Source organism: Phyllobates terribilis, unplaced genomic scaffold, assembly GCF_046119375.1.
Source record: "Phyllobates terribilis strain yellow unplaced genomic scaffold, ASM4611937v1 Scaffold_1__5_contigs__length_1240528914, whole genome shotgun sequence".
Taxonomy (NCBI): Eukaryota; Metazoa; Chordata; class Amphibia; order Anura; family Dendrobatidae; genus Phyllobates; species Phyllobates terribilis.
Window position 1 is genome coordinate 254,086,114 of NW_027362761.1, and position 72,089 is coordinate 254,158,202.

A 72,089-nucleotide genomic window follows, 5' to 3' on the forward strand; every position below is an offset into this window, starting at 1 on the left:
TTTTGGAGAAGGGAAGTGTGTGGGGGTATTTTCTAGCGGGTAGTGTGGGGGAGCATGTATTGATGATGGTGCTGGCACTATTCATGTACTGGCAGTGGTTCTGGCACTGCATTCATATACTGATGGTGTTTCTGGTGCTTCATTCATATAATGATGGTGTTTCTGGCACTGCATTTATGTACTGACATTGGTTCTAATGCTGCATTCATGTACTGATGGTGGTTTTGGCGCTGTATTAATGTACTGATGGTAATTCTGGTGCTGCATTCATGTAATGATGGTGGTTCTGGCTCTGCATTCATGTACTGTTGGTGCTTCTAGTGCAGTATTCAATTGCTGGCGGTGTTTCTGGCACTGCATTCATGTACTTATGATAGTGCTGATGCTGCATTCATGTACTCACAGTGGTTCTGGGGCTGCATTCATGTACTGATGGTGCCTCTGGCGCTGCATTCATGTACTGATGGTAGTTCTGGTGCTGCATTCATGTAATGATGGTGGTTCTGATACTGAATTCATGTACTGATGGTGGTTCTTGTGCTGCACTCATGTGCTGACAGTGGTTCTGATCTTGTACAAATGTAGAAATCCATAACGTGTTTCATGGCTATTTTAAAACTTAAAAAGTGTCAAAACAAAGAGATTTGAGATTATGAGGATTTGGCGAGTTTCTGCTCCAAAAAAAATCAGTTTAAGTTAGCGTGTGTTCACTCTGATTTTTTTGGAACAGAAACTCTCCAAATCATTCTCAAATACTCAAAATTTGGTTCCGGTGATGTATTATTGCACTGATGGTGATTTTGGTAATGTATTCAGGTTAGGTATTGCATTGTGGCCCTTGGGCTGAAAAATGTTTTGCACCCCTGACATATGGTGTATCATCGTACTCAGGAGAAATTAGCCAATCAAATGTGTGGTTCCTTTTTTCCTGTTGCCCTTGTGAAAATGAGAAATTTAGGGCTAAATCAACAGCGTAAAACATAATATTTCATTTTCTCAGTCCAATATGATAAAATTCTTTGAAGCACCAGTAGATTCATAATACTCATCCCACCCCTAGAAGAATTCCTGGAGGGATGTACTTTACAAAAGGCAGTCATTTTTGTAGAGTTTCTACTAATTTGACACCTCTGGGGCTCTGCAAATGCGACATGGTGTCCATAATCTTTTTCAAACAAATTTGTACTCCTTCCATTCTGAATCCTGACCTGTGCCCAAACAGTAGTTTCTGACTACATATGGGCAGTGTTGTGCGAATTTGTTCTGCATTTCAAAGTCGTGTTCGGGGTTCCGACTTGCTCGCGCCAAAAAATCGGCTCCACCCATGAACATCCCTGATTTGCCACGCTGTCACGCAGATGACAGTTTTTGGCACGAACAAGTCGGAACCACGAACACGAATTTGAAATGGTGAACAAATTCGCTCAACACATGGGGTGTACATCAGCGTACTCAAAAGAAATTGCTCAACAAATTGTGTGTTCCATATTTTACTGTTGCGCTTGTTACAATGAGAGATTAACACGTAACATTCAAATTTCACGACACAATATTATAAAATTTTGTGGAGAAACTGTGGCTTCAAGATGGTCATCACACCATCAGATAAATTCCTTGATGGGTGTACTTTCCAAAATAGAGTCACTTGTAGGGGGGTTCTGCTGTTTTAGAACCTCGCCTCAGGGGCTCACCAAATGTGACATGGCGTCCACAGTCTAAGATTGAGCTGCAAAAATCAAATAGCATTTCTTCCTTTCTGAGCCCTGCTGTGTGCCCAAAAAGTCATTTCTGACAACATATTGGGTATCGGTATATTCAGAAGAAATTGCACAACAAACTATGGTGTTTATTTTCTCCTGTTACCCATGTAAAAATGAAAAATTTGAGGCTAAAGTAACATTGTAGTACAAAAAACTTAATTTTTTTCTTCTGGCTTGCATTAATTCTTGTGAAGCAACTAAAGGGTTAATAAACTTTTTGAATGTGAATATAAATATTTTGAGGTGTGTAGTTTTTTTAAAATGGGTTCTTGTTTGTGAATTTTTTGACATATAGGCCCCTCAAAGTCACTTTAAAATTGGAGTAGTCCCGAAAAAATACAGGTTTATTAAATTCATTAAAAAAAATAAAAATTGCTGCTAACCTTTTAACCCTTTTTACATTGCCTCAAAAAATGTGATAAATGTTATGTATTAACTACGGTAATTTGTATGGTATGACTATCTGTTTTAAGGGCATAAAAATTAAGTCTAAAAAATTGAAAGATTTTCTAAATGTTTGTAAAATTTGTGATATTTTCCTGAATAAACTCAAATCACATCAACCTAAATTTACCACTAACATAAAGTACAATACAATTTGTCACAAAAAAATAATCTCAGAATCACTGAGATATGTGAAAGTGTTCCAAAGTTATTACCACATAAAATGACATAGGTTAGATTTGAAAAATTTGGCCTGGTCAGGAAGGTGAAAACTTGCTTTGGCAAGAAGAGGTTAACCGGTTCCCGACCGCCCACTGTAGATAAACGTCGGCACTTGCTGGGCTCTGTGCAGCGCCGACGTTTAAAAACGGTGGGTGGTCTCGCAGTGCTCAGGACCCCCAGGGTCCTGCAAGCACTGCGATTCCGGTGCAGAGCGTTAGCTCTGACAGGGTACATCATCGGGACCTGATTAGATCAGGTCCCAGTGATGTTAACCCTTTGCTGTCTTCTATATGCTGTGATCTATAGTGATCGCGGCATATAGGAGACAGCAGGAAGAGAGGGGGTCGTCTTACTTACCTCCGAAGACCTCCATTTCGTTTTAGGACCTGGGGTTGCTATGGCAGCTGGAGGTCACATGACCGCCTCCAGCTCTGCCATATATGGTGTCCTTCCTGTCTGGCTTCAGCTTGTATGTAGCTGAAGTCAGACAGGAGACTCTGACTGAAACAGTCAGTGAAGATCTCATATAATGTAATATATGTGTATTACATTACATGAGATCAGTGATCAGAAAAATAAAAATTAATGTCCCATACAGGGACTAAGTAAAAATGTAAAAAAAAGTAAAAAAAAAGTTTTTAAACTATTAAAAAAAAAAATCACAAAATAAATAAAAATAAATAAATAAAATATTAAACCAATAAATCCGTAAATTATTACAAAACCAAAAAAAGTACACATATTTGGTATCGCCGCGTCCGAAACAACCCGAGCTATAAAACTGTCACACTAATTAACTCCTTCTGTGTACACCGTAATAAAAATAAATAAAAAACGGAGCAAAAAAATATGCTTTTTCATCATATCGCCAAACAAAAAGTGGAAAAAAATGTGATCAAAAAGCAGAATAGAAATAAAAATGGTACCACTGAAAACGTCATCTTGTTCCGCAAAAAAAGCCGCCATACAGCTCCATCAGCCAAAAAATAAAAAAGTTATAGCGCTCAGAATAAAGCAATGCAAAAAAAATATTTTTTTTTCTATAAAATTGTTTTATTGTGTAAAAGCGCCAAAACATAAAAAAATACAGTAAGTGTAGTATCGCTGTAAACGTACTGACCCGAAGAATAACGCTGCCTGATCACTTTTACCACACGCAGAACGGCATAAAAAAAAACTCAAAAAACAATTCCTGAAGTGTTTGTTTTTGTTAACTTTACCTCCCAAAAAACGGAATAGAAGACGATCAAAAAATGTCACGTGCCCAAAAATGGTTCCAATAAAAATTTCAACTCGTCCCGCAAAAAACAAGCCGTCACATGACTCTATCGGCCGAAATATGGAAAAATTATAGCTCTCAAAATATGGTGATGCAAAAACTAGATTTTGCAAAAAAAGCGTATTTTAGTGTGTGACAGCTGTCAGTCATAAAAACCCGATATAAATCTGGTATCTCTGTAATCGCACCGACCCGAAGAATAAAGTAATCTAATCAGTTATATCACACTAGGAACGGCATAAAAAATAAATAAAACAAATATTATTCACCTGCTACTGATTTGTTTATTATGTCTCCCAAAGATCCCAGTAAGGCTCTGCTCACATTTATCCTGTGCTCTGCGCTGAGCACTTACACCAGAGTTTCCGTGTAAATCTCTGAAATACGTGATTCAGCCAGAACCCATGATGGAAGATTCCCTGTAATGAGGCAGATATAGGCCACTGTGGATGCCGTCTAGCCTGGGATCCCACGGTGTCATTTGTTTTAGGCGTGCATAAAAGTGCGGTTGGCCACAGTTTTGTGCACTTCTGAAAAAAAGGACACCACTAAACAGAGGCCAGACGGAGTAACTCTGCTGCCTCATTACAGTGAATGGATCCTGCAGGGGTTTCATCTGAATTACATCACTTGGAAAATTAGATGGAAACCCCGATGTAAGTGCTCAGCCTAGAGCGCCGGATAAATGTTACGTAAAATGTTCCCAATAAAAGCTTCAACTCAGTCCTCAAAAAAAGCTAGTCCCCACTCAGGTCCATCATCTGTTAAAAATATAAGGGACTTCCAAGTTACTGGTAGCAGAAAGGCTCTGGAAAAGCAAAATGGTCCTTGCCCCCCAAAAGAAATTCAGAAAATTTTGTGCTCCCAAATCCAAATGCCTATTCTACAATAATTTGTTCTCCAATTGTCAAATAGCGCTCCTTCCCCCTCAAATCTCACCGTATGGCTAAGTGGTACGATACAGCCACATATGGGGTATTGACACTTTTAGAAGAAATTGTGTGACACATTTCGGCATCATTTTGTACCCATTGCCCTGTGTGAAAATGTAAAATCTGAGGGTAAAACATTTTTTTGTGGTAAAAATATAATTATGCTTTTTTCACTGCCCAATGGTATAAATTTAAAAATTAAAAAATGCTCACTACTTCCCTAGATGAATTCCTTGAGAGGTGTAGTTTACAAAATGGGGTCACTTGTGGGGGTTTCTGCTGTTTTGGCATGTCAGCGACTCTTCAAATGTGACATGGTGTCTGCTGCCTATCCCAGCCAACATAGCGCTTCTTTCTCTTCTGAACCCTGCCGTACACCAAAGCAGTGGTTTTCCCCCACATATGGGGTATCGGCGTACTCAGGAGAAATTGTACAACAAATTTCATGGTGCAATTTATCCTGTTACCCTTATGATAATGCAAAATTAGGGAATGAAAAACATTTTTTATGGGAAAAATGTGAAAATTTTATTTTTACGGCTCAATATTATAAACTTCTGTGAAGCAGCTGGGGGTGCAAGGTGCTCACCACACATCCCTAAGGGGTCTAGTTTCCAAAATGGTGGCACTTGTGGGGGGTTTCCACTGTTTAGGCACATTAGGGGCTCCCCAAATGTGACATGGCGTCCGCTAATTATTCAAACAAATTTTACATTCAAAAAGTCAAATGGCGCTCCTTCCCTTTCAAACCCTGCCATGTGCCCAAACAGTAATTTGCCTCCACATATGGGGTATCAGCGTGTTCAGGAGAAATTGCATAACAAATTTCATGGTGCAATTTATCCTATTACCCTTATGATAATGCAAAATTAAGGGATGAAAAACGGTTTTGTGGGAAAAATGTGAAAATTTTATTTTTACAGCTCAATATTATAAACTTCTGTGAAGCACCTTGGGGTTCAAGGTGCTTACCACACATCTAGATAAGTTCCCTAAGGGGTCTAGTTTCCAAAATGGTGTCACTTGTGGGGGGTTTCCACTGTTAAGGCACATCAGGAGCTCTCCAAACGCAACATGGCGTCCGCTAATTATTCAGACAAATTTTACATTCAAAAAGTCTAATGGCGCTCCTTCCCTTCCGAACCCTGCCGTGCGCCCAAACAGTGGTTTTCCCTCACATATGGGGTATCAGCACGCTCAAGAGAAATTGCACAAAAAAATTTGGGGTCCATTTTTTCATGTTACCCCTGTGAAAATAAAAAAATTGGGTCTAAAGTAACATTTTTGTGAAAAAAGTTAAATGTTAATTTTTTTCTTCCACATTCCAAAAATTCCTGTGAAGCACCTGAAGGGTTAATAAAGTTCTTGAATGTGGTTTTGAGCACCTTGAGGGGTGCAGTTTTTAGAATGGTGTCACTTTTGGGTATTTTCTGTCATAAAGACCCCTCAAAGTGACTTCAAATATGATGTGGTCCCTAAAAAATGTTTTTGTAAATTTTGTTGGAAAAATGAGAAATCGCTGGTCAACTTTTAACCCTTATAGCTCCCTAACAAAAAAAAATTTGGGTTCCAAAATTGTGCTGATGTAAAGTAGACATGTGGGAAATGTTATTTATTAACTATTTTGTGTGACATATCTCTCTGATTTAAGGGCATGAAAATTCAAAGTTTGAAAATTGCAAAATTTTCAAAATTTTTGCCAAATTTCCGATTTTTTCACAAATAAACGCAAGTGATATCGAAGAAATTTTACCACTATCATGAAGTACAATATGTCACGAAAAAACATTCTCAGAATCAGGGGAATACGTTGAAGCGTTCCAGGGTAATTACTTCATAAACTGGCAGTGGTCAGAATTGAAAAAATTGGCCCGGTCACGAAGGCAAAAACAGGCTCTGGCGCGAAGTGGTTAAATGATGGCCGCTGTATATTGACTACTTTTTAACATGACTTTAAATGTGAATGGCTAATTTTGAACACAACCACATCCCCAATTATAATCGGGTGTTCACACTTATGCAGCCACATTATTTTTATTTTGTTATTTTTATTTTAATTTCTTTCTCAAAATGATTTCAGTTTGCTTCTCAACAGACAATGGGCATCATTAAAGGTGGAAAGGGTTCAGAAAAAAATCTTCTTGGAATAATTTCTTCTTACGTAGACTTTTTCTATATACCAAGTGAGTACCGTATTTTTAGGACTATAAGACGCACCGGACCATAAGATGCACCTAGGTTTTAGAGGAGGAAAATAATTTAAAAAAAAAATGTAAGCAAAAAATGTGTTCATGATGCACTTTTAAGGAGGAGGGGGTCTTCTGCTGACACTGGTATAGGGGTAATGTCCCCCAATTCTGACAATATCCCCCATCCTGGTTTATAGGCCCCACCCCCTTCCTTTTATATGTGGTCCCCATCCCCATCCTGGTATGCCTGGCATCCCTCATCCTTATCCTGGTATGCATGGCACCCCTCATCCCTATCCTGGTATGCATGGCACCTCTCATCCCTGTCCTGGTATGCATGGCACCCCTAATCCCTATCCTGGTATGCATGGCACCCCTCATCCCTGTCCTGGTATGCATGGCACACCTCATCCTTATCCTGGTATGCATGGCACACCTCATCCTTATCTTGGTATGCATGGCACCCCTAATTCCTATCCTGGTATGCATGGCACCCCTCATCCCTGTCCTGGTATGCATGGCACACCTCATCCTTATCCTGGTATGCATGGCACCCCTAATCCCTATCCTGGTATGCATGGCACCCCTCATCCTTATCCTAGTATGCATGGCACAGCAATCCCCATCCTGGTATGCATGGCACTCCTCATCCCTATCCTGGTATGCATGGCACAGCAATCCCCATGCTGGTATGCATGGCACAGCAATCCCCATCCTGGTATTTATGGCACCCCTCATCCCTATCCTGATATGCATGGCACCCCTCATCCCTGTCCTGGTAAGCATGCACCCCTCATCCCTATCCTGGAATGCATGGCACCCCTCATCCCTATCCTGGTATGCATGGCACCCCTCATCCCTTTCCTGGTATGCATGGCGCACCCCTAATCCCTATCCTGGTATGCATGGCACCCCTCATCCCTGTCCTGGTATGCATGGCACCCCTTATCCCTGTCTTGGTATGCATGGCACCCCTCATCCCTGTCCTGGTATGCATGGCACCCCTCATCCTTACCCTGGTATGTATGGCCCCCTCATCCTTACCCTGGTATGTATGGCCCCTCATCCTTACCCTGGTATGTATGGCCCCCTCATCCTTACCCTGGTATGTATGGCCCCCTCATCCTTATCCTAGTATGCATGGTCCCCCTAATCCCCATCATGCTGCACATAAAAAAAACACTCCTACTCACCTTTCTTCTCTCCTCCAGCGCTGCGTCCTGTCTGCCCGCACTGATCTCTCCATGTGAGCCGCGCATGACGTCACTGCCATGCGCGGCTCACAAGGAGAGATCAGCTGCCGGAAGTCACTGCTCCCCATGCCAGGACTGTGTGCGAGGAGAGCAGTGACTTCATGCTCTTTCATAGCCGCGCTGCGGCTCCTGCTGCTGCCGGGCTATCTCTTGTACCCGCTTATTAAAGGGCATGAATATTTTTGGAGTTTTGTGTGAAATGATCAATGATTTAATTTTTGCTTCATTCTCTTTTGTGTTTTTTTCCTTGCAAGCAAATTAAATGAAGATAATAATACCAAAGAATTTGTGATTGCAATCATTTTCAGGAAGAAACTGAGTATTATCTGACAGAATTGCAGGGGTGCCAATACTTTTGGCCACCACTGTGTTTATATATATACACACACACACACACAGTATTTACCATATTTTTCGGACTATAAGACGCACTTTTTTCCTCCTAAATTTTGGAGGAAAATGGGGGGTGCGTCTTATAGTCCGAATGTTGGGGGGTTATATATATATATATACAGTACAGACCAAAAGTTTGGACACACCTTCTCATTTAAAGATTTTTCTGTATTTTCATGACTATGAAAATTGTACATTCACACTGAAGGCATCAAAACTATGAATTAACATATGTGGAATTATATACTTAACAAAAAAGTGTGAAACAACTGAAAATATGTCTTATATTCTAGGTTCTTCAAAGTAGAATCATAGAATAGAATCATAGAATGGTAGAGTTGGAAGGGACCTCCTGGGTCATCTGGTCCAACCCCCTGCTCAAAGCAGGATTCACTAAATCATCTCAGACAGATGTCTGTCCAGCCTCTGTTTGAAGACGTCCATTGAAGGGGAACTCACCACCTCTCGTGGCAGCCTGTTCCACTCATTAATCACCCTAACTGTCAAAAAGTTTTTTCTAATATCTAATCTGTGTCTCCTCCCATTTAGTTTCATCCCATTGCTTCTAGTCTTTCCTTGTGCAAATGAGAATAAAGATGATCCTTCTACAATGTGACAGCCCTTGACATATTTGTAGACAGCTATTAAGTCTCCTCTCAGTCTTCTTTTTTGCAAGCTAAACATTCCCAAATCCTGCAACCGTTCCTCATAGGACATGGTTTGCAGACCAGTCACCATTCTGGTCGCTCTTCTCTGAACTTGCTCCAGTTTGTCTATGTCTTTTTTAAAATGTGGTGCCCAAAACTGTACACAGTATTCCAGATGAGGTCTGACCAAAGAGGAGTAAAGACCGATAATGACTTCACGTGATCTAGACTGTATGCCACCTTTTGCTTTGATGACTGCTTTGCACACTCTTGGCATTCTCTTGATGAGCTTCAAGAGGTAGTCACCGGAAATTATTTTCAGTTCACAGGTGTGCCCTGTCAAGTTTATTAAGTGGGATTTCTTGCCTTATAAATGGGGTTGGGACCATCAGTTGTGTTGTGAAGAAGTCAGGTGGATACACAGCTGATAGTCCTACTAAATAGACTGCTAGCTGCTTTTTTCTTGCCATAAGACAAATTCTAAGTCAATAAAAATGAGTGCCCATCATTACTTTAAGAAATGAAGGTCCGTCAGTCCGAAAAATTGGGCAAACTTTGAAAATGTCCCCAAGTGCAGTTGCAAAAACCATCAAGCGCTACAAAGAAACTGGCTCACATGAGGACCGCCCCAGGAAAGGAAGACCAAGAGTCACCTCTGCTTCAGAGGATAAGTTTATCCGAGTCACCAGCCTCAGAAATCGCCGGTTAACAGCAGCTCAGATTAGAGACCAGGTCAATGCCACACAGAGTTCTAGCAGCAGACACATCTCTACAACAACTGTTAAGAGGAGACTTTGTGCAGCAGGCCTTCATGGTAAAATAGCTGCTAGGAAACCACTGCTAATGACAGGCAACAAGCAGAAGAGACTTGTTTGCGCTAAAGAACACAAGGAATGGACATTAGACCAGTGGAAATCTGTGCTTTGGTCTGATGAGTTCAAATTTGAGATCTTTGGTTCCACCCACCGTGTCTTTGTGCGACGCAGAAAAGGTGAACGGATGGACTCTACATGCCTGGTTCCCACCGTGAAGCATGGAGGAGGAGGTGTGATGGTGTGGGGGTGCTTTGCTGGTGACACTGTTGGGGATTTATTCAAAATTGAAGGCATACTGAACCAGCATGGCTACCACAGCATCTTGCAGCGGCATGCTATTCCATCCGGTTTGCATTTAGTTGGACCATCATTTATTTTTCAACAGGACAATGACCCCAAACACACCTCCAGGCTGTGTAAGGGCTATTTGACCAAGTAGGAGAGTGATGGGGTGCTACGCCAGATGACCTGGCCTCCACAGTCACCAGACCTGAACCCAATCGAGATGGTTTGGGGTGAGCTGGACCGCAGAGTGAAGACAAAAGGGCCAACAAGTGCTAAGCATCTCTGGGAACTCCGTCAAGATTGTTGGAAGACCATTTCCAGTGACTACCTCTTGAAGCTCATCAAGAGAATGCCAAGAGTGTGCAAAGCAGTCATCAAATCAAAAGGTGGCTACTTTGAAGAACCTAGAATATAAGACATATTTTCAGTTGTTTCACACTTTTTTGTTAAGTATATAATTCCACATGTGTTAATTCATAGTTTTGATGCATTCAGTGTGAATGTACAATTTTCATCGTCATGAAAATACAGAAAAATCTTTAAATGAGAAGGTGTGTCCAAACTTTTGGTCTGTACTGTATATATTTATATTTTTTTTTTTTTTTTTTTCGTATATATCCACACTATGCAAAAGTTTTAGGCAGATGTGGGAGGAAAGCTGCAAAGTAAGAATGCTTTCCAAACTAAAAATGTTAATAGTTTATTTGTAGCAATTAACAAAATGGAAAGTGAGTGAACAAAAAATGAAATCTCAATCGAACCAATATTTTGTGTGACCACGTTTTGCCATGAAAATATCAGCAAAATATAAATTCTTCTGGATACACTTGCACACAGTTTTTGAACGAACGCGGCAGAGATGTTCCAAACATTTTGGAGAACTAATCACAGATCTTCTGTGTATGTAGGCTTGCACAAATCCTTCTGCCTCTTCATGTAATCTCAGACAGACTCGATTTTGAGATCCGAGCTCTGTGGGGTACATATCACTTCTAGGACTCCCTGTTCCTCTGTAATCTGAAAATAGTTCTTAATGACATTGGCTGTATATTTGGGATCATTATCCTGTTGCTGAATAAATTTTACGCCAATCAGACGAATCCCTGAGAGTATTGGATGATGTATCTGCCTGTATTTCTTGGTATTGAGGACACCATTAATCCTGTCCATATCCCCAGCTCTATTTGCTGCAATGCACTGTTGCCTGCAGACACCCATTGTTGTACCAGTCTCCAGCCCTTTGGTGAAAAAAATACCTTCCATTGCAACCAAATATTTAAAATTTTAGTCCAGTGCACCTTTCTGGCATATTTGAGATGATTGGCCTTGTTTCCATGTTGAAGTTATGGTTTTTGGCTGCCGTTCTTCCCTGAAGACTACTTTTGGCTAGACTTTTCCAAACAGTAGCTGGGTCCCACTGGTCGCTGCCAGATCTGAGCTGATGGTACTGATGAACATCTTCAGATTTTGAAGGTAAATAAGCATGATGTGTCTTTCATCTGTGGCACTAGGTTTCCTAACCAACCACTGCATCTACGGTGCTCAACATTGCCCATTTCTTGGTGTTCTCAATCCTGAGAAATAAAGGCAGACACTTACTCATCATGCCATACTGTCAGTGAGGCGTCTGATTGGCTCAAAATTTATTCAGCAGCAGCACAACAACCCGAAACATACTGCCAATGTCATTCAGAACTTTCTTCAGAGGAGAGTAACATGAGGAGGAGTCTTGGAAATGATTATATGGCCCCCACAGAGCCCTGATCTCATCATCATCCAGTCTGTCTAAGGCTATATGAAGAGACAAAAGAATTTGCACAAACCTACACCTCAGAAGATATGTGGTTAGTTCTCCAAGTAGTTTGGAACAACCACCCTGCCGAATTCCTTCAAAAACTGTGTGCAAGTATCTCTATAAGAATTGATGCTTTGTTGCTATTTTGAAGGCAACAGATGGGGTCACATCAAATACTTATTTGATTTAAATTTTTCTTTTGTTCATTCACTTTGCCTTTTGTTAACCTATGACAGTATCATCTAGAAATTCAAACAAAGCAGAAAGGGATTTTTCTTTTCTATTACTTGCTTTACGTACAGAGGTTTGTTGGTCAGTCGTCTAGTTTATTGGGTATGTAGCACCCTGAGGATTCGGCTGCTACAGGGGTATTGCACCTCAACCCAGAGGTGTGATATTCCACTCCCGGGTAAGGAAGGAGTGTGGAACTGAGCTCAGATGGACTGCATGCACTACATACATCCCATTCCAGAGGAGCAGGCCGACGGCACTCCCACTTAGAAATGTGCAGGTGCGACCGAGCCTGTTCCTGGCTGGAGTGGGAGGGGGGAGGAACATCCCATGTAGTGTAGGGGCAGATAGGGGGAGCAGTCTGGGTAGTGGTAGGAGCTCATTGGGTGCTGGTCACCTGAGCTCACACATAGAGGGATATATAAGGAGGGCACCAACTAGGATCAGGGTCAGACGCAGAGAGTAAGTCAGACGCAGAGAGTAAGTCAGACGCAGAGAGTAAGTCAGATGCAGAGGACAAGCCTGCAGAAAGAAACAACAGCCCTGGAGAGAGAGTGGAGTGAAGAAAGACCCAGAGGGGGACAAAGAAGGGACCCAAGAACCCAAATAAGAACACCGGGTGAGGAGTCAGCAGAAGGGTACCGGAACCCAAGCTGGTGGGGGTAAAGACATTCCCCAGCCAGAGACCGGAGACCGTGGGCAGAGTCTGTCACGGTCACCCACTACATTCACCCTGAAGGCACACCACATGGAGGGTCAGGGAACCTGAGGCCAAAGGTTGCCCAACAGAAGGCCCGAGGGAGCTGGATTTAGGTGAATCACTGGTGGGGACGGCTGAAGGAAGGACAGAGGGAGAGCTCAGGGCCACGCTCCGGACTTGTTTGGGGGTTGGCCGGATCCAGGACCTGGTGGACGCAGCACGGCTCGGGAGGTCACTTGGAGCTAGAGTGACCAGGAACATCTGCAGTAAGTAAAGACCCTTAACTGCACTACCCGAGTCTGTCATCATTACCGGCTGCACCGCACCACCACAACCCCCATCCTCTGCGCCTGTCCCCTCTGAGGCTATACCCCTCCCGTTGGGGGTTATCCCACCAAGCTGCGCATCCACCATCAGCCTCAGCGGACCCTGCTGCAGCGGCGGCCACAGTGACCGCATCACAACGGGTGGCGTAGTCGACACAACGAACTTTAATAACATCAGTAAAGACTGCCACATAACCCTGAGCTTGACGCCCTGGGCACGGGACCGGGTCACAGCCGCTCGGAGACTACAACCCCCCATCTGATCCGGTGCCGGGTATTCCCCTCAAAAAGGAATATGTCCCAGGGGGCGCGTCAACTTTGGCGTAGTCGGCAGGATTACGTGCCCGCAACACCCGGGTACTGCGTGCCTGAAGAAAAGTGCAAGTTTACCTCAGAAAGAAAACTCCTGCCGGTTCCGGAGGGTCCACGCCATCGGACTCCATCACCAGTCGTTTCCCGCCGATTGTCCGCCATTTCCAGCTTGTTCCCGCCATCTGCAGAGTTTCCCGCCACTGGGCGACGCTTCCCGCCAAAACCGCAGATTTCCCGCCTTGGAAGAGCAGCGGACGCCATTATGGGCGTGCCAAAGGAGGGCAAGAGGCCACCTCCCATCGTGGGCCAGGACAGAAAATGGCGCCAAAAGTGGAAACCGCCCCCACCAACAGAGACTGTGATGCTGGAGGTGTCTGTCAGCGTGAAAGAACTACCCCTGGAGCTGACAGTCACCGAGTTGCCCCGGGACCGCCCTCGAAGTGGGAGGAGACGAAAGAAAAGAGCAAAGATGGGTGTCGCTTGGAGCAGTCTAGAACGAGCGCACCCGGAGGCAAGGTGTCCAGAGCGAGAGCACCCGGAGTCGAGAAGAGGAAGAGTAGACCCGGGAATGGAGCGGCAGCAGAGCAGCACCGGCCCGCTGGCCAGGAGCCTGCCGGAAGCAGAGCAGAGCAGCACCGACCCGATGGTCAGGAGCCTGCTGGAGTCAACAACCCCGCTAGGCTTAGCGGAGATCCTGGCGCAGCTTCCCCGAGATCGGGAGTGCGCGCGGAGTGCCCTGGAGGGCCTCGCGGGAAGGATGGCCCGAGTGCAGAGGGAGATCCTGGCGGAGTGGGGCCGGGAGATGGCCCAGCAAGCTGGAATCCGTCCACGGAACCCGCTCCCTTGGAAGAAGACACCGACTACCTCTGCGGATGACGCGGGAGGACCCAAGGCCGGAGACGGCGCAGAAGAGGGAGCGAGACGTATGGCAGCAGGTAAGGGGGACGCCTATACCCCATACCGGAAGACCACCCACCTGCCCCAGCTCCCCGTCGCAGAGCCCGAAAGTCCCCCTGCCGTACCCGAGACCGCCATGACACCGCCACCGACTAGGCCCCGACCGGAAGCCGCCGTCGCGACCCCAGTGACGTCACGCGTCGTGACCCGGAGCGTGGCGCAGGAAGAAGAGCCTCCGGCCTGGTCACAGGGCCTAGCGTTCCCGGGCGCCGCATCCAAAGCAGAGCCATCTACCTCCGCGGAGCCTCCGGCCTGGTCGCAAGGCCAGGTAACCCAGGGCGCCGCCGTCCTAACGGTGCCCTTCACCTTCCAGGTGCCCCAGGCCTGGCCGCAAGGCCTGGGCAACCCGGGCGCCATCACCACCGCGCCCGCAATATCAAGGGTGCCACACCTGGGGGAGGACCTCTTCGGCCAGCTCACATGGCCGGACGGGCGGCCCTTCATCTGGCCCGAAGGGTACCCTGAGCTAGAGCGGCAGCAAAGACTAGGGCCCTTGTGTGAGCCCCTGATCCCGGCTCCAAAGCCCGTGACTCGGGTCTCGCCTCCACTCGAGGAAGCCCAGTTCGTGTGGGACCCCACGGGAGAAGATTTGATGGGGTTCACCGGAGAGACTCGGGCAGCTGCAGCAGAGCGTACCGAGTGTTGCCGTCAACAGCTGGCAGAGTTCAAGAGAGAGCGGGAGGAGAGGCGGGCCAGAGAGCAATGGGCCCGGACCCGCAGCGCGGAGCAAAAGAGTCGGACCAGAAGGGACCCCCGTGCAGCAGATCGTCCCCGTACCATCGGGACGGTAATAAAGTTTAATGCGCAGCATGGATGGGGCTTCATAAAGGACCAGAACACCATGGGTGACGTCTTCGTTACCCGACGGGATGTCGAGTCTCACCTGCCAGAGGGTCACAAAGGCCGTGACCTCTACGTCGGTGACGAGGTAACGTTCACCCGGCACAAGTGTGCCAAGGGACCTTACGCCCTCCACGTGCATCGCCTGACAGAGGAGGAGCTGCGGTGTAGGGAGGAAGAGCCAGAAGACCCGGACGGGTTCAAGGCTAGGAGGTACTACGATTAAGAACAGTAGTAAAGAAAAACTGTATATAGTTACCCGTCGGGGTACACAAGTAACCGTGGCTGCTTTAAAGTTTAGTCCCCGTTGGGACCAGTGAACAGTTTAACCCGTGTGTCCCCTACCCAAACCAGGCTGAGGACTGTGAGCAGCCATCCCATTCCCTTTACTTGGCCGGGGACTGAGAACGGCCAAATTCCCCTGTAAATAGTTGCGCTTCCTAAGGCGCCCCCCTACTGGTTTTATAAGGAACTGTTTTTCGAAAGACTGTCGCACTTTACCTGGTCACGAGTTGCACGGTGACCAGAGGAGGAAGAAAGAAAGAGACGACGAGAATGTTATGATGATGTTTATATGAAAAAGTTTATATATATATAATATTTTATATGTTTTATATGTTTATAAAAATTTGTATGTTTGGTGTTTTTGTCTTTGCAGCCCGAGGACGTGCTGTGGTTTACCAGGGGGGAATGTAGCACCCTGAGGATTCGGCTGCTACAGGGGTATTGCACCTCAACCCAGAGGTGTGATATTCCACTCCCGGGTAAGGAAGGAGTGTGGAACTGAGCTCAGATGGACTGCATGCACTACATACATCCCATTCCAGAGGAGCAGGCCGACGGCACTCCCACTTAGAAATGTGCAGGTGCGACCGAGCCTGTTCCTGGCTGGAGTGGGAGGGGGGAGGAACATCCCATGTAGTGTAGGGGCAGATAGGGGGAGCAGTCTGGGTAGTGGTAGGAGCTCATTGGGTGCTGGTCACCTGAGCTCACACATAGAGGGATATATAAGGAGGGCACCAACTAGGATCAGGGTCAGACGCAGAGAGTAAGTCAGACGCAGAGAGTAAGTCAGACGCAGAGAGTAAGTCAGATGCAGAGGACAAGCCTGCAGAAAGAAACAACAGCCCTGGAGAGAGAGTGGAGTGAAGAAAGACCCAGAGGGGGACAAAGAAGGGACCCAAGAACCCAAATAAGAACACCGGGTGAGGAGTCAGCAGAAGGGTACCGGAACCCAAGCTGGTGGGGGTAAAGACATTCCCCAGCCAGAGACCGGAGACCGTGGGCAGAGTCTGTCACGGTCACCCACTACATTCACCCTGAAGGCACACCACATGGAGGGTCAGGGAACCTGAGGCCAAAGGTTGCCCAACAGAAGGCCCGAGGGAGCTGGATTTAGGTGAATCACTGGTGGGGACGGCTGAAGGAAGGACAGAGGGAGAGCTCAGGGCCACGCTCCGGACTTGTTTGGGGGTTGGCCGGATCCAGGACCTGGTGGACGCAGCACGGCTCGGGAGGTCACTTGGAGCTAGAGTGACCAGGAACATCTGCAGTAAGTAAAGACCCTTAACTGCACTACCCGAGTCTGTCATCATTACCGGCTGCACCGCACCACCACAACCCCCATCCTCTGCGCCTGTCCCCTCTGAGGCTATACCCCTCCCGTTGGGGGTTATCCCACCAAGCTGCGCATCCACCATCAGCCTCAGCGGACCCTGCTGCAGCGGCGGCCACAGTGACCGCATCACAACGGGTGGCGTAGTCGACACAACGAACTTTAATAACATCAGTAAAGACTGCCACATAACCCTGAGCTTGACGCCCTGGGCACGGGACCGGGTCACAGCCGCTCGGAGACTACAACCCCCCATCTGATCCGGTGCCGGGTATTCCCCTCAAAAAGGAATATGTCCCAGGGGGCGCGTCAGGTACATCTAGTCAAATAAAACCACATTGCTTACCACATTAAAGGGTTGTTCTAAGGAATAGAAATGCAGGAAGACTTACGCTGGTAGCGTACGTCTGGGTTAAAAGGGGATCAGGGAACCGATAATAAATAGTGCTGTACAGAAATAGATAAAATATAAACAATTTTATTAAGGGTAATCGTACATTAAAAAGGAGGGTGGATGATAAAAATAATAAAAGATAAGATGTGGGTAGAATACGGGTGATTAGGTAGCGAATTCAGCTTGGTGGTGGCTGTAGTTTGGATCCTACGTTGGTGGAGGAGATAGATGTAAGTCCAGATTTTCCCCTAGGTTTAAGAGGGAGATATAGTAGTTAGGATAAGTAGGATACTCACCGTAGTGGGTGAATAGGATGGAAATTTACCTGGTGTTAGAGATGGATAGGAGCGAGTCCGGTGTGATGGAATGAATCAAGTAGCTGGGGCAAAAAAAAAAAGATTATATATATATATATACACAAAAGGAAAGAAGATGGTTTAAATAACTAGAGTTACCTGGGTAATATTAATTACCTGATAGGAGTGGTGGTATCTCTTATCGACTACTCGATGGGACGGGTCCTTGGGTTAGTAGAGTCTACGTAATGAAAAAGGTACAAATGTTTTAATGGTAGGCCGGTAATAAGCTCAGAGAGGGTGTACTACCCAGGGCCGGCCCGAGAGATTATGGCGCCCTGGGCGAAACTATTTTGTTGCGCCCCTACTATTCTTGGCAGTAGATGAAAACTTGGGATATAAATTTAGGAGCAAAATAAACCACAACAATGATTAATTAACTCTCTCCTAACTCTTTAATCTTCTGAGAAGTTGTATAGGACAAATATATACAAAGTAATCAATAACACAAAACAAAAACGACCATAGGTAATTCAAATTTTTGTTTCCTTGCCTTTTTTTTGAAAAGGATGACACTAAGTCACCGAGATTAATTTGTTTAGCAACTTCAGATTCTATCGAAATTGTTGCCAACCCAACCAACCTCTCTTGCGTCATATTTGCCCTTAAATATGTTTTAATTAGTGTAGCATCGGCGTCCCTGCCTCCTGCTAGGCAGAGACGCCGCTCCTCTCACCTCCCTGCTCCGTCCTCGGCGTCCTCTTCCCGCGCTGCTGGCGCTTCCCGGGCACTGTGCTTAGGGTGCGCGCGCGCTCCCTCTCTCTTAAAGGGACTGCGCGCGCCATCCTTAGGAGTCCCCGGCCAATTGCCGGTGGAGCTCCCATATATAAGGCACCTCCTCCAAAATGGAGGTGCCCGAGCAAAGTTGTTGCAAAGCCTTTCACCTTTGCTTCAGCCCTCAGGTCCCGTTGCCAGTCTGCTTTCCAGCTCTGCCTACCTGCTTGTATTCCTGCAGTCCGACAGTCTGTCTACCTGCATCCGCCAGTCTGTCTATGGACCAGTCCGCCTGCGGATCAGGAAGCACCTGCCTGATACCTGCCTGACACCTGTCTGTCTCCTGCCTGTTACCTGCCTGATACCTGCCTGAGACCACCTGCCAGCCAGCCGAGAGACTCTTACCCGCTCACCTGGGAGCACTCACCTGCTACCCGCCAGCTAGCCTACCTGGAGGCTCTGCCGTCACTTGCCGTGACCACCTGCCAGCCAGCCGAGAGACTCTTACCCGCTCACCTGGGAGCGCTCACCTGCTACCCGCCTGCTAGCCTACCTGGAGGCTCTGCCGTCACTTGCCGTGACCACCTGCCTGTCTAGAGACTCTTACCCTGCTGTCACTTGCCGTGATCACCTGCCTGTCTAGAGACTCTTACCCTGCTGTCACTTGCCGTGACCACCCGTCTGTCAAGAGACTGTTCCCGTCACTTGCCGTGACCTCCTGCCCTTCTACCCAGAGACTGTTCCTGTCACTTTCCGTGACTACCTGCCCGCCTTCCCTGGGAGCCACCCGCTTCGTTACAAGGACTGCCCCTTTGTATAGTAGCTCAGAGGTTCCACCTCCCAGACCCGTTACAGTTTGCTCGGGCCATGGAACCCGGTGGCACCCAAGCTCCCTCGCTCTCGGACCTATGTCATGAACTTTCCCGTCACACTGACTGCCTCGTCGGGAACTGCTTCCACTCGCACAACCACTACCCCGGCAGCGCCGCTGCCCATCAATACCATGGCATCCCTTCCCGGTCCCCGCCTTACCGCCCCGCCTCATTTTGGTGGAGATCCCGGTCAGGCACGGGTCTTCATTAACCTGTGCACCCTGCACTTCGAACTTTTGGCACACCAGTTTTCCACCGACAGAGCCAAAGTGGCCTTCATCATGTCCCATCTCACTGGGGAGGCGCTGGCTTGGCTAAATCCTCTATGGGAGAGAGGAGACCCCCTGGTGTCCAACCTGCCAGCCTTTCTCACGGCCTTCCGGAAAGTCTTCGACGAACCAGGACGAAAGACCTCATCCGCCTCATCTCTGCTACGCCTCCGTCAAGGGAGTCTCACCGTGGGCCAATATGCCATACGGTTCCGTACCCTTGCTTCTGAGCTTGCTTGGGATAACGACGCATTGGTGTCCGTCTTCTGGGAGGGTCTAACCGGCCGGATTAAAGATGAACTTGCCGGTCGGGACATTCCTACCACTCACGACGACTTAATAACACTTGCCACCCGGATTGATATCCGGTTCCAGGAGCGCACCAAAGAGGTCACCCGTGAGAGGAGGTTTCCTCGCCTTGCTCCTACCTTCCAGAATCCCGTCACTTCCTCTGTTACTCCCCAGGCGCACTCACCCGAGCCTATGCAGGTCTACCAGACCAAGATGGTCAAGACCCGTCAAGAGTCACGCCGTGCCGAGGGGAGCTGCTTCTACTGTGGCAGTAAGGAGCACCGGATCCGTTCCTGCCCGGAGAGGTCGGGAAACGCCTGTGTCTAGGATCGCTCAGAGAGGTCGTCCTAGACGAGAATAAACCCTCTCCATCTCTGATGCTGTCGGTCTCTATCATCTGCGGGGAGAACCGTTACTTTGAACTAGCTCAACTTGATTCTGGAGCTGCCGGAAATCTCATTTCTCAGTCCCTGGAAGAGAAATACCGCATTCCCACCAAACCTCTGGTCGAACCCTTATCTGTCGCCTCCGTGGACGGGGGTCTCTTACCGCATCCCATCCAACTTATCACCGAACCCATAACTCTGCAGGTGTGAATGCTGCACTCTGAGAGCATCTTCTTTCATGTTCTACCTGGACTCTCTCATGCCCTTTTGCTTGGCCTACCTTGGCTCCAGAGACATGCACCCGTGCTTGATTGGCAGACCGGAGAAGTCCTTCGCTGGGGACAGGACTGCCATAAGACTTGTTTAGTTCCCGTTCGTCCTGCCCATCCTTCTCCTCCCCCGGCCAATCTACCCGGCCTGCCGGTACCCTATTGGTCTTATGCTGATGTCTTTAATAAAAAGAAAGCAGAGACATTACCTCCTCATAGACCATACGATTGCCCTATCGACTTGGTACCTGGCGCTACTCCGCCCTGAGGGCGTATCTACCCTTTGTCCGCTGCTGAGACCCGTCCATGTCTGAATATATCGAGGAGAACCTGGCCCGGGGGTTTATCCGGAAATCTACCTCCCCGGCGGGAGCAGGCTTCTTCTTCATTAAAAAGAAGGACGGCTCACTCCATCCCTGCATAGACTATAGAGGCCTTAACCAGATCACGGTGAAGAATAAATACCCCCTTCCGCTCATTCCTGAATTATTTGACCGTCTGAGGGGTGCTAGAGTCTTCACCAAGCTGGATCTCCGTGGGGCCTATAACCTGGTTCGTATCCGTCAGGGGGATGAATGGAAGACGGCATTCAACACCCGGGACTGCCACTATGAATACCTCGTAATGCCCTTCAGTCTCTGTAATGCTCCCGCCGTCTTTCAAGAGTTGGTCAATGATATCTTCCGTGACCTTCCCTACTCCTGCGTGGTGGTATACCTGGACGACATCTTGGTCTTCTCTCAGGATCTCCCCACACACCGGAGGGACATTCGTCAGGTCCTGCTCAGGCAAAACCACCTCTACGCAAAATTTGAGAAGTGCCTCTTTGAGCAGACCTCACTTCCATTTTTTGGGCTACATCATCTCTCAGACCGGTCTACGAATGGATCCTGAGAAACTTTCTGCCATCCAGAAGTGGCCCCGACCGGAGGGGTTGAAGGCTATCCAGCGGTTCCTGGGCTTCGCCAACTACTACCGCCTCTTCATTCCGCACTTCTCTTCCCGGACTGCCCCTATCTCTGCGCTCACCCGTAAGGGCGCTAATCCCAAAGAATGGCCGCCCGAGGCAGAGGAGGCCTTCCTGTCTTTGAAACAAGCTTTCTCCTCCGCTCCTGTGCTGCACCGTCCGGACAGCAACAAACAATTCTTCTTAGAAGTAGACGCTTCCTCCTCCGGAGCCGGAGCGGTGCTCACCCAAAAGTCGTCATCCGGAAGAATGGTAACCTGCGGCTTCTTCTCCAAACTCTTCTCCTCATCTGAGCGCAATTATTCTATAGGAGACCGAGAATTGTTAGCCATTAAGTTGGCACTGGAGGAATGGCGTTACCTGCTCGAGGGGGCTCTTCACCCGGTAATAATCTACACGGATCACAAAAACTTGACTTATCTCCAGAGTGCCCAAAGACTTAACCCGCGCCAAGCCCGGGGGTCCTTGTTCTTCGCCCGCTTTGATTTCATTCTTCATTTTCGCCCGGCAGACAAAAATATCAAAGCTGATGCCTTGTCCCGATCCTTTTTATTCTCCGATCTAGAGGAGGAGCCAAAGCACATCATCGACCCCGCCAAGGTAATGCTGGTGGCTCCCGTGGATCTAAATCGTCTTCCACCCGGTAAGACGTTCGTAACAGTACCTGATCGTGAGAAAGTCCTTCACTGGGGACATTTGTCTAAGCTAGCTGGCCATGCTGGCCAGAAAAAGACCCTCCAGCTTATTACCCGGCATTACTGGTGGCCTACCCTGCACAAGGACGTATTAGACTTTGTCTCAGCCTGTGCGTCCTGCGCCCGCAACAAGGTTCCTAGACATCTGCCAGCCGGCCGCCTTCTGCCTCTTCCCATACCTGCTGCCCCGTGGCAGCATATAGCCATGGACTTTATAACGGATCTCCCTGTCTCTGCTGGTTGCACGGTCATTTGGGTGGTCGCTGACCGCTTCTCTAAGATGGCTCACTTCATCCCCCTGCCGGGCCTTCCGTCTGCATCTGAATTGGCTAAAGACTTTATCCATCATATTTCCCGTCTTCATGGTCTCCCTCTCCACATCGTATCCGACCGAGGAGTTCAGTTCACCTCTCGCTTCTGGAGAGCCATGTGTAAACTGCTGGGGGTCACCTTGGACTTCTCCTCTGCTTATCACCCACAGTCCAGTGGTCAAGTAGAGCGGATCAACCAAACGTTAACCAGTTACCTCCGGCACTTTGTTAATGCCCACCATTCCGACTGGGTGGATCTTTTACCGTGGGCCGAATTTTCCTATAATAATCACGAGAGCGAGTCTTCCTCCGAATCCCCGTTTTTTATTGTCTACGGTCAAAATCCTCAGATCCCGTTTCCCGTCTCCGCCTCTGTGGATAATCCGGCTGCGGAATCTCTTGTTAGCGAATTCTCCTCCATTTGGGAGAGTACCAGATCCGCACTTCTTCTGTCCTCCGAGCGGATGAAGAAACAGGCTGACAAAAGATGTCTGGATCCGCCCCAATTCCGTCCTGGAGATAAAGTCTGGCTCTCGTCCAAATATGTCCGGCTCAAGATTCCTTCCTACAAGTTAGGGCCTCGGTTCATCGGCCCACTGGAAGTTATCAAACAAATCAACCCGGTGGCCTATAAATTGAAACTCCCGGCCAACTTGCGGATCCCCAACTCCTTCCATGTATCTCTCCTCAAACCCGTGGTACTTAACTCTTTTTCCAAGTCTACAGGTACGCCTCCTGCTCCGGTTTCCGCTGAAGACGAGTTTGAGGTAGAGAACATTCTGGCCACCAAAAGGGTAAGAGGAAAGACCTTTTTTCTAGTGGATTGGAAGGGGTTTGGTCCTGAGGAGAGAACGTGGGAGCCCCAGGAGAACATCCATGCCCCGCTCATCCTTGATAAATTTCTCTCCGGCCTAAAAAAGGGGGGGCCTAAAGGGGGGGGGTACTGTAGCGTCGGCGTCCCTGCCTCCTGCTAGGCAGAGATGCTGCTCCTCTCACCTCCCTGCTCTGTCCTCGGTGTCCGCTTCCCGGGCACTGGGCTTAGGGCGCGCGCGCGCACTCCCTCTCTCTTAAAGGGGCCGCGCGCGCCATCCTTAGGAGTCCCCGGCCAATTGCCGGTGGAGCTCCCATATATAAGGCACCTCCTCCAAAATGGAGGTGCCCGAGCAAAGTTGTTGCAAAGCCTTTCACCTCTGCTTCAGCCCTCAGGTCCCGTTGCCAGTCTGCTTTCCAGCTCTGTCTACCTGCTTGTATTCCTGCGGTCTGACAGTCTGTCTACCTGCATCCGCCAGTCTGTCTATGGACCAGTCCGCCTGCAGATCAGGAAGCACCTGCCTGATACCTGCCTGACACCTGCCTGTCTCCTGCCTGTTACCTTCCTGATACCTGCCTGAGACCACCTGCCAGCCAGCCGAGAGACTCTTACCCGCTCACCTGCTACCCGCCAGCTAGCCTACCTGGAGGCTCTGCCGTCACTTGCCGTGACCACCTGCCAGCCAGCCGAGAGACTCTTACCCGCTCACCTGGGAGCGCTCACCTGCTACCCGCCTGCTAGCCTACCTGGAGGCTCTGCCGTCACTTGCCGTGACCACCTGCCTGTCTAGAGACTCTTACCCTGCTGTCACTTGCCGTGACCACCTGCCTGTCTAGAGACTCTTACCCTGCTGTCACTTGCCGTGACCACCCGCCTGTCAAGAGACTGTTCCCGTCACTTGCCGTGACCTCCTGCCCTTCTACCCAGAGACTGTTCCTGTCACTTTCCGTGACTACCTGCCCGCCTTCCCTGGGAGCCACCCGCTTCCTTACAAGGACTGCCCCTTTGTATAGTAGCTCAGAGGTTCCACCTCCCAGACCCGTTACAATTAGCTTTAGTTTTGAGAAGCTTCTCTCTCCTGAGGCCACAGACACAGGCAGAGTCAAAAGAATTCTTAGAGCCACCACCAGGTTGGGGACACTTTCTTTCAAGTCAGATTTAAGCAAAAGTTCAAGAACGTCTTTTGGTGATGAATCTTCTGGAACATGTCTTGACATTGCCTGCAGTTCACCACATAGCTCTATGGCATCGATGTCTTTTACTTCGTTGTGTGTAAGAGACTTTTCCAGAGCTTTACACTTATCCAGAACAAATTTGCTTGGTTTTCCCTCAAGTGAACGGATGTGGTGCAAAAATCCAAATTTCAATTCCATTTCTTTCACCTGAGTGAACCGCTCATCAACTGAATTTATAGCAGTATCTAAGATCACAAAGTAAAAGTTAATTTTGAAACTCTGTTTCTCATTTCTTATGGGCTCATCTTTCCCTTCATAAGAGAACTGTCTGTTTTTTTTCTTTAAACGTTTTGGCGCAGAACTTGACTCAAAATTAGCTGGTATGCCAAGCTCTTCTGCGTTTTCCCTTGCATCAACTAACAGCTTCTCAAACTCTTCATCGCTTCTTAATGATTGCAGATATTTCTTTGTTTTGTCAAGGTGTTGAGAAGCAGCAGCTAAATCGAATTCTTGTGACTGAAGTAACTTACTTGTCAAATTGATTTCATACAAAATGTTGAACCATACTAGAACAGATGTAACAAAAGAAAAGGTTCCAACTTGTTTAGCAAGACCTTGAGCTTCTAGCCGGGAGACATTTCCAGAGCTTCCTGTGAGACTAATATTTTCTGCTATGTCCATTAGGGCATCATGGACTTCGCTCAATTGGTAACGGAGGGGGGCCAGAGCATCAATTCTACTTTCCCACCTTGTTTCGCTTAGAGGTTTTAGAGTCAGAGATGGCAAATGACGCACGAGTACTTCCCAACGCTGAGTTGACGAAGAGAAAAATACGTAGAGATTTTGAACTAACAGGAAAAAAGTTGTCGCTCCAAAACAACATTTAGCGGCATTGTTGACGACTAAGTTTAGAGAATGGGAGCTGCAAGGCACAAAGAATGCACGTGGGTTTATGTCCAAAATTCGTCTTTGTAGTCCAATGTTTTTTCCCTTCATGTTGCTCCCATTGTGGTAGCCTTGCCCTCGTAAGTTGTCCACAGAGAGCGACAGTTCTTCAAATTTGTTCAAGACAGCCGCTGTCAAACCACCTCCAGTTGTATCAGAAACAGGAATGAATCTCAAGAAGTGCTCTTTAATTTCAAACTTTTTGTCTTCTGATGTGGAAACAAACCGAACAATGATAGTCATTTGTTCAACATGAGACACGTCAGAAGTACAAACCAGCACTACAGAAAAGTATTTTGCAGTTTTGACATCGCCAAGAATCTTTTCCTGAATACCATTACTTAGCAGTTGAATCAACTCATTCTGTATTGTTTTTCCCAAATAATGTGCATGAATCTCTTTGTCCCGGATTTTCCGAATGTGCTCACACATGACGGGATCGAACATAGCCAAATACTCCACAAATTTCAAAAAGTTCCCATTATTAGATGCAAACAATGCATCATTTGATCCACGGAACGCTAAGTTTTGTGTACCTAGTACCCTCACTAGAGCTTTCAACCTTTCTAAAATTTGATGCCAGTATTTTTCTTGCTCTTCAATTTTGCGTAAGTGTTCTTCGTCAATGGTCTTGTTCATCTTAAGTCTATTTTCGAGTTCCTTCCATTTTTGAAAGCTAATCATGTGATCTTTGCTTTTTTCGTGGCTGGCTAAAATAGCAGATATGTTTTTCCAGTCATTTACACCATCAGTACCTAAGGCTGAGCGTTTGATGATTCCTAGTTGAAGTGATGAGTCTGGAAACAACGTGCAGCAAAAACAAAAAACTGAATTTTTCGGAATAGAATACGTTAGCCAATTGCGTTGAAGACTTTCACCATTGACAAGACGACGTTTATAGTGAACACAAGAAAATTTTCTACGATTAGTGTCCAAAGGAAAATCAAAATCTTTAACTTGTGTGGGGCCGAGTTTTACTACATCTAGGCGTAAGTCATCATTGATTACGGTCCATGTAGCGGGATCGTCCGAATAGTCTTTGAGTAGTATTTCTATAGATGTACCAGCCTCCATGTCAGTACTGGTACTTTGATCAGATCTACCACCAGATATTGATGGTTGTAGTTCACTATTTTCAGCATGAGAAACAAATTCTATTTCCACATTCGATATTTCCGAGGCAACAGAAGCCTGTTGTTCCAACGTTTGGAATTCCGCGTCTTCATTTCTATTGCTTAGATATTTTAAAAATGACCCTTTGATTTTTTAAAGTGATTTCTCCTCCTCAGCTTTTCTTTTACGGTTCTGAAACCCCGAAAGTTTTTTCTTCTTATCAGCCATGACTCGTTACAACACACAGCATTTACCTAAAAGTTAACGCGCCAATTAAAATTGTTATCTGAACATTATATAATATGATTTTACTTTTAAGACAAAAACCACAAATTTCTTTAACAATTTCCAATGTTTCCAATATTTTTGAAAATCAAAACAATATACCTACCTCGCAGCGCCTAACACTTTAGAACCTAGGCCAAAAATTTACTAAAAACCTCCTATTTTCTATTTGCATTCATGAAACCTCATGGAACAATGAATCTAATGAATATACAAAATAACTGCAATGGCTCACATGATAAAGCATGCAAACAGTAGAGACATACCTCGAAAATATTATAATCGCGCGCACCGATATGCAAAAAACGTAGATACTTACTATCACCCTTGCCTTAGCTGGCCTGACTGGCAGTCCAGGCAGTCTACGCCAATGCGTCAAAACAGACTCCTCCCACTAGCCGCATCGACTGCTGATGACATCTATCAATATAATCGCCAACTAGTACCTAGTACCTAAAGTCCAAACTACGTATAAATAGGCCATATGGTACACCTACCTTTTAAGTATACGTATTTTTTTCTCTCGGGCGCCCCCTTAGTGTAGTGTGTGCATTTTTGGTTGTTTGCTTTGCTTTGCTAACATTTGAAAACGTAGGAGCAAAATAAACGTGCGGGATCAAACACCTGTCAGCAGACGATGCAAACGACTCACGTCCGTAGTTTAGCGCCTCCTTTCCGTGCGTAAATTGAAGCTCAACGGTTTTTCTTTTAAATTTATGTTAAAAAAATTTATGTACACTTTTCTTTCCATCCCTAAAACTTTTTGCCTTTTGAAAAGATTTTTTATAATTTTTTCTATTTTTTCTCTGGCGCCCCCTTAGGGTCGGCGCCCTAGGCGGCCGCCTAGTTCGCCTATACGTTCGGGCCGGCCCTGGTACTACCCTGAGTGAAGAAGGTGCAGGAGACGGGTTTACTTGCGATACTGGTGTCAGGTGTTTTCACAGCGGACAATTCAGCTTATATAGATAACCTCAATTATAAATCAGAAGATAGTAGCAAGAGGTTAAAACATCAATGTTTTATTTATTTCTAATAAAAAACGTATAGAGTTATCACCCAAAAAAAAGTGCACTGTGCATATAAAACCTCAGATATACATATATGCAACCTGATTAGGAAGACAAACGATACTCCTGGATTTATACTTTTTGAGACCAAGTTATTATGCTGACTGCGCAATTTTCTATTAATATACCCTATTTCTTACAGGAGGCTCAAAAAAAGCCTTACTGATAGTCAATCAATCATTATGCCACAACTTGAGCACTTCTAGATGGCGGGTCCTTTCTCTGTATTATTTCTAATTATCAAATGCTCTCATTATCCCACTTAATTAAGGGATCAGAGTGAGTAAATATCGTACCCCCTTTTTTTCAGTCAGGTTTACACAAAAGACAGTCTGTGAGACACAAAAATACCATAAGTCTCAATTACTATGTCATGATTAATACCTTATCAATTGGTACATGATCCTGCTGCTTACCAAACTGTCTTAGCAGCCCTCGGATTATAGTGAAATTGATTGATTTGGCATACTGTCAGTTTGTGAGGCACTAAAAAATCAGGCATTTCATCAATTGTCGAAGTGTTGCCATAATCTATAAAGCAACGTGTGAATGTGGGGCTGAGTACGTTGGAAAGACGAAAAAGGAATTTCGAAAGAGAATTAGGGAACACATCCGTGACACCATGAATAAGAGAAATACCCCGATCGCCAACCATTTAAACAACTTTCATGGGGGAAATACGGACAAAATAACATTTGTTGGGATCGATAAGATTCCCCCCCACCAGAGAGGGGGCGATTGGGATAGAATGATCCTACAAAAAGAATCCAAATGGATTTTCTGGCTACAAACAGTACACCCAACTGGACTTGATGAACAACTGTCCTTCATCCCTTTCTTTTGAGCATGTAGGTGAAAGAATAGGAACGATTCGTCTTAGGGACAGCTGCCGTTGAGTGGCGGCGCCACTGCGTAGATCCCCTAGGGTGCCAACCTCCGCGTTAGGCAGGTGACAGCTTAGGAAAGGGACATTTACTAAGGGACTGTTTAGACCCTCTTATCTTTTCCTCAGAAATTTCCCCTCACTGTATTTTCCTCCGTATGACACTAACCCAATAATAGTGGTCGGACATGCGAACTCAGGGCCCCCACCCTCTTATATATTTTAATAATATCTAATGTTTTGGTGATTTATCTGTCAGAAGCCTCACTTTGGTCCTATATCCTTGTGTGTATGTTTAACGCCATCGGCAGGAACTTGTATATACTGATATAGAAAAGGTCTTACTTGGAGGAATAATTTCCTGTGACCTTTTGATATGAATTTGTATATTGGAGATTGGGAAATACCTTAAGGGCACATTATACTCTATAATAAACCCCCTTAATATATGCCGTAATGTAGGTGCGCTTTTTAAGGCGGTAGGCATGACCCTAACCCTGATAAGACAGGCTCCGGAGATATGTGAAACAACTCTGAGATGTGTTGTGTTCCACCTCGGAGCTTGCGTTCCACGGGCCGGGTATACATCATGGGGAAACCGGAAGTGACCTGGAATATCGGCTGCGAGTGCATGCGCAGTAGGAGACCCTGCACTCCTGCATGTGTGTCAGAAAACAGACACAAGCACGCTCATGGAGCGCAATGCTGAAGGGACACGGGTACCGGAAATACACACCACATGGCTGGTCTGGCGGTTAGCATATAAAAAGTATGCAATCCACTAACAGTGTCAGACATTTCTGGAAGATGGCATAAGGCTCTAAACTCCCCTGAAGAATAAGGAAACGCGTCGGGAGCTGAAACATGGTATAACCTGCACTGACACCAATGAAGGAGACTTTATGACAGAAGTCTGCCTACATATATAAAAATTGGTGAAATGGTTTAATTATGCCAAACTATTTAATTGCACTAGAATCCGTGGGCTGCTAAGAGAGTTTGATAAGCAGCAGGATGGTGTATAAGTTATGACATTGTATTTTGAGGTTCATGATTTCTTAGTGCCTCACAAACTGACAGTATGCCAAATCAATCAATTTCACTATAATCCGAGGGCTGCTAAGACAGTTTGGTAAGCAGCAGGATCGTGTACCAATTGATAAGGTATTAATCATGACATAGTAATTGAGACTTGTGTCTTTTGTATAAACCTGACTGATAAAAAGGGGGTACGATATTTACTCACTCCGATCCCTCAATTAAGTTGGATAATGAGAGCGTTTGATAATTAGAAATAATACAGAGAAAGGACCCCCCATCTAGAAGTGCTCAAGTTGTGGCATAATGATTGATTGACTATCAGTAAGCCTTTTTTGAGCCTCCTGTAAGAAACAGGGTATATTAATAGAAAATTGCGCAGTCAGTATAATAACTTGGTCTCAAAAAGTATAAATCCAGGAGTTTGTCTTCCTAATCAGGTTGCATATATGTACAGTATATCTGAGGTCTTATATGCACAGTACACTTTTTTTTGGGTGATAACTCTATACGTTTTTTATTAGAAATAAATAAAACATTGATGTTTTAACCTCTTGCTACTGTTTTCACAGCGGGTTGCTATGATCTTCAAATAAGAGCTCAAAAATGCTTGTTGGGCTAAAGTGCAGGTGGTGGATAGCCCTGGTTCCTCCTCAGTTAGGTGACTTAAGCTGAGAGTTAATGCGGAGCTAGTCCAGTTCTCAGTAAATGTACCAACAGGTACACTTGAAATTCAGATGGTAAAGATGAGGTTTTTTTTGGTTAACCCCTTGTTTAGATGGTGTGCTTCTGCGGAACAACGCAAGTGTGCTTGCGGAAGTGTTACAGTAATCGCAGTGGAGCTCATTACCGGTTCATGGCACTGGTAGCACAGGCTTCTGATTAATGATTCCAGTTAACTTACGGTTCCGTCGTACCTGTCTATTAGATTCCTGTAAGCGGCGGTGTCCTGGTATCGGAGGACCTGCGGGGAGCATGGTCTAACTGGTGGAGTTCTCCGTTGAGAGGTATGCGATGGGCGGGTTGCAGAGGTGGGAGAGGGAAGGAACAGGTCCCGGCCGGTGACTCACTGTTCCTAGGCGGCTCTCCAGGCGTCAGTGCGTGGTAAGCAAGTGCTGAGGACCTGCGTTGGCGCGTGGCGGCAGGACAGAAGGACCTGCGTGACGTAAGCACACGTGGTGTGTACCGGTACGGGGGCCTAGGTGGACCAAGAAACCTACGCGTTTCGGAAACTATGGTTTCCTTCCTCAGGGTTGGTCCATAGGTGTAGGTAGGTCCCTTTTATATGCGTGCATCCATTTGATTAATAGTTCTATGGAGACAGCGGTGTTGGGAATTAAGCTGTCAATCATCCATTAGGGCAAACAGAGTTTTTTGGCACTTCTGGTTGAACAATATTGGTGGGAGTATTAGTCTTCATTAAAGACAAATAGTTCTATTTCAAAATTAAGGCCTTTAGGCTTTAATGTGTCCTGGGTAAAAATCCATTTGCTCTCAATGCGTGACATTTGTTCCAAGAAGTCACCTTTACACCATTGTTTTTGCACTATTGTAAACCCGTCACCTGGATACCATCTATGGAGCCCCCTTGATTTTCAGCAAAATGCTTGGCGAGAGGGTGTCCATCGAATTTGTTTGAAATATTGCGCAAGTGTTCGTTAATACGTACGTGCATAGGGCTTTTTGTCCTGCCTATATATAGTTTATTACAGCGGCACTTTAGGCTATAGATAACTCCCTCTGTAGTGCAAGTTATGAAGTCAGATATGGAGTATGTGACATCCCCTTCTTTAATGATTTTTTGTTTGGTAGTGTTTAGTTTTTTACATACAGCACACTTTTTGCATGGAAAAAACCTGATAGGTCTTTAGTGAAGGGAAGGAATGTGGTCCTGGGAATTTGAGTGTTTTGGACTGAGGGAGCAACTAGATTTCCCAGATTGCGTGCTTTATTGTAAATAAACTTGGAGTTTTGTGGAGTTTTATCGCCGATAATTTTATCGTCTCTCAGAGTGTTCCAATGTCTATTGATTATTTTCTTTAAGAGGTGTGTATTGAAGTTATATTGTGTGATGATCAGGACATCAATCTGAATAGTATTTACCAGTTCTTGGGTTTTTATAGGGGGGCTCCTTAGAATGGTTTCCCTAGGTATTATTTGCACATTATTTGTGGTGAGAAATTGTGGGCTATATCCTTTATCTAGGAATTTATTTGTGAGCTGGGTTGCTTCCTCTTCAAAGTCATTAATTTTTGAGCAATTCCTATGTAGACGCATAAATTGGCTGCGGGGAATGTTAAGTAGCCAACTTGGGAGGTGACAACTTTCTAAGGAAATGTAGCTATTTGAGTCCGTGGGTTTGGTGTATGTATGGGTATGGATTTGATTGTCCCGTATATAGATATTTAAGTCAAGGAAGTTTACTCGTTGTACATTTGGGATTGAGATGAATTCTAGGAAGAAATCATTCTCATTGATCTCATTGAGGAAAGAGTCAAGTGATGCTGGTCGCCTGATCAGACGAAGAGGATGTCATCGAGGAAACGATGCCATAAGACCAGGTTTTCTCGAAGGGCCCCTCCTGGGTAGATAGTGGACTCCTCCCATGTGCCCACATAAAGGTTTGCATAACTGGGCGCGAACCTGGTCTGCATGGCTGTCCCCCACTGCTGGGTATTGTAGTGCCTATCATGTTTAAAGTAGTTGTGTGTGATGATAAACAGCAAACAGTCCCTAATAAATGAAATTTGGTCGCCGGGCAGTTAAATTTGTTTTTGCAGGAAGTAAGTGGCTGCCTGGCATCCTTTTTCATGCTGAATCACCGTGTACAGTGATGAGGTGTCCAAGGTGCCAATGATATAGTTGTCTTGCCATGTGACCTGTTTGAGTAGCTGTAGAACATGTTGGCTATCTTTGAGATATGCAGGTAATGAGGGGACTAGGTCATGGAGGTGTTTATCAATGAATCTTGATAAGTTAGAGGTGAAGCACTGGATACCAGAAATGATGGGTCTTCCTAGGCTGTTGGTAAGGGATATATGTATTTTGGGTAGATAACAAAAGACGGACAGTCTTGGATGGGGGATGTTAATGAAATCAAATTTGTGTTTGTTTAGGTAACCCGCTTCCAGGTCTCTCGTTGTTAGTATTCTCATTGCTTTCAGGTAGGTGTTGGTGGGATCCTCACTAAGTGTTTTGTAGGTACGGGTATCACTTAGGAGTCTATTTGCTTCAGCCTGATACTGGTCACAGTCTAGGACTACTATACCTCCTCCATTGTCCGCTGGGCGCATCACTATACTGTGGTTGCTCTGAATGAGTTTAATAGCTCTTCATTCTGAGGGAGTTAAATTGTATTTAAATTTGGCACACCTTTTGTCGTTGAGATTATGGATATCTGAGATGACTTTTTTGGAAGCTTTATAAGGCGGCAGAGTATTCATTTAGGGGGTGAAACTTGGATTTGTTTTTTAGATCCGTATATACAGTACATACCTCGTGGTTAAGGGATTAGCTCGCTCCTGTGGGGTGGTTTGGGACTCCCTTTTTAGGTAATATTTTTTGAGGGCTAGTTTGCGCATAAATTGTTTAATCCCAATAAAGGCGTGGAAATTATCAAATCCTACAAAGGGGGTGTATATTAAACCTTTTGTGATTAAGTAGGTTTCATTAGGTTTCAGAACATATTTACTTAAGTTACAGATTGAATTCCCCTTGTTGTTTATCTCCTGTGGTTGTTCCTTTTTCTTTTTGGTGAATTTCCCTCCTCTACATCCCCTCTGACATTTCTTTTTGATGCCCCCTGAAAAAAAAATTAAGTGCTCCTTTTGCATATTTGGGGGTGATTGGAGTAGTTTCCACGGGTTTGTATCCTCAGAGGGGATGTAGAGGAGGGAAATTCACCATAAAGAAAAAGGAACAACTACAGGAGATAAACATGCTGCCACCACCATGTTTCACTGTTGGGATTGTATTGGGCAGGTGATGAGCAGTGCCTTTTTTTTTCCCACACATACCGCTTACAATTATCACCAAAAAGTTCTATCTTCGCCTCATCAGGCCAGAGAATCTTATTTCTCATAGTCTGGGAGTCCTTCATGTGTTTTTGAGCAAACTCTATGCGGGCTTTCATATGTCTTGCACTGAGGAGAGGCTTCCGTCGGGCCACTCTGCCATAAAGGCCCGACTGGTGGAGGGCTGCAGTGTTAGTTGACTTTGTGGAACTTTCTCCCATCTCCCTACTGCATCTCTGGAGCTCAGCCACAGTGACCTTGGGGTTCTTCTTTACCTCTCTTGCCAAGGCTCTTCTCCCACGATTGCTCAGTTTGGCTGGACAGCCAGATCTAGGCAGACTTCTGGTGGTCCCAAACATCTTCTATTTAAGGATTAGGGAGGCCACTGTGCTCTTAGGAACCTTGAGTACTGCAGAAATTCTTTTGTAACCTTGGCCAGATCTGTGGCTTGCCACAATTATGTCTCTGAGCTCCTTGGGCAGTTCCTTTGAGCTCATGATTCTCATTTGGTCTGACATGCACTGTGAGCTGTGAGGTCTTATATAAACAGGTGTGTGCCTTTCCAAATCAAGTCCTATCTGTTTAATTAAACACAGCTGGACTCCAATGAAGGAATAGAACCATCCCAAGGAGGATCACAAGGAAATGGACCACATGTGACTTAAATATGAGTGTCTGAGCAAAGGATCTGAATACTTATGACCATGTGATATTTCAGTTTTCCTTTTCTAATAAATTTGCAAAAATTTCTACATTTCTGTTTTTTTTCAGTCAAGATGGGGTGCAGGGTGTACAATAATGAGAAAAGAATGAACTTTTTAGAATTTACCAAATGGCTGCAATGTAACAAAGAGTGAAAAATTTAAAGGGGTCTGAATACTTTCCGTACCCACTGTATATTATATATATATATATATATATATATATATATATACAGTACAGACCAAAAGTTTGGACACACCTTCTCATTTAAAGATTTTTCTGTATTTTCATGACTATGAAAATTGTACATTCACACTGAAGGCATCAAAACTATGAATTAACACATGTGGAATTATATACTTAACAAAAAAGTGTGAAACAACTGAAAATATGTCTTATATTCTAGGTTCTTCAAAGTAGCCACCTTTTGCTTTGATGACTGCTTTGCACACTCTTGGCATTCTCTTGATGAGCTTCAAGAGGTAGTCACCGGAAATGGTTTTCACTTCTCAGGTGTGCCCTGTCAGGTTTAATAAGTGGGATTTCTTGCCTTATAAATGGGGTTGGGACCATCAGTTGTGTTGTGCAGAAGTCTTGTGGATACACAGCTGATAGTCCTACTGAATAGACTGTTAGAATTTGTATTATGGCAAGAAAAAAGCAGCTAAGTAAAGAAAAACTAGTGGCCATCATTACTTTAAGAAATGAAGGTCAGTCAGTGCGAAAAATTGGGAAAACTTTGAAAGTGTCCCCAAATGCAGTTGCAAAAACCATCAAGCGCTACAAAGAAACTGGCTCACATGAGGACCGCCGCAGGAAAGGATGACCAAGAGTCACCTCTGCTTCTGAGGATAAGTTTATCCGAGTCATCAGCCTCAGTAATCGCAGGTTAACAGCAGCTCAGATTAGAGACCAGGTCAATGCCACACAGAGTTCTAGCAGCAGACACATCTCTTCAACAACTATTTTACCATGAAGCAGGCCTTCATGGTAAAATAGCTGCTAAGAAACCACTGCTAAGGACAGACAACAAGCAGAAGAGACTTGTTTCGGCTAAAGAACACAAGGAATGGACATTAGACCAGTGGAAATCTGTGCTTTGGTCTGATGAGTCCAAATTTGACATCTTTGGTTCCAACCACCGTGTCTTTGTGCGACGCAGAAAAGGTGAACGGATGGACTCTACATGCCTGGTTCCCCCCGTGAAGCATGGAGGAGGAGGTGTGATGGTGTGGGGGTGCTTTGCTGGTGACACTGTTGGGGATTTATTCAAAATTGAAGGCATACTGAACCAGCATGGCTACGACAGCATCTTGCAGTGGCATGCTATTCCATTCGGTTTGCGTTTATTTGGACCATCATTTATTTTTCAACAGGACAATGACCCCAAACACACCTCCAGGCTGTGTAAGGGCTATTTGACCAAGAAGGAGAGTGATGGGGTGCTACACCAGATGACCTGGCCTCCACAGTCACCAGACCTGAACCCAATCGAGATGGTTTGGGGTGAGCTGGACCGCAGAGTGAAGGCAAAAGGGCCAACAAGTGCTAAGCATCTCTGGGAACTCCTTCAAGATTGTTGGAAGACCATTTCCGGTGACTACCTCTTGAAGCTCATCAAGAGAATGCCAAGAGTGAGCAAAGCAGTCATCAAAGCAAAAGGTGGCTACTTTGAAGAACCTAAAATATAAGACATATTTTCAGTTGTTTCACACTTTTTTGTTAAGTATATAATTCCACATGTGTTATTTCATAGTTTTGATGCCTTCAGTGTGAATGTGACGCGCCCCTGGGCCTGTGTCGCGCTGCGTTGCGCACGCGGGAGCTTACCCGGAGCCGGATCTCTTGAGGGTTGTAGTCTCGTGGCGGTGACCCGGTCCGTGCCCAGGGAGTCAAACTGAGCGGCGATGTAACAGCGGTAGATGTAGGACGACTACGCCACCCGTTGAATGCAGCTATGGAGCTGCCGCTGCAGGACAGTCCGCTGAGGCCGGTGGATGGATGGTGCAGCGTAGATGGTATAACCCCCAACGGGAGGGGTATGGCCTCAGGGCAGCAGATGTGGATGATGGGGGTAGCAGGAACCACTCAGAGACGGTGCGGTGTAATTCAGGGTCTTTACTGGTAACAACGATAGACCCTCCCGGAGTACTTGCTAGTGAACGGGGCCTGGTCAGTCCTTGAGCAGATGGGATCTCCCCTGGCCAGGCGGAGTTGTAGGCCTCCCAAACTGACTGTACTCTTCTGGCTACCTTGCTAGAAGCGGATATAAGTAGCCCACGTCCCTGAGTGTACCGTGTGGTGCTCACCCGTATGGCCGGTGACTCGGGGCCTTCTAATGGCTTCCGCTCCACGATGGCGGTGCTGGTCCCACGCGTGTGACCGTGCCTTCGGGTTTCTGGGCCTGAGGACCTGAAATCCCCTGCCGGTCGGCTTCTGCTGCTGGGTAAGAGTTAGTCCCCACAGCCTCGGACGCCGGGTCCGGTAAGAAAGCTTCTCAGTCAGGGCGAGCTCTGCAGCTGCCAGCCCCTGACTCGTAGTAGTATTGCTTCTGCTGTTTCTTGTCTCTACTCTCCTTGACTGACTAACCCTGCCTCAGCCCAGGGTTTATACAGGGGAAGTTCTTCCCCTCCCAAGACTGGGCAGGAGGTGTGGCATGCACAGGATCCCTGACCAAAGGACCTCCCACCTGCTCTCAGACATAACATTACATTACTGTGGAAAACCAGACCCCTGGGGTGCCACATTCCCCCCTAGTGAAATTTAGTACTCCGGGACTAAACATATTTTAGAAAAAACATAACAAGATATAACAACAATAATAGTACAATAAGAAGAAACACATAAAGGTGGTCACGGCATGTCCGTAACCGGGTGTAGTCTTTAAAGAAAGCAAGGTGTCCATTTCACCAAAACAGGGAGACGTAACCAGGTAGGGGTCTGTCCTACCCCGAGTCCTTAACAGTCTCTAGTCCATCCTGGGTTACGCTCCAACTATGTACAAGGATTCCCGGTAAATCCACCAAGGATTCCTAAAAATAACTGGAAACACAAAATTATACACAAGCAACAATACACAGATAAACATAAATAAAACAATTTATACACTTCAAATCCTCCAGCGTGCGGGTAACTGGCCTCTAGTGGCCCTAGTGGACCTACGGAGCTGACTGTCTGGCCCTGAACTACAGGGTGTAGGAGCTGTCAAGGGTAAACTGGGCAGCTGTCTACCGGCTCTTTGTCTCACTAGGGGTACGGCAGGCTCACTATAAGCAGAGGGTTGATCCTCCTGTTCTGCTTGTGTGGAGTCTTCTGCCTCCTGGACCGGCTGTTCTTCCAGCTCTACCTGTTGCTCCGTAGGTGCTTGGGATGCTGGTTGGAGGAAGGTGAGTACGGGTACCACAACTGCACCATTGACTTGAGTCCAAGACCGAGGGAAGTCCCCGAGCACAGTACTAACCATATCTTCCCTTTCCTCTACGGGTCGATGGTCTTCTTGTTCCTCTTCAGGGTTCCTCAGTTGTTCGGGACACTTCTTCAGGTGGTCCCGGGATACAATGGCTGTGGTTTCCCCTCCGTCTTTACTGATGGTACAAACCTTCGGGTTCTCGTGGCTTGAGGGCAGTACGGTGTACGGGTCCTTCTCCCACTGGTCATCCAACTTGTGGAGCCGTCTCTTCCTCTTCAAGACCTGCTCTCCGGGTACCAGGGGAACAGCGGGAGCATACTGGTTGTAAGTTTTCTCTTGTCTTTCCCTAGCCTGACAGAGACTTCGCTCCACGCTCTCCTGTACTCTCCGGTACTGCTGCTGCCTCTCTGTGTCCCAGTCTGTTTCTGGTGAAGTGTCCTCGGGTGTCAGGACTCCCATTTCCAGGTCAACAGGTAACTTACCAGGTCTTGCCCTCATTAGGTAAGCCGGGGTACAGTTGGTGGAACCTAACGGGATATGGTTGTATAGGTCCACCAGATCGGGCAACTTCTCAGGCCACAGACTGCGTTCTTCCAGGGGCAACGTTTTTAGAAGATCCATTACCACCTGGTTCATTTTCTCACAAAGTCCATTAGTTTGCGGATGGTAGGGTGTCGTCCTTATCTTCCAGCAGCCATACAGATTGCAGAATTCCTGGAAGACCTCCGCTTCAAAGGCAGGTCCCTGGTCCGTCAGCACTTGGTCCGGGTACCCGTGTGGACGGCAAAAGTGCTGCTGGAAGGCTCTAGCTGCTGTTTGAGCCGTTAAGTCCTTGACGGGGACGACAACCAGAAACCGGGAGTAATGATCCACGATGGTTAACGCGTAGACGTAGCCACTTCTGCTTGGGGTCAGTTTTACATGATCCAAGGCTACCAGTTCCAACGGTTGCCGGGTGACGATGGACTGCAGGGGAGTCTTCTGGCTGGCACGGTCCTTCCTTCTCAGGTTGCACGGGCCACAGTCTCTGCACCACTTCTCGATGGTTCCCCTCATGCCTACCCAGTGGAACCGCTCGCGCAGCAGGAACTCCAGCTTCTTCCACCCGAAGTGTCCAGCTCCGTCGTGGTATGCCTCCATCACCATGGCTGCGTCTCTTCGTGGCACCACTACTTGCCAGAGTAATTCATGCGTCCGGGAGTTAACCATTCTGCGGCACAACTTCCCTTTGTAAAGGAACAGTCGACTCTTCTCTGCCCATAGTTGTTTGGCTTCCTCCGGAGCGTCTGGTTCAAGGCGAGCCTCCGGCCGAGTCAGCATCTCCTTCACCAGTCGGACGGCAGGGTCGCTGTCTTGCGTTTCCGCCCAGTTGTAGTGGGGTAAGGGGTTCAACGTAGCAGCCTGCTTACTCCTTACCCGGTGGGAATACTGGATAGTCCCATGACGGTGGAATGCAGGGAGTTCAACTTCTTCCAGTCCCTCCGGATCTTCTCCTCCGTCCGGCAGGTTGGGCATCCTGGACAGGGCGTCCGCGTTGGTATTGGAGCGTCCTGCCCGGTATTTGATTGTGAACTCGTAGTTGGACAGACGGGCCATCCACCTCTGCTCCAGGGCACCGAGTCTTGCCGTGTCCAGGTGTGTCAACGGGTTGTTATCCGTGTACACGGTGAACCGGGAAGAAGCGAGGTAATGCTTAAAGCGCTCGGTGACTGCCCATACTACGGCCAGGAACTCTAACTTAAATGAGCTGTAATTCTCGGGGTTCCTTTCGGTGGGTCGCAGTTTTCGGCTGGCGTAGGCAATTACTCGTTCCTTCCCCTGCTGGATCTGGGACAGTACGGCTCCTAGCCCGATGTTACTGGCGTCGGTGTAGAGGATAAAGGGCTGGCTATAATCCGGGTACGCCAGGATTTCGTCCCCCGTGAGGGCCATCTTCAGCTGGCGGAAGGACTCTTCTTCCAGCTCCTCCCATTTGAAGGGCAGCTTCTGGTTCTTGGCCTTCCGGGACTGGCCTATCAGGAGGTCCTGCATAGGTGCTGCCTTTTTGGTGAAACCGGGAATAAACCTTCGGTAGTAGCCTACCAACCCGAGGAACTGCCGCACTTCTTTTACGCTGGAGGGGCTTGGCCATTCCTTAATTGCGGTGATCTTATCAGGGTCGGGAGCCACTCCGTCAGCGCTCACCACGTGTCCCAGGTACTGCACCTTTGGTTTCAGGAGGTGACACTTGGAGGGTTTCACCTTTAGGCCGTAACTTGCCAGAGCTTCGAACACTTCCGCCAGGTGTTTCAGGTGGTCCTCATACGTCTTGGAATATACGATGACATCGTCCAGGTACAACAGGACCGTCTCGAAGTTTCTGTGGCCCAGACAACACTCCATTAGTCGTTGGAAGGTTCCCGGTGCGTTGCAGAGTCCGAACGGCATGCAGGTGAACTCGCTAAGTCCCATCGGGGTGGTGAATGCGGTCTTCTCCCGGTCCGCCTCTGCTACAGGAACCTGCCAGTACCCGCTAGTGAGATCCAAGGTAGAGAAGAAGTTAGCAGATCTTAAAGCAGCCAATGACTCCTCTATCCTTGGTAAGGGGTACGCATCCTTGTGTGTGATACGATTGATTTTCCGGTAATCTACACACATCCTCATGGTGTTGTCTTTCTTTCGGACTAAGACTAGTGGAGCTGCCCAGGGGCTACAGCTATCCCTGATCACCCCAGCCTCCTTCATGTCTCTAAGCATCCCCTTGGCGTGTTGGTAGTGGGCAGGGGGTACGGGTCGATACCTCTCTTTTATAGGAGGATGGTCTCCCGTGGGGATGTGGTGTTCTACCCCCTTGACTCGCCCGAAGTGTAACGGGTGTTTACTGAACACTCTCTCGTACTCCTGAACCACCCGATAGACTCCTTGTTTCTGGTGTGCGGGAGTGGAGTCAGTACCCAGATGTAGTTGCTGACACCAGTCCTCCATGTTTTTCTTAGAGCCGTTACCCTCCTCCGGGTGAGATGGAGGCAAGGGTTCCACAGATTGTATAGAATTTTGGTTAATGGTATATAATTTGGCTAGCGTGGCATACCGGGGCAGGTACACTTCCCTCTCCCCGATATTTATTATGCGAACGGGCACCCTCCCATGGCGTACATCAACCACCCCCCGTGCTGTCAAAATGGTGGGCCTACTGTCCGAGTAAACTGGTTCTACCATTGCCTGGTAATCTCTACCTCTCAGACCAATAGCTGCCCGGCACCAAATCATCATTTCACTTTTTGGGGGCATGGCAATAGGAAAAGGGTCACACATTCTTACGCTACCAATCTCACCGCCGGAGAGTTCCACCTGTTGCCGTCGCATCAGTGCCCGGATCTCTTTCTGGAGCACCCGCTGCTCGCCGGAGCTGGCGTTCTTGGCAACCTGCTGTAAAAGGAAAATCACCTCTGCAAGACAATTTTCAATTACATTAGTTCCTAGAGTTATTTTTGGGTGACTCTCATGTTTGTCAATATCTACAATGATCAGTCCCTGTGCTGCCAGTTCGACTCTACCGATTTTGATGGTCACCTCTTTAAATCCGATCTGTGGCACGGGCTGGCCATTGCTGGCGATGATACTCAAGTCGTCGTCAGGGTAGCGGGTAATATCCGAGTCATTCCAGTACTGCTTAAAGAGCACGTACGGGATGGTGGTGACCTGTGACCCGGTGTCCAGTAGGGCACTCATGGGAATGCCATCCAGTACCACAGGCAAGACTGGACGTCCTCCCACATATCTGTCGCGCCAGTTCGATGGGCCTGGTGATCTTTTTCCTGGGGGTTGGCCCTCTACCCCAGGTTGTGCCCGTTTAAAGAACAGTACCTTGCCATATGTCCAGGTTGATTGCAGCGGCGGCAGATGGGTCGTCCGTCCTCGCTGTATCGGTCACTGGGTCTTCCTCTGGCCGGTGGGGTCCTCCTTGGTCGACGCCACGGGATGTCCTCCGGTCCGGATGCCAGCTGGATCTTCCCTGGGGTGGAAGCCTGTAAAGACTGCACAGTTCGGGTTAGCGCAGCAACGCTCTTAGCTAGCTCTTGGACCTGATGGTGTAGGTCTGGAGCCGGGTCATTGTCCAAAGCCTGCGCATCAGCTCCCACAGGCCCTGCCGACAAGGGCGCCGCCTCCTGGTGGTAAGTGATAGCAGGGCGCTTGTGGGTCACAACGCCACCCGGTGCCGGTTCTCGGAGCACCCGGATGGCTCTGTCCTTGAACTGTGCAAAGCCCAGATGGGGATCCTGTAAGGCCATTGCCCGCAACTGGGTTCGGTGGGTATTACAATACAGTCCCTCTATAAACTGTTCGGTCAACAGCCTGTCCTCGTTTCCCACTCCATCAGGGTCGGTCTGCTTAATGGCCCTCAGGGCCTCTTGTAGGTTTAGTGCATAGTCCCTTATACTCTCATGCGCTCGCTGCTTGCACCCGTAGAATCTAAGCTTAATCTCGGCTGAGGTGCGGGTATCAAAGGTGTCCTTCAGCCGGGTTAGTATCCCTGCGACAGTCTTCCTCCCAGGTGGCCAGGATTTTACTTCCCTTTTGGCTGCCCCGGTTAGTTGGGCCACCAGGATGCTCACTTTTTGCTCTTCTGTGAGGGGGTACACCTGGAAGAGGCTATCCAGCTTTTCTCTAAAGTCATGCAGGGTATGTGACTCCCCTGAGTACTGGGGTAGCCAAGCTGCTCCCGGGATATAGGGCATGGTGAAGGGCATAACTGCAGCAGCGGTAGCGCTGGCGGGGGTTGAGGCAGTGAAGCTCTCCTCCGTATCCGACATCTTCCTCCCCCCTAGTGGACCGTGGCCTACCTTGCGATGATCCTGTTCCGTAGGCCGCGGCTCCGCAGTGGATCGTCAGGGTTGAGGACCTTCCGTCGCGCTCCTGTGACGTCGGCGTCTGCTGGGCTCCTTCCAGGACCTTACGCAACGTCCGGACGTGAGGCGGGGCTTCAGTTCTCGCGCGCTTTCGGAGTCCACGCCCCTCTTCTTCCCGCGCGGCGTCCTCAAGATGGCGTCCAATGGCGGGAAAACTCCACGGATGGCGGGAAGAAGGCAGAAGATGGCGCCGGATGGCGGGAAACTTCACCGATGGCGGGAAGAAGGCTGAAGATGGCGCCGGATGGCGGGAATCTTCACCACAGGTAAGTTTGAAAAGTCTCTTTTTCAGGCACGCAGTACCCGGTGGTTGCGGGCACGAAATCCTGCCGACTACGCCAAAGTTGACGCGCCCCTGGGCCTGTGTCGCGCTGCGTTGCGCACGCGGGAGCTTACCCGGAGCCGGATCTCTTGAGGGTTGTAGTCTCGTGGCGGTGACCCGGTCCGTGCCCAGGGAGTCAAACTGAGCGGCGATGTAACAGCGGTAGATGTAGGACGACTACGCCACCCGTTGAATGCAGCTATGGAGCTGCCGCTGCAGGACAGTCCGCTGAGGCCGGTGGATGGATGGTGCAGCGTAGATGGTATAACCCCCAACGGGAGGGGTATGGCCTCAGGGCAGCAGATGTGGATGATGGGGGTAGCAGGAACCACTCAGAGACGGTGCGGTGTAATTCAGGGTCTTTACTGGTAACAACGATAGACCCTCCCGGAGTACTTGCTAGTGAACGGGGCCTGGTCAGTCCTTGAGCAGATGGGATCTCCCCTGGCCAGGCGGAGTTGTAGGCCTCCCAAACTGACTGTACTCTTCTGGCTACCTTGCTAGAAGCGGATATAAGTAGCCCACGTCCCTGAGTGTACCGTGTGGTGCTCACCCGTATGGCCGGTGACTCGGGGCCTTCTAATGGCTTCCGCTCCACGATGGCGGTGCTGGTCCCACGCGTGTGACCGTGCCTTCGGGTTTCTGGGCCTGAGGACCTGAAATCCCCTGCCGGTCGGCTTCTGCTGCTGGGTAAGAGTTAGTCCCCACAGCCTCGGACGCCGGGTCCGGTAAGAAAGCTTCTCAGTCAGGGCGAGCTCTGCAGCTGCCAGCCCCTGACTCGTAGTAGTATTGCTTCTGCTGTTTCTTGTCTATACTCTCCTTGACTGACTAACCCTGCCTCAGCCCAGGGTTTATACAGGGGAAGTTCTTCCCCTCCCAAGACTGGGCAGGAGGTGTGGCATGCACAGGATCCCTGACCAAAGGACCTCCCACCTGCTCTCAGACATAACATTACATTACTGTGGAAAACCAGACCCCTGGGGTGCCACATTTGTACAATCTTCATAGTCATGAAAATACAGAAAAATCTTTAAATGAGGTGTGTCCAAATTTTTGGTCTGTACTAATATATATATATATATATATATATATATATATATAATATATATATATATATATATATATATATATATATATATATATACACACACACACATATTTTTTCCACAGCCACTGGATAATTCTGCCCCAGCGACTTGATTCATTCCCATCACACGGGACTCGCTCCTATCCATCTCTAACACCAGGTAAATTTCCATCCTATTCACCCACTATGTTGCGTATCCTACTTATCCTAACTGCTATATCTCCCTCTTAAACCTAGTGGAAAACCTAGACTTACGTCTATCTCTTCCACCAACCGAGGATCCAAACTACAGCCACCGCTACCTAATCGCCCGTATTCTACCCATGTCTTATCTTTTAGTATTTTTATCACCCCCCCTCCTTTTTAATGTACGATTACCCTTAATAAAATTGTTTATATTTTATCTCACTTGGGTGCGACAGGAGGCAAACAGGAAGCATGTTCCTTTAAATGTCCTTGCTGGTTTATTACTTCATGAACCAAAAAGCAAAAAGGAAAACAAACAACCTTTAGTTCAGGCAAACAAAGTAAAGTGTCCTTTAAGCAAGTCTCTGTTTAGCCAGTCCTGTGGGCACACAGGCTGGGTGGCGTCCAGTATACTGGCTCGGTCTGAAGAAAACAATACACAGGAGGCCTTCTCCCTCCAAACACACAGACCATGTGCCAAACAAACGGCCTCCATTTTAGAAGCTGTTAACCATAGCCAGAGGTGAGGTATGTGGGTAGCTGTACCCGCCCAACTCTCCAAACTACCTGTAACCCAGTCCCAGGAGCACCAATTAGTCCTCTTAGTGCTTACGTGCACTAGAGCAACACTCCGGGTTACATCACAGGGAACAGCCATCTCTGTTATACATACCTCCCATCGACTATGCGAGCGTTAGCCACCTTAAATACCTCCCCCCTCTGCCTAAAGCCGTGGTGCTTGGCACCTTCTACTACTAGACAGGGGATTCTCGAGTGGGCATCGGCATTACCATGTAGCTTCCCTGCTCTATGTTCTACATGGAAGTTGAAATCTTGTAGGGCTAAGAACCAGCGGGGGACCCTAGCATTTTTCCCCTTTGTTTCCCTCACCCCCCTGAGAGCGGCATGGTCAGATACCAATCTAAACTTCCGTCCTAACAGATAGTACCATAACGTGTCCACCGCCCACTTTATGGCCAAGCACTCCTTCTCTATGACCGAATAATTCTTCTCGCATGAGGACAGCTTCCTACTTAGCTAGAGAACAGGGTGCTCCTCCCCATGTATCTCCTGGGAAAGGACTGCTCCTAAACCGACATCTGAGGCATCTGTTTGGAGTTTAAATTCTTTTTTTTAAGTCAGGGGCAGCCAGAACCGGTTGCCTACACAGAGCCACTTTCATCTCTTGAAAGTCTGTCTCCGCCTCTGCAGTCCACTTGGCCATAGCTGATTTTGTCCCCTTAAGGAGGTCAGTCCGGGGTGCGGCCATCATGGCGAAGTTTGGGATGAACCTCCTGTAGTATCCCACGATCCCTAGGAAGGCTCTAATTTGCTTCTTTGACAGCAGTCTCAGCCAGGTTTGGATTGCCTCCACTTTACTGATTTGGGGTTTGATCTCGCATCTACCCATTACATACCCGAGGTATTTGGCTTCTTCTTTCCCCATGGCACATTTCTTTGGGTTTATTGAAAACCCTGCTTTTCTTAGAGCATCAAACACCGCCTGGACCTTTTCCAGATAACTTTCCCAGTCTGGGCTGAAAATAACAATATCGTCCAGGTATGCCGCGGCATATTTCTTATGGGTGCAAGGATTCAATCTATTGCTCTCTGGAAGGTGGTAGGGCCCCCCTGCAGTCCAAACGGCATTCGGACATACTGGAAGGATCCGTCTGGTGTAGAAAACGCAGTCTTCTCCTTGGCTCCCTGTGCCATGTGGATCTGCCAATATCCATTCGTCAACTCCAAGGTGGTTATGTACCTTGCTGGCCCAAGTCTGTCGATCAGCTCATCGACACGTGGAATGGGATATGCGTCGAATTTGGAGACCTCATTCAACTTCCGATAGTCATTACAGAATCTCCATTCCCCATCAGGCTTTGGGACCAAGACAATCGGGCTCGACTAACCACTCTTGGATTCTTCAATGACCCCGAGTTTCAGCATAGGAGTCACCTCTTTCTAGATCAACTCTCGTCAGGCCTCAGGTATTTGATAGGGCTTCAAGTTCACCCGCACATGTGGCTCCGTCAGAACCTTGTGTTCTATGACCCTTATGCAGCCCACCAATTCCGAAAACAGATCCCTGTTCTTCTGCAGCAACTCCTGACACTGCTGTTTTTGGGGCTTCGTTAACATCTCCGCTATTGCGACTCCTTCAACCTCACCTTCTGGTTTGACCAGTAAGCATGGAGCTTCAACAGCCTCTCTGTCTTGCCAAGGCTTGATGAGGTTGACGTGGTATATCTGGTATGGCTTACGTCGTCCTGGTTGATGAATCTTGTAATATACTTCACCAACCTTTTCCACCACTTCATACTGCCCTTGCCACTTGCCCAAGAACTTACTTTCCACGGTAGGAATCAATACGATGATTCTGTCACGAGGATTGAACTGCTGCAATCTGGCTGACCAGTTGTAGACCCTGGCCTGCGCCTGATGTGCCTGGAGATGTTCTTTTACGGTGGGCATCACCTTCACAATCCTCTCCTGCATCACGGCGATGTGCTCGATGATGCTCCTGTGGGGCATGACCTCGGCTTCCCAGGTTTCCTTTGCTACGTCCAGGAGACTGCGCAGATGTCGGCCATACAGGAGTTCAAATGGCGAGAACCCAGTAGAGGCCTGCGGAACCTCTCGGATAGAGAACAACAGATACAGCAGGAGACAGTCCCAGTCTCTCCCATCCTTTTCTTTGGCCTTCCTCAGCATACTCTCAGAGTTTTGTTGAACCTCTCTATGAGGCCATCTGTCTGAGAATGGTATACTGATGTTCTCAGTTGGGAGATTTGCAGGACCTTGCACAATTCCCTCATCACCTTACTCATAAAGGGTGTACCCTGGTCAGTCAGGATCTCCCTTGGCAACCCTGTCCAGGAGGAAACAGGGACCAACTCGCGAACTATACTCTTGGCGGAGGAGTTTCTCAGAGGGATCGCTTCAGGATAGCGAGTGGCATAGACCAAGATGACCAATATATATTGATGCCCACGAGCTGACTTAACTAAGGGACCGACCAAGTCCATAGCAATTCTCTCGAACAGTACTTCAATGATGGGCAATGGCACAAGGAGACTTCGAAAGTGAGGGGTGGGGGCGGTTAACTGATACGTAGGACAGGACCTGCAATACTTTAATATTTCCCGGTGACATCTGGGCCAACAGAACCTCTGCACAATCCGTTCCTGCGTTTTTTCCACTCCCAGATGTCCTCCCAAGATATGTGAATGGGCCATTCACCCTCTGTCTATAGGGCCCTTGCACCAATAACTGTTCCACAAGCTCCTCCCTCACTTTCATAACACGGTACAACAACTCCCCACTCAACATAAAATAGGGAAATCTTGTGTCAGCCCCAGGCTCCTGTGCAATCCCATTTATGACCGTGACATTATTAAGGGCTTGCCTCAGAGTTAGGTTCCTATGTTGGGCAGACCCAAAATTCTCACTGGTCACCCCTAACTCTGGAATGTCAGACTCAGGGGACACTACTTCATCATCCCCTACAAGGACACAAAAGGGGAACCCGTCTGACTCTGGGTGTGGTGATACCTCTTCAGGGTTAACTGTTTTCTTATCCGAGCCAGTGAACCCTCTACACTTCCCCCACAGATCCCAAAATAAACAAAAGTCCTGGCCTATAATAATAAGGTGCAACAAGTCCTGAATGACGCCGACCTCGTGGGCCGTTTCAATGTCCACTCTGGCCATGTGGTAGTCCTTAGCATCACCATGTATGCATCATATGCCGACTTTTTCCCCCGGGATCAGTTGGAGAGGAAGTGTAGCACTTACAAGGGTCACCAGACTCCCGGAGTCTAGCAGTCCCGTTACTTGCCAACCGTTCACCTTTACGGGAAATGCTTGTGGCCCCTCACTGGGTGTAGCATCTGCTGGTGCTGCGCTTGCTGCACCTACTGCGCCTGCAACAGATGCTTAAGCAGGTCCTCCATTTTGTCTGGCGTCATTTGCTGGCTTGTAGCAGACTTCACCCAGGACATACAGTCCTTCTTATAACAGTTACACATGTTACACATGTCTTCTGGGAAATGTGCTCGCATTCTCCACCAATTGTGGGGTTTTTGACTCACTTGGGTGCGACGGGAGGCAAACAGGAAGCATGTTCCTTTAAATGTCCATGCTGGTTTATTGCTTCATAAACCAAAAAGGAAAACCTACAGCCTTTAGTTCAGGCAAACAAAGTAAAGTGTCCTTTAAGCAAGTCTCTGCTTAGCCAGTCCTGTGGGCACACAGGTTGGGTGGCGTCCAGTATCCTGGCTAGGTCTGGAGACAACAACACACAGGAGGCCTTCTCCCTCCAAACACACAGACAATGTCCAAACAAACGGCCTCCATTTTATAGGCAGTTAACCACACCCAGAGATGAGGTATGTGGGTAGCTGGACCCACCCAACTCTCTAACCTACCCGTAACCCAGTCCCAGGTGCACCAGTCAGTCCTCTTAGTGCTTACGTGCACTAGAGCAACACTCCGGGTTACATCACAGAGGACAGCCATCCCTGTGATACATACCTCCCATCGACTATGCGACCGTTAGCCACCTTACAATATATATATACATATTTTTTCCACAGCCACTGGATAATTCTGCCCCAGATACTTGATTCATTCTCATCACACCGGACTCGCTCCTATCCATCTCTAACACCAGGTAAATTTCCATCCTATTCACCCACTACGGTGAGTATCCTACTTATCCTAACTACTATTTCTCCCTCTTAAACCTAGGGGAAAACCTGGACTTACGTCTATCTCCTTCACCAACCGAGGATCCAAACTACAGTCACTACCAAGCTGAATTCGCTACCTAATCACCCGTATTCTACCCACATTTAATCATTTATTATTTTTATCATCCCCCCTCCTTTTTAATGTACAATTACTAGTGTTGAGCGAGCACTAAAATGCTCGGGTGCTCGAAGCTCGGGCCGAGCTCACTGTGATACTCGGGTGCTCGACCCGAGCAACGAGCCCAATGTTAGTCTATGGGAGACCCGAACATTTTTGCGGCGGCTCCCCCGGCAGTCTGTAGAAAGCCTAAAAAGTGCCCAAAACGATAGTGACAGTGCTCAAATGACATGGGGACAGCATGGGGATCGCCCCTGGAAGCATTTCTGACCCCCAGGTCACTGCTGTCAACAACGTGGTCAGAGGTATTAAGCCACTTTTACAGGCTCACAATAAAACGTTCAAAAACGAAAGTGAAAGTGCTTTCCTGTGAAATATGTTAACCCCTTAACAACCTTGGGTCTTTCTGTTTTTGTGTTTTCCTTTTTTGCTCCCCTTCTTCCCAGAGCCAGAACTTTTTTAATTTTCGTTCAATATGGCCATGTGAGGGCTTATTTTTTGCGGGACGAGTTGTACTTTTAAACACCATCACTGGTTTTACCATATCGTGTGCTATAAAATGGGAAAAAAATTCCAAGTGCAGTGAAACTGCAAAAAAAATGCAATTCCACAGTTGTTTTTTGGGTCCTTTTTTTACCACGTTCACAGATTGCTAAAACTGACCTGCCATCATTATTTTCCAGGTTGTTACGAGTTCATAGACACCAAACATGTATAGGTTCTTTTTTATTTAAGTGGTGAAAAAAAAATCCAAAGCTTGCTGAAAAAACAAAAAAAAATGACGCCATTTTCTGAGACCCTTAGCTTCTCCATTTTTCGGGATCTGGGGCCAGGTGAGGGCTTATTTTTTGCGTGCCGGGCTGACGTTTTTATTGATACCATTTTGGGGTAGATCCGATGTTTTGATCGCCGGTTATTGCATTTTATTGCAAAGTTGTAGCGACCAAAAAAACTTAATTCTGGCGTTTAAAATGTTTTTCTCGTTACGCCGTTTACTGATTGTATTAATTCTTCTTTTATATTGATAGATCGGGCGATTCTGAATGCGGCGATACCAAATATGTGTATGTGTTTTTTTTTTATATATATATATTTTATTTTGAATGGGGCGAAAGGGGGGTGACTTAAACTTTTATATATTTTTTATTTTTTTTATTTTTTTAAAAACTTTTTTTTTACACTTTCTGCTTGCTTCTATAGTCTCCAGAGGAGACTAGAAGCAGCAGTTGTCTGATTGCTTCTACTGCATACAAGCGATGAGCAGATTGCTTCTACTGCATACAAGCGATGAGCAGATCGCTTGTATGCAGGAGAAATGCTCACTTGCTATGAGCGCTGACCACTAGGTGGCGCTCATAGCAATTGAGACATGACAACCACAGGCGTCTGCTGCAGACCCTGAGTTGTCATGCCCACCCATTGGTGACCCGCGATCACGTGACGGGGTCACTAATGGGCGGGGCTTAAGACTCCCGGAAGCGCGAGTTAAATGCCACTGTCAGAGATTTAACATGTTAACAGCCGCGGGTGGATTGCGATTCCAATAATCAGCTGACATGTGCTCGCTTCAGTGCGGGCTCACCGCCGGAGCCCCCGCTGAACCGGCCTTCCCGACCTGGTGCGTACTATTACTGACCAGGTCGGAAAGGGGTTAAGGAACATCCTTTCCAGGGTAAAGACTTGTGTATAAGGTAAAATAAATAACCAAAAACAAAAATACTCCTCCACACCTTGGGCTATGTTCACAAGTAGCATTTTTTATGCGTTTTTGCACGTTTGTATTGCTTTCAACCGTGACAAATGCATTCACCGGGAAATGTCATTTTAACATTTTACAACCTTATCTGGCCATGTGCTGTGTGACACATGCATTCAGTGCTAAAAAGACATGGGAACAGCATGGGGAAGACCCCTGGAAGCATCTCTGACACCCAGGTCACTGCCTAAAAGTGTGCCCATCAGAAGTGATCCTTGCCGCATCAGAAGATGCAGACTTGCAACTATCCCCGTGCAAGTCCTTGTCCCAGGGCAGTGTTCAATTGTACCTCCCCCATAACTTGCAATACAAGCGCAAGTATGCAGCCTGCCACCCACCCACCCCCAGGCTGCAATACCATACTGCTAGCTTGCTTGCACTTGAAATTGGGCCTTTTAGGCATGTGGAGGTGGAATCTGGCCACCACGTCATGGCTGCGTCGGTAGCCTGGTATTCATACTCAGTCCCCAGCCGCCCGGCGGCCGGGTGTCCACGCTTGGTCTCCAGCCGCCAGGGGGCGGCCGGGTGTCCATACTCAGTCCCCAGCCGCCCCGCAGCCGGGTGCCCACACACAGTCCCCAGCCGCGTGGGGGTGGCCGGGTGTCCATAAATGGTCCCCAGCCGCCCCTATTTGTCCAGGTGCGCCTTATACACAAGTGCGCATACCAAAACATTACCTGTGCCCTCCCCAGTGCATTTAGTGGGAAGGACAGCCTAACACAAACACGTGGACAAGTGAATGTGGCCAGGAATGGTCCATCTCACTGACGCCTTCACACTGGGTTAATATTGTGGAAGCCGGAACACAGTTGGACACTGGGATGCAACACGTCCTCCAGACATAGAGGATTGCGGGTCCTGGGTCAATCAGGCTTCAACACAAAGTTCAGAAGGTAGACAGCAGCAGTGGTCGACCTCCTACACAACGAGTAAATTATTCATGATCATGAGGCCATCCACCTCCGTAGCTTTCTGTTCCTTGGAATGCAAGTGCATGTATGTAGTAGCAGCTAGGCCTGAGGTGGTCAGCGTTTTGGCGCATATTCTACCTCCTTCGAGGATTGCTGGATGTTTTCCTGCTACTATCCCAGTTCTATGACTCCCGTTAAAACAAAGCTTCAGGTGATGAATGATGGATGAGGTGGTGGCAAAGGAGAAAGAGCAGGAGGAACAGGGACCATTCACATCAATATCAGGCCAGCCAACCACACATGTCTTGTAGGATATGTTTCTGTACCAAAAGGAGCGGTTCAGCTACACAGTTATAAGGCATACAGTGAATGCAATGCCTACCAAAAATTTCGAGGCACTCCAATGCCCCCTGGAAGTGACATGGAGGTCAGAGGACCTTAACTAAACCGTTTTTTCCATTTATAGCAACTGGGTCTCCTGTACACTGTTGGCCTAAGCAGGGAATGGAAGGCTTTCCAAAAATTATTAGGCACTGCAATGCCCCTTGAAACAGACGTGGATTGCAGCGTATTAAAAACCTTCCACCCATTATTGGGGAGTGGGTCTCCCTTAGTGTTCGCCTATGCATTGAAAAGCAAAAGCTGACAAAAAATAGGAGGAAATGCAATGCCCGTTGCAAGAGTCGTGGAGGTTAGAGGTAATTAAAAACAACATGTCAATGCCCCTTGGAAGAGCTGTGGAGTTCAGACTGGTTTAACAAGACGGTTTTAATGCCCCTTAGAAGAGACGTGGAGTTCAGATTGGTTTAACAAGACAGTTTTAATGCCCCTTGGAAGAGATGTGGAGGTCACAGTAGCTTAACAAGATGGTTTTAATGCCCCTTGGAAGAGACGTGGAGTTCAGAGTGGTTTAACAAGACAGTTTTAATGCCCCTTGGAAGAGTGGTGGAGGTTACAGTGGAATAAAAAGACAATATCAATGCCCCGTGGAAGAGACGTGGAGGTCACAGTAGCCTAACAAGACGGTTTTAATGCCCCTTGGAAGAGTGGTGGAGGTCGCAGTGGAATAAAAAGACAATATCAATGCCCCTTGGAAGAGTGGTGGAGGTTACAGTGGAATAAAAAGACAATATCAACGCCCTGTGGAAGAGACGTGGAGGTCACAGTAGCTTAACAAGACGCTTTTAATGCCCCTTGGAAGACTGGTGGAGGTCGCAGTGGAATAAAAAGACAATATTAACGACCCTTGGAAGAGACGTGGAGGTCACAGTAGCTTAACAAGACGATTTTAATGCCCCTTACAAGAGCCATGCAGTACAGCATATTAAAAACATTATTCCCATTATTGGGGAGTGGGTCTCCCATAGTCTTTGCCTATGCCTTCCAAGCAAAAGCTGCCAAAAATTAGGAAGGGGGAACTTGCAATGTCCCTTACAAGAGCCATGCAGTACAGCATATTAAAAACATTATTCCCATTATTGGGGAGTGGGTCTCCCATAGTATTTGCCTATGCCTTCCAAGCAAAAGCTGCCAAAAATTAGGACAGAGGAACTTGCAATGCTGGCAACATGGACCACGGTCACCCTGGTGGTATAGTGGTCGTGGAGGCTGAGGATAAGGAGAAGAGCAAAAAACAGCTGAAATGAGGAAGCGTATACCCATGTGTGGGTGTGAAGCGATGCATGGGAATACACCTCCCGAAATAACACAGTGGATTTGACTTTATGTTACTCTGCTGTCATTTGGTGGTGATGAGAAGTCTGGCCCAATCCAGCCCTTGTTCATTTTGATAAGGGTCAGCTTGTCAGCATTGTCAGTTGACAGGCGAGTGCGCTTATCTGTTATAATTCCCCCAGCGGCACTAAAAACACGCTCCGATAACACGCTAGCGGCAGGGCAGGCCAGGACCTCCAAGGCATACAGAGCGAGTTCATTCCAAGTGTCCAGCTTGGATACCCAATAATTAAAAGGCACAGAGGAATCACGGAGGACGCTGGTACGATCGGCAAGGTACTCCCTCACCATCTTTTGAAACTTTCCACTCCTTGTGAGAGTACCCCGCGCCTCAGGGCCTGTAAGCTGGGCGGGTGTCAGAAAACTGTCCCAGAACGTTGACAGTGTTCCCCTGCCTCTGCTGGATTGGAGTTGCATCTCTCTCGCCTGTACGCCTTGGTTGGGCAACGAACTGTGACCTCTGCCGCTAGCGTGTTCAGATGGGAATTTTTTTAAGAGTTCTGCAGCAAAGGCCTTCTGGTATTGCCCCATTTTTGTAGACTTCTCCACCTCAGGAATAAGAGAGTGAAAGTTCTCCTTGTAGCGGGGGTCTACAAGTGTCACCAACCAGTAATGACTGTAACCCAACATTTTGACAACGCGAGGGTCACGGTTAAGGCAGCGTAACATAAAGTCAGCCATGCGTGCCAGACTGGTAATGGGCAAGATTTCCGTGTCCTCACCAAGATGACGACTGACCATGCTCTCCTCCTCCTCCTCCTCTTCCTCCTCCTTCCTGTCCTCAGGCCACCCACGCTGAACCGACGGTATGACACTTGTACAGGTACTACAGTCTACAACGCATGATAGCAGCTCCTGTTCTTCCTCCTCCTCCTCCTCTCCCTCATTGTCCCCCAATGCACGTTGGGATGAGATGAGGCTGGGCTGTGTGTAATCGCCCGCTACGGCTTCTTGATCCATCTCATCATACTCTGGCTGCAATGCCTCCTCTTTAATTCTCTGTAGAGAGCGTTGCAAAAGACAGACAAGTGGGATGCTGACACTAATGATGGCGTCATCGCCACTCACCATCTTGGTGGCCTCCTCAAAGTTTGTCAGGATGGTACATATGTCAGACATCCAGGTCCACTCCTGAGGTCTTATGTGTGGAGTCTGACCTGAATATCGACGGCCTTGTTGCAGCTGGTACTCCACAACTGCTCTCTTCTGCTCACAAATCCTTTGCAACATGTGGAGGGTAGAGTTCCAACGTGTGGGGACATCACACACCAGTCGGTGTGCCGGAAGCTGCAAACGCTGCTGCAACACAGCAAGGGCGGCGGAAGCTGTAGCCGACTTGCGAAAATGAGCTGACAGGCGGCGTACTTTCACGATCAGATCTGGCAACTCGTGGTACGATTTAAGAAACCGCTGAACCACGAGGTTAAGCACATGAGCCAGGCATGATACGTGTGTGATCTCACCTCGCCTCAGAGCCGCCACCAGGTTACGGCCATTGTCACACACGACCATGCCGGGATGTAGGTTCAGCGGTCTCAGCCACAGATCTGCCTGCTCTTTCACAGCTGTCCACAACTCACAAGCAGTGTGAGGTTTATCACCTAAGCTTATGAGTTTCAGCACAGCCTGTTGCCGCTTGGCGGAGGCAGTACTGCAATGCTTCCAGCTTGTAACTGATGTGGTGATATCTGAGATGGAGGCTGAACATGAGGAGGAGGAGGAGGATGCACAGGAGCTGTACACTGTGGGGGCAACTCTGACTGACATAGGGCCCGCAATCCTCGGTGTGGGGAGGATGTGTTCCGTCCCAAGGTCCGACTGGGTCCCGGCTTCCACTATGCTTACCCAGTGTGCCGTCAGAGAGATGTACCGTCCCTGGCCACAAGCACTTGTCCACGTGTCCGTTGTCAGGTGGACTCTCCCAGTAACTGCGTTGTTGAGGGCACGGCAGATGCTTTGGGACACGTGCTTGTGTAGTGCGGGGATGGCACACCGGGCAAAATAGTGTCGGCTGGGGACCGAGTACCGAGGGACGGCCACCGCCATAAGATTGCGGAAGGATTCCGTCTCCACCAGCCTAAAAGGCAGCATTTCCAATGCAAGCAGTCGTGAAATGTGCGAATTTAGGACTGTGGCCTGTGGGGCGTTAGCTGCGAATTTCCGCTTTCATTCAAAGGTCTGGGATATGGACAATTGAACGCTGCGGTGGGACGTGGACGTGGACATTGATGCTGTTTCTTGAGAAACTGCCATAACAAGTGAAGACTGAGAGGAGGGGGCATCTTTACATGCAGTATGGACAGGGGATTGCCTTGCACACACAACAGGGGGTTCTATTGCACGCACAACAGTGGAAGAAGCAGTGGTGACACCCGCTGACACTGGTCGTGGACCCTGGGTTTCGCCCCACAAAGTCGGGTGCTTTGCTGCCATGTGCCTGATCATGCTGGTGGTGGTCAGGCTGGTAGTTTTGTCACCCCTGCTGATGCTGGCATGGCAGGTGGAACATATGGCCTTTTTGGGGTTATCAGCAGAGTCTTTAAAAAAATTCCAGACTCTGGAAGACCTACCGCTTGTACTGGCAACGTCCCTCGTGTTGGTGTTACGGGGAACGGTTGCCTGCCTTCTGTCTGCGGCCACCACACTGCTTCTTCCTGCCTGTTGGGGTACTCTGCCTCCCTCCCCCTGTGTGCTGCTGGCCTCACTCTGCATGTCCTCCTTCCACGTTGGGTCAGTTACTAGATCATCCACCACCTCCTCCTCTTCCACTTGCGCACCACGATCCTCCTCCTCACTTCCTGGCAATTGTGTCTCGTCATCGTCCACCTCTTGTGACAGATTGCCAACGTCGACTTCCTGTGGCCGTGGCTGTTCAAATATTTGGGCATCGCAACATGGGATCTCCTCTTCCACCACTTCAAGCGTATCAGACGAGGGGCCCAAATATGGAAATGGACCAGTGAACAGCTCTTCAGAGTGTCCAAGTGTGGGATCACTTGCTGTCTGACGACACTCGGCATGGTGGGAGGAAGGAGCATCAGGGTGAGGAGGAGTATGCGGTCGAGACTCACGGTTACTAAGAGCTGACCGTGTGGAAGACAGACCAGAGGTGGTGGTGCCCAGGTAACTGGAAGTATTGTCTGCTATCCAATTAATAACCTGTTCACACTGATCAGTTCTCAATACTGGTGTTGTTCTGTGCTTCCCTAGTAATTCGGTCAAGAAGTGGGAGCGAGAAGATGTGGCTGTTGGTTGTGGCACATTTTCACCTTGGCCACGGCCCCGTCCTCTGCACGAACCATCACCAGAACGTCCACTTCCACGTCTCTTGCCACGCGCCTTGCCCATTGTAAATGAAGTAAAATAGCTTACACTTGCACTATCAATGGAAAAAGGGTAATATAGAGTAGATTAGAACCGTGGAAGAGGAAAACCACAGTTATTGTTTACTGGGGTATACCACACTTTTTTAAATAGAGATATTTGCGGCTGAACAGTGAGCGACACACTCAAACTGCTTTTTTTTTAGATACCAAAGGCCCAAAACTGGATAGTACAGCGATTTGACCCGTGGAACTGCGAAACCACACTGGGATGTCGGGCCTACACAAGACTATTTTCAACAGATAAATTTTTGTGTCACAACAGTCAGGAGACACTACTGTTTTTCTTTACGGAAAAAACTACCAAAACTTGAATAATAGAGATTTTTTACCGTGGAACAGCAAAACCACAGTTATAATTTACTGGTGTATACCAGGCTTTTTAAAATATATATATATTTGCGGCTGAACAGTGAGCGACACACTCAAACTGTTTTTTTTAGATACAAATGGCCCAAAAGTGGATAATACAGAGGTTTGTACCGTGGAACTGCAAAACCACACTTGTATTTCTCGGGCCTACACCAGACTATTTTCAACAGATATATTTGTGTCTGAAAAATCAGGGAGACACTATTTTTATTTTTTTTTACAGCAAAAAATGCAAAAAGCAGGATAATAGAGATTTTTTACCGTGGAACAGCAAAAACACACTTCTGTCTCTCTGGCCTACACCAGACTATTTTCAACAGATATATTTGTGTCTGAAAAATCAGGGAGACACTATTATTATTTTTATACAGCAAAAAATGGCAAAAACAGGATAATAGAGATGTTTTACCGTCGAACATCAAAACCACAGTAATAATTTACTGGTGTATACCAGGCTTTTTAAAATATATATATATTTGCGGCTGAACAGTGAGCGACACACTCAAACTGTTTTTTTTAGATACAAATGGCCCAAAAGTGGATAATACAGAGGTTTGTACCGTGGAACTGCAAAACCACACTTGTATTTCTCGGGCCTACACCAGACTATTTTCAACAGATATATTTGTGTCTGAAAAATCAGGGAGACACTATTTTTTTTTTTTTTTACAGCAAAAAATGCAAAAAGCAGGATAATAGAGATTTTTTACCGTGGAACAGCAAAAGCACACTTCTGTCTCTCTGGCCTACACCAGACTATTTTCAACAGATATATTTGTGTCTGAAAAATCAGGGAGACACTATTGTTATTTTTATACAGCAAAAAATGCCAAAAACAGGATAATAGAGATGTTTTACCGTGGAACATCAAAACCACAGTAATAATTTACTGGTGTATACCAGGCTTTTTAAAATATATATATATTTGCGGCTGAACAGTGAGCGACACACTCAAACTGTTTTTTTTAGATACAAATGGCCCAAAAGTGGATAATACAGAGGTTTGTACCGTGGAACTGCAAAACCACACTTCTGTCTCTCTGGCCTACACCAGACTATTTTCAACAGATATATTTGTGTCTGAAAAATCAGGGAGACACTATTTTTATTTTTTTTTACAGCAAAAAATGCAAAAAGCAGGATAATAGAGATTTTTTACCATGGAACAGCAAAAGCACACTTCTGTCTCTCTGGCCTACACCAGACTATTTTCAACAGATATATTTGTGTCTGAAAAATCAGGGAGACACTATTATTATTTTTATACAGCAAAAAATGCCCAAAACAGGATAATAGAGATGTTTTACCATGGAACATCAGAACCACAGTAATAATTTACTGGTGTATACCAGGCTTTTTAAAATATATATATATTTGCGGCTGAACAGTGAGCGACACACTCAAACTGTTTTTTTTTAGATACAAGTGGCCCATAGAACTGCAAAACCACACTTCTATTTCTCTGGCCTACACCAGACTATTTTCAACAGATATATTTGTGTCTGATAAATCAGAGGCACACTTTTTTTTTGGGGGGGGGGGGGCACCAAAAGTTTAATAAGATGGGTATTTGTACATTGTGAAGGAGGAAAAAAAAAAGAGGATTTAGATAAAAAAAAAAGGATTTTTCCTGGCCCCCGGGACCTGGAGCTAAGTCCAGCAATTTCAGCAACAGGAGCAGCACACAGGACTGTAATGCAGCGTTTGCTGGTATAACCACTGCGTCTCCTATACAGCCTGCCTGCCTGATATACCTGGGATGGATATTAGTCCTGAGAAGGACTGTTTGTTTGATCTGGCAGCCTTTACAGACCCTACACTAACTATTTTGCAGGATATATCTCTCCCTAAATCAGCAGCGCTGTCCCTACACTGTCTGATCCGGAGCGACTGTGTCCAAGATGGCGGCGCCCGGTTTTAAATACTTGAGGTGACGCTGTGTGGCCAGCCAATCACTGTAATGCCCACAAACAACATGGCTGCGGCATTACAGTGACTGGCTGGCAATCCCTGCATGTTCACTGGCTCTGTAAAGAGCGCCAAACATGCAGGGCGGAGACCCGAGCTCCCGCCCGAGTAACCCGGAAATGCTCGGTGCTCGCCGAACATCCCTAGTAGCGTGATGCTCGGGCGAGTACCGAGCAGTTCGAGCATGTTCGCTCAACACTAACAATTACCCTTAATAAAATTGTTTATATTTTATCTATTTCTGTACAGCACAGTTTATTATCGGTTCCCTGATCCCCTTTTAACCCAGCCTTACGCTACCAGCGCAAGGCTTCTTGTATTTCTTGCAGCAGGTACAACAAGGCAGACCTACCAGCGCCACCACCTTTTAGTGTTCTAAGGAATATTTTATTTTAATTGCCCTGGACTGGTTTAAAATAAAAAAACAAATAAGAATTATACTTAATCTGCCCTATCCCCCCATAGCCAATGGTCTGGTGTTCACCATCAGTTGAATGGAGGCCTGTGCATATAGTATGTATGCCAAATGCAGGCTCCAAATGTAATGTGAAAAGAAGACATAGGCTACACAAATTGTTTTTTGTGTTTAAAAACGAGACATAAAAAGCCTTTGCCTGTTTGAAATCTGGAGAATTGTAATATTTGTGTCATTCGAGTAAAAACTGGATGACATGAAAAGAGAAAATTAACTAACTTGTTTTAGCTGTTCGACTGTGTTGAACAGACACTTAAGTGGCTTTTTATTTCAGTGAATAGAAAGAACTAGTACAGGATAGAGTACATCTTCAATTCCACTGAAGGCAGCTTACCTGTGAAAAGAACATCAGGAAGGAGGGGTGTGAAGTCCAATGTGTTTGTCAGAGGGGATGTGAGGAGAGATGTCACTGCTTTGAATTTGCAGTAATTGGGAGAAGTTTGTTTAACTGATCTTAAGTGGAGAGAAGGGAATTAATTTGCTAATAGGGATCAGCATACAACAGAGAGTTAAAAAGAATTCACTAGCCTTTTAATGAATGCACAAATCACAGGAGAGAGATCAGCTCAGAGGTGTGAAAGCAAATATTTACTAATTTGCTGTTCATTTCATTACCCTTCTGCTATTAGTGACATATTGGGCGTCTTTTTATTCCAAGTTTTGGAGAACCCTTGTTAAATCTGAAAATGAGAGGCATACTCTTAGGGAACTGAGCAGAAATGATAGACCTTTGGATATCAATCTGGCAACTTTATGCTACAAAACCGTGGAAACTGTAGATATTCTGTGTTCCACTTGAGGGTGTTACATGTATCTTCTTATGGAGTTATCCTTTTATAGATCCAATATAAAGCCTCGAGTGAAGCATGGCATCTATGTCAGATTCATAAGGAATATTTGTGTGCTTCTGTATAATATTATAGGCATTTGGAGGCACAGGTGGTCAATATATTGATTCTTGAGTGCTGGTCTGTTCCACTCGGATTTGTATCAAAATCGTCCTATTATCATTCATAGGAAGATAAATAAAACCTCCCTGGCATTAACAGTTGCCAGATATACTGACTCCATATGGATCAATTACCCATCAGCAACTCAGTAATTTAATACACATAACATTTAATGTAATTATGTTGTGCAGAACCCTTTTAAAATCTTGCAACCTCCTGTTACTGAGGATTCAACAGTGTAACAACTATAACAGTAATATAACCCCATTTATTTTCAGTCATCTCATTTAAAATGTTAGCATAGGACAGAAAACGCAGGAATGACTGAAGAGTCAGACCCAACAAAGTGTGCATGTAGTTTGTACCCAGCGATGCACATAGGTCTGCATAGAAGCTCTATGCATATAATGGTGGGATACTTGTAATCAAGAATTGCATTGCTGCTTTATATATTGTAATTGTAGATGCATTGAAGATAGTGGCGTACTGCCAATGGCAGCCGGCCACGCGGCTATGGGGCTCATGAGCCAGGGAAGCCCCGTGAGCAAGCCCTTAATTTCACTTATAATTTGTACAATTCAGTTATGGGCAATTCAATATGGGCATGTAGGTCATAGGAAGCTGAACAAAATGATACCTTGATATCTTCGATGTTTTATTCCAGACAAATCCATATTTTTCATATATGTAAATGAGCAGTCAAGGACTATGGGCCGGACATTGATCGGCATGAAAATCTGATTTCAGAGCTTATTTTAAATAAAAGGGGTCCTTACTAGTATGATGTGTAATGGCTGCTCTCTGATCTATTGATCTCACTGCAGAGCTTTGTGTAATCACAAGGCCATGTTCACACGTTCAGTATTTGGTCAGTATTTTACATCAGTATTTGTAAGCCAAAACCAGGAGTGGGTGATAAATACAGAAGCGGTGATGTATTTCTATTATACTTTTCCTGTGATTGCTCCATGCCTGATTTTGAATTACAAATACTGATGTAAAATACTGACCAAATACTGAACATGTGAACATGGCCTGACAAAATCTGTAGGTGTCCTTTCAGTGCTTTCATCTCACAGGCAGTAAGTATTGCAATAGAGTTGTAATATAGTAGAGCTGTGAGAACGGCAGCTGCTGACGTGTTTTTAGGCAAAGTTCAGTTCTACTGTTCTGTGTTAGTTACATGTCTCACACAGGTAACACCCACATTTAGTTAAAATAAGCTCTGGAGGCAGATTCTCATATATATCTGGCCCATAGCCCTGATCAGCTCATTTACATATAAAAAAAAACATGAATTTCTCTTAAATAAGTCACCGGATAGCAGGTATCAAGGTATCATTTTATTCAGCTTATTATCTACATGTCTGTATAGATGGCTTAGGAGGGATGATCCTATGGACAGATTCCCCTTTAAGTCATGTTAAGTCAGTACACGCCTGCCATCAATTACAGTGATTCTGATTAACCCCACGTAAAGTTTAGCTGTTCTAATAGGATTTTGCTGACATTTTCTTAGTTGTATTTTTGTAATGCTGGATGATGGTGAAGTGACCCACTGCTAGCCAGCAAGAGCAGTGTGTCGATCACACTTGGCGCTAGCCGTCGCACTGCCGCACGCCCTTGAGGGCCGGCTATACTCTTCACCCGCCTCCCGGCCCTGGCAAGAGGGAACTTTAGCAGAGCCCTTCCCAGGTGGAGAACAGTACGGCGGCTGGTGACCGGACACACGGACAGCAGTCAGGGCAACTACACCAAAACCAGAAACCGTAGTGTAATAGCATAAACTAAGGTGAACAGTGATAAACCGAGCACAGGCACCAAAGCATGAACCCCCTCAGAAGCACAGCAACATCGACCTTAACCACCCACCAGAACTGAAAATAATCAGCAACAAAAGGAGGAAGTGGCAGGTTTAAATCTGTCTCCCAGCAGTCTCCTGACCACGTTGGGGCAATGCCCAATCTCCACTCCCAGACCTCAGAGACATCAGAGGAATAGAGAGAAAACTGGAGGGAACCTTCCACCATCTGACTGCCCGAGCAGGAACAGCATCCCAGACCTGCTGGCAGCAGTTAATACCAGGGGACCCAGGATCTCTGCACAGCACAGTCGCTGGGAGTAGCGGCGTCCCACCTCCCAGCAATGCTAGGAGTGTATCTTCTAGAATGCCATATCTGGACTGATTGAGCACCGACGCTAGCTTCGCCCTCCAGAGGTGACACCCCGCAACCCCATGGTCAGTGAAGGGCGATGGGTGACCCCCCCAGAGAGCCAGACCCCACCCAGAAGCATGAGGGGTCCCCTCAGGTACAAAGCTAACATTCCTGACAATTTTACAGTAAAAGCCATGGTCTGTAAACTGCTTACAACACAGCAAAGGGATCTCATTGTTAAAGTTGTCAGTCTGGAGAAGGGTACAAAAAATTTCCAAGCCATTAGATATATCATGAAACACTGTGAAGATGGTCATCAAAAAGTGGCTTAAATTTGACACAACAATGACAGTACCTAGAACTAGAAGTCCCTCAAAAATTGATGAAAAGAAAAAAATTGATCTAGGAGACTGCAAAATGTCATGGCGGTAATTCGTATGCTTCCTCAGCGTCACCCCACTCACCGTGGTTACCATGTGGTTTCTCCTTGCATCAGGCCAGCTCGCTGAGTTTTTCTTCTTACAGCATTCCTCTGCACTGCTTAAACAGCATGGTGTTTCCATTTGGCTTAGGGGGGCGTGGCCAGTCTCTGCAGGGATGGTGCAGTGATTAGGTTCCCTGGTCTATGCTATGCCAGCAGACTCTTTATTAGGCAGTTCCTCACACCACTCCTGGCCCAAACAGGTCAGTTTGTCTGCTAGTGTCCTGTTGGTGCATGTGTCTTTTTGTTTCTCCTCTTATTGACCCAGCTTGTATACCCATCCTGTCTGATCTCTCTGCTCTTGACCTTGGCTACGCTTACTAATCCTGGGCTGCCTGCTCTGACTTCGGACTGTCTGTCCACGTTTTTGTCTTCGCCCTCCTGTACCTCTTACCCGCGCCTTTGACCCTCCGGTCAGCTGTTGCAGTCGCGGGGACTGCCCTGGAGAGGTACCTGGTGTCTACCAGCTGCACAGCCTATCCTCACCAACAGAGGCTCTAGTGAAAACCCAATAAACTGGAGGTAGGCCCCTCCAGGGTAAGCCTAGCCTGTGGCGCAGTGGGTCCACACCCATCACCGTTACTCCAAGAGACCTGCATTAAAGGAGCTGTATGAATTTATGGCAAGTACTGGTTATATACTGCATGTGACAACAATCTCCCATATACAAGATCTCCTTCTCTACTCCCCTCTTATCTCCTCCTCCCACAATCGCATACAAGATTTCTCCCGTGCTGCCCCCCTACTCTGGAACTCTCTACCCCAACACATCAGACTCTCATCGACCATGGAAACCTTCAAAAGGAGCCTGAAGACCCACTTCTTCCGAAAAGCCTACAACCTGCAGTAACCACCGCTGCACGACCAGCTCTACCCTCACCTACAGTATCCTCACCCATCCCTTGTAGATTGTGAGCCCTCGCGGGCGGGGTCCTCGCTCCTCCTGTACCAGTCGCTGTCACATTGTGTTCAAGATTATTGTAATTGTTCTTGTATGTATACCCCTTTTTCACATGTAAAGTGCCATGGAATAAATGGCGCTATAATAATAAATAATAATAAAAAAATAATAATAGTAAATATACTTCATATGTCTGGCCTGTGTGATAAGGTGGCAAGACGGATGACTTTTCTTACAAAGAAAATCATCCAAGCTCGACAATGTTTTGCTAAAACTTAAATCAAGTCTTCCAAGATGAAGGTAGGGAATTATGAACAATTCCAAATACAGTCAATTTTGCATCAAACCTTTAGGCCTCTGCTAAAAAGCTGAAGATGAATTTCAATTTTCAGCAGAACAATGACCCTAAATGATCTGTAAATCGTCCAAAGATTGCCTTTGCCAAAAAAAGATGAGGCTTTTGGAATGGCCCATCTAGAGGCAAGACCTGAATGGTCTTTTGAGGAATGCCAAAGATCATCGTTCTATAAACAGGACATGTGCTGCCAAGAACAATGGCAGCCTATCAACACTAAGTGATCTATTACTGTCGTCTCCCTGTGTGAACAGGCTATAAAGAGACCATCATTCGATATTTACCAATCTGCGGTCGTATTGTTCTGCCGGTTGGCCCGTGTAAGCGGATTCTAAGTAAACTGGAACCCTCCTTCATTCCTTGTTTTTTTGGGGATGCTCCTGGACTGTTGTAAATAAATCCTATACACGGTATCAGAATCTTTGTTTCGACTGTAGATAGTTTAATGCCGGATATTTATGTTTCACACATTCATGTTGTTATTTTATGTCTAAGTCTTTGTTTTCTTCTCTGTCACTGTATATTTATTGCTTTGGGAATTGTACATCAATCCCACTGACATGTTGAATGTTATGTTATTCTGACTTTTCATTACTGACATCATCTTGTCAGTGTTATTTAGCCTTTCTACACTTTGGTACATCACATTAGCTCTGTGTCCCTGGATTCTAAGGTTATATTCTAGGTTATATCCTCTTAAAGTATGTGAATGTTCTATCTTTAGCTACTAAATGATATTTACACTGCGTGCTCAAATATTAGACAATTTGTATTTTTAATAATTAATTTTATATTGAACAACTACAGTGCTGTCGGTCAATCTAAAAGGTTAATAAAATCGAATATTTAAGAAAGTAAAAGTGAGGTTTTGTCTTTCTTAGGAGGATATCTATGTGTACAAAATTATTATGCAATTAAATGAAAAATGTACATTTTCCCATCACTATTGTATACAAATTTACAAAAATACATGTCTGACATTTCAGACCCTTCTTTTTAATAACAGTCATAAGCCTTCCATCCATGGAGTCTGTCAGTTTCTTAATCTGTTGACGATCAACTTTTTGGGCAGCACCCACCACAACCTCCCAGACTCTGTTCAAAGAGGTGTCATCTGGTCTGTCAAGAGTCACCCTCATCTCGTCAGTCCATAAAACCTGTGAAAAATCTGTCTTCAGATATTTCTTGGCCCAGTCTTGACATTTCAACTTAAGTATGTGTCTTTTTCAGTGGTGGTCAGGATTCAGCCTTCATTACCTTGACCATGTCTATGAGCACTGAACACCTTGTACTTCTGAGCACTCCAGGGAGATTGCTTTTCTGGAATATGACAGCACTGGAGGATAATGGCCCAGGTCACTTCATGTTTGATTCTTCTCAAATCATTGTCATTTAATGTGCTCCTTTTTTTCTGAACATGTTTTTACGACCCTGTTGAGTATCTGCAACAAAACTTTTGATGGTTTTGTGATTACACTACAATATCTTAGCATTGTCAAGAGTGCTGCATCCAGTGACTAACTAGAGTCCTCTTGGTCTTGATACAAAGTTTGGTCTTGGGCCCCTGGTGTTGGTCAGATGTATAAACCCTTGAAATAATGTCACCGTCATAGCCCTATCCTGCAATAATGTTCCCTGTCCTAACTTCTATCCTGTAATAATGTCCTCCATCTTGTAAACATGTCCCTTGTCCTGAGACACTTCCTGTAATAATGTCCCTGTCCTGGAGCCATTCTGTAATACTGTCCCCCATCTTGGGCCCCTTCCTGTAATAATGAATAATGTTCCCAATCCTGTAACAATGCCTCCCCGTCCTGGGTCCTCATTCTGTAATAATGTTCCCTATACTCAGTTCCCATTCTGTAATAATCCTTCCTGCTCCATACCCAAAGCAGAGGGGTGGACGGTGCATGACAATGATGTTATGCGCCGCCCGCGATGGGCACTCCAACGTCAGCTGTTGGCCACTCTTGGGCCGGCGATCATTATAGCTATTGCGGTGCAGGGTGCCAGTGGCTCTCTGCTCTGCAATACATTTAAGCTTAATGTGTATTCAAAGACATACATTCAGCTGAAAATGGCATTGGCAGCCCTGTGACTCCATGGACACGGTCACGGACGCACCCTCTGTGACCGTGGTTATTACTCCACTGCCTTCATCCCTAAGACTTAACAATTTTTGACTTTTCATAGTCAGTTTAATCTCTTTTTTGGCCCATTGTGCTTCAGGAGAACAAGCTGCGCTATAGCGGGTGTTGATAGCTTTAGGCCACAGCCTTCATCATTACACAAACACACATCACCTGCTCTGCTTCATCCAATAAGCAGTCAAGTTTAGATATCTTGAAGTTGGAAAATCTGCATAAAAATTATGTTAAGGTCAGAAATATTCACTCGCCTAATAATTGTGCACACAGTGTAGCAAACATTTTCTACTATGGTTATCATAAAGTCATGTCAAGTGTTACTATATATCAAGTGACAAATTGTTGACAATTTATTTTATTATTTTAGTTTATCCCTCCTGAAGTGACTTTACATGGATAATGAGAAAGCCATCTAGCTACAGGAAGGAAGCATGAAGGGTGTTGTGTTTTGGCATGGTTAGTTAGAATAGTTTGTTTTTGTCAAAAGCAAAAGAAGAAGCTGAAATATTTATAACCTTTTATACAGTAGTTGCTTTAAGATGAACAACACATAAATACATGTGACGCGCCCCTGGACCTGTGCCGAGTAGCGTTGCGCACGCGGGGGCCTACCCGGAGCCGGATCTGATAGGGGTAGTAGTTTCGTGGCGGTGACCCGGTCCGTGCCCAGGGAGTCAAACTAAGTGGCAGTGCTTGTCAGAAGATGTTATATTGCTCGACTACGCCACCCGTTGAATGCGGTTATGAGACCGCCGCTGCAGGGCAGACCGCTGAGGCCGGTGGTACGGTTGTGCAGCGTGGATGGTATAACCCCCAACGGGAGGGGTATGGCCTCAGGGCAGCGGACGTGGATGATGAAACACTCAGAGACGGTGCGGTGTAGTTCAGGGTCTTTACTGGTGGCAAAGGTAGACCCTCCCGGAGTACTGGCTAGCGATCGGGGCCTGGTCAGTCCGTGAGCAGATGGAATCTCCCCTGGCCAGGCGGAGTTGTAGGCCTCCCCAACTAATCGTACTCTTCTGGCTACCTTGCTAGAGGTGGGTAAAAGTAGCCCACGTCCCTGAGTGTACCGTGTGGTGCTCACCCGTATGGCCGGTGACTCGGGGTCTTCTGGTAGCTTCCGCTCCACGACGGCGGTGCTGGTCCCTTGCGTGTGACCGTGCCTTCGGGTTTCTTGGCCAGAGGACCTGAAATCCCCTGCCGGTCGGTTTCTGCTGCTGGGTAAGGATTCGTCCCCACAGCCTCGGACTCCGGGTCCGGTCAGAACTCTTCAATCAGGGCGAGCTCTACAGCTTCCAGCCCCTGATCTCTTTTAGCACAGCTCCCACAGAGCTCCTGATCTTTCTTTCCCTAAAGCTGCTCCACTACAGACCAGACTGTGTCTCTGTCTGTGTTCTCTCACTCTACTCTACTCACTAACCCTGCCTCAGCCCCAGCTTTATATAGGGGAAGTTCTTCCCCTCCCAGGACTGGGCAGGAGGTGTGGTATGCTTAGGATTCCTGACCAGGAGACCTCCCACCTGCTCACAGACGTAATATGGCTATTACTGTGGAAACCAGACCCCTGGGGTGCCACATTCCCCCCTAGTGAAATTTAGTACTCCGGGACTAAACATATTTTTGTAAACAAAACAAGTTATAAACAGAAACAGCATAACAAAGAAAAACACATTATGATGGTCACGGCGTGTCCGCAACCGGGTGCAGTTTTTTGAAGAAAACAAGGGTGTCCATTTCACCAAGGAACAGGGAGCCGTAACCGGGTAGGGGTCTGTCCTACCCCGAGTCTTTAACAGTCTTAGTCCTTTCCTGGGTTACGCTCCAAACATATATACAAAGGATTCCGGATAATCCATTAAAGACACCTATGAAATAACTAGAGATGCATAATTATTTACAAGCAACAATAAACAGGTAAATACAAATAAAACAGTCTAAACACTTTAGATCCTCCAACGTACGGGCAACTGGCCTCTAGTGGCTCTAGTGGACCTACGGAGCTTACTGACTGGTCCTGCGGTACAAGATGTAGGAGCTGTCAAAGGTAAACTGGGCAGCTGTCTACGGGCTCTTTGGCTCACTAGGGGTACGGCAGGCTCACTATAAGCAGAGGATCGATTCTCCTGGTCTGCTTTTGTGGGGTCTTCTGCCTCCTGGACCGGCTGCTCTTCCAGCTCTACCTGTTTTTCCGTAGGCACTTGGGATGCTGGCTGGAAGAAGGTGAGGACGGGTACCACAACAGCGCCATTTACTTGAGTCCAAGACCGAGGGAAGTCTCCGAGTACAGTACTAACCATCTCCTCCCTTTCCTCTACGGGTTGAGGGTTTTCTTGATCTTCTTCAGGGTTTCGTAGCTGCTCGGGACACTTCTTCAGGTGATCTCGGGAGACAACGGCTGTGGTTTCTCCTCCGTCCTTACTGATTGTGCAGACTTTTGGGTTCTCATGGCTTGAGGGCAGTACGGTGTACGGGTCCTTCTCCCACTGGTCGTCCAACTTGTGGAGCCGTCTCTTCCTCTTCAAGACCTGCTCTCCAGGTACCAGGGGAACAGCGGGAGCATACTGGTTGTAAGTCTTCTCCTGTCTTTCTCTAGCTTGACAGAGACTTCGCTCAACGCTCTCCTGTACTTTCCGGTACTGCTGCTGCCTCTCTGTGTCCCAGTCTGCTTCTGGTGAAGTGTCCTCGGGTGTCAGGACTCCCATATCCAGATCAACAGGCAGCTTACCAGGTCTTGCTCTCATTAGGTAAGCCGGGGTACAGTTGGTAGAACCTACCGGGATGTGGTTGTATAGGTCCACCAGATCAGGCAGTTTCTCAGGCCACAGACTGCGTTCTTCCAGGGGCAATGTTTTCAGAAGGTCTATCACCACCTGGTTCATTTTCTCACAGAGTCCATTGGTTTGCGGATGATAGGGTGTTGTTCTTATCTTCCGGCAGCCATACAGAGTGCAGAACTCCTGGAAGACTTCCGCTTCAAAGGCAGGTCCTTGGTCCGTCAGCACCTGCTCTGGGTATCCGTGTGGACGGCAGAAGTGCTGCTGGAAGGCTCTAGCTGCTGTTTGAGCCGTTAAGTCCTTGACCGGGACCACCACCAGGAACCGGGAGTAATGATCTACGATTGTGAGGGCGTAGACATACCCAGATCTGCTTGGAGCCAGTTTCACATGGTCCAGGGCTACCAGTTCCAGTGGCTGTCGGGTGATGATGGGCTGCAAGGGAGTCCTCTGGCTGGCACGGTCCTTCCTTCTTAGGTGGCACGGTCCACAGTCTCTGCACCACCTCTCGATGGTTCCTCTCATGCCTACCCAGTGGAACCGCCCGCGCAGCAGGAACTCCAGCTTCTTCCATCCGAAGTGCCCAGCTCCGTCGTGGTATGCCTCCAGTACCATAGCCGCGTCTCTTCTTGGCACCACTACTTGCCAGATCAGTTCATGCGTCCGGGAGTTAACCATTCTGCGGCACAACTTCCCCTTGTAAAGGAACAGTCGACTCTTCTCAGCCCACAGTTGCTTGGTCTCCTCCGGAGCGTCTGGGTCAAGGCGGTCATCTGGCTGAGTCAGCATCTCCTTCACCAGTCGGACGGCAGGGTCACTGTCTTGCGTTTCCGCCCAGTTGTAATGAGGTAAGGGGTTGAACGTAGCGGATTGCTTACCCCTTACACGGTGGGAATACTGGATAGTCCCATGACGGTGGAACGCGGGGAGTTCAACTTCTTCCAATTCCTCTGGATCTTCCCCTACGTCCGGTAGGTTTGGCATTCTGGACAGGGCATCCGCGTTGGTATTGGAGCGTCCTGCCCGGTATTTGATCGTGAACTCATAGTTGGACAGGCGGGCCATCCATCTCTGCTCCAGGGCACCGAGTCTTGCCGTATCCAGGTGTGTCAACGGGTTGTTATCCGTGTACACGGTGAACCGGGAAGAGGCGAGGTAGTGCTTAAAGCGTTCGGTGACTGCCCACACCACTGCCAGGAATTCTAGCTTGAATGAGCTGTAATTCTCAGGGTTTCTTTCGGTGGGTCGCAGTTTTCGGCTGGCGTAAGCAATTACCCGTTCCTTCCCCTGCTGGATCTGGGACAGTACGGCTCCTAGCCCGATGTTACTTGCGTCGGTGTAGAGGATAAAGGGCTGGCTGTAATCAGGGTACGCCAGGATTTCATCCCCCGTGAGGGCCATCTTCAGCTGGCGGAAGGACTCTTCTTCCAACTTCTCCCATCTGAAGAGCGGCTTCTGGTTCTTGGCCTTCCTGGACTGGCCTATCAGGAGGTCCTGCATAGGAGCTGCCATTTTGGTGAAACCGGGAATGAACCTTCGGTAGTAGCCTACCAACCCGAGGAACTGCCGCACTACCTTTACGCTGGAGGGTCTTGGCCATTCCTTAATCGCGGTGATCTTATCAGGGTCGGGAGCCACTCCGTCAGCACTCACCACGTGTCCCAGGTACTGCACCCTTGGTTTCAGGAGGTGACACTTGGAGGGTTTCACCTTTAGGCCGTAGTTTGCCAGGGCTTCGAACACTTCTGCCAGGTGTTTCAGGTGGTCCTCGTAGGTCTTGGAGTAGACGATGACATCGTCCAGGTATAACAGGACCGTCTCGAAGTTTCGGTGTCCCAGACAGCATTCCATCAACCGTTGGAAAGTTCCTGGTGCGTTGCAGAGTCCGAACGGCATGCAGGTAAACTCGCTAAGTCCCGGGGTGGTGAATGCGGTCTTCTCCCGGTCCGCCTCTGCTACAGGAACCTGCCAGTACCCGCTAGTGAGATCCAAAGTAGAGAAGAAGTTAGCAGATTTTAAAGCGGCCAAAGACTCCTCTATCCTTGGTAAGGGGTACGCATCTTTGTGTGTGATACGGTTGATTTTCCGGTAATCTACACACATTCTCATGGTGTTGTCTTTTTTTTAACCAAGACCAGTGGAGCTGCCCAGGGGCTACAGCTATCCCTGATTACCCCAGCCTCCTTCATGTCTCTAAGCATTCCCTTGGCGTGTTGGTAGTGTGCAGGGGGTACGGGTTGGTATCTCTCCTTTATGGGAGGATGGTCTCCCGTGGGGATATGATGTTCTACCCCCTTTACTCGCCCGAAGTCTAACGGGTGTTTACTAAACACTCTCTCGTACTCTTGAACCACCCGATAGACTCCCTGTTTCTGGTGTGAGGGAGTGGAGTCAGTACCCAAATGTAGTTGCT